This window comes from Lissotriton vulgaris, chromosome 11 (genome assembly GCF_964263255.1).
Source record: "Lissotriton vulgaris chromosome 11, aLisVul1.2, whole genome shotgun sequence".
Taxonomy (NCBI): domain Eukaryota; kingdom Metazoa; phylum Chordata; class Amphibia; order Caudata; family Salamandridae; genus Lissotriton; species Lissotriton vulgaris.
Window position 1 is genome coordinate 290,958,622 of NC_141699.1, and position 72,089 is coordinate 291,030,710.

Sequence of the window (72,089 nt, forward strand, 5' to 3'; positions counted from 1 at the left end):
ACCACCACCACCACCACCACCACCACCACCACCACCACCACCACAAGGACCACCACAACATCACATTGGTGGTCAAGAAGAAGAGGAGGAGGAGAAGGAGGAGGAGGAGGAGGAGGAGGAGGAGAGATGGCAGACAAGGCATTTCCTGCCTGAAGACAAAGCCCCATATAAACTTTATGAGCACTTTATATGGAAGTTTTTTGAAATCCCAAGGGGTGCAAAGAAGGTAAACGCTGCAAAGGTGACTTGTCTCATCTGTGGCGCTGTACTATCCAGGGGGAACCCTGCAAAAAAATATTCATTTGGGAATCATACAATGATTCGGCACATGCAATGATTGCACCCCAATAACTATTCTGCAGCAGAGGTGAGCGAACTGTGCAGAAACCTTCCATAATCGTCTGCCAGCACCTCAACAACCAAAGAACTCACTCCATCGGGTCCAGAAGCAAGTCAGATGGTTCCAAATATACAAACTAAGTTTGGTGGTTTCAAAATCGTTTGCATATATTGTGGCAAAACCATTACTTATGGTGAGAAGAGTATTACCCTCATCAACATTGCTGGTGATAACCACTAGTGCCCGAAGAAACCCTAATTTTTTTCCTGATTTTTTTTGCTCCAGTTGAGCCGTTTATAATTCCCTGTTTTTTGTTTCTCCCCATAAAAAATACAAAAAAATATAAAACTGTTCAGAAAAGCCCAAAAAAGTAAAAAATGTTCAAAAAAACATAAAGAAAATATAAAACAACAAAAAGAATAAAAAAAACAGTTCTTTTTAGAACTACCTCCAATTTATAAAAAAACCTACATTTTTAAAAAACTCTGTCATTCTTTTTTCTCTAGGGTACGCTCCCCGGTACGCTCCGCGGTGCGCGTACCGTGCGCTCCCCCCGCGCAAATCGAAACCTAGGAGGTGAGGGGGGGTCTCGATCCTACCGAGACACAAGATGGCGGCCGCTCCGGACTGTTTGGAATGTTGACAGATACCCAAGAGCCAATCAGCTTTCCGCGCGCGAACTCGCGTAGCGCGCTGGTTCACGCCCCAGTGCACGTACCGGGGCGCGCTTACAGATATATATATATTTTTTTGAACCTAAATTACTCAAAATCCACTGGAGCACATATCTTGAGACATAGCAAAAGCACATCGGGCTACCAGGCCCTACAATTTTGCCAAGTTTGGTGGAAATCCATTCAGCCGTTCGGGCTAAAAGTGAGGTCAACCGCCCTATGGAAATTAACATGGGGAAAACACGTTTTGGGACCCCCTTTTTTCTCGGCCCCCGCTTGACCAATCCCCCCCAAACTTTCAGGAAAGGACCGGAGCGCTGCGAGGCAAATTTGAGGAAATTTTCAGGCAGATTTCTCAATCGGCGCCAAAGTTATTCCCAATAGAATGTTGCGATTTTCCTATTGAAAATAATCCTAACTATAACATATATATATATATATGAAACTCCGCATTACCACCTCCAATCCCCCAGGACCGGCGAAGCAGGAGACAGACCACGAACATTTCAGGTAACTGATTTTAATTGCAGGTCTTAGTGGTACAACCAACCATGACGCATTTCGGGCTATGCAGCCCTTGTTCACATGCAAGGAGTAGCTGGATTCAGTGGTTTTTACAGTGCATTTTGCCCCGCCTGCTACCCGCCTCCTAAAAAGGTCATGTGACCTACAAACACAAACAACAGACTGGATTTGCCCGAGTCCGATGTCAGAAAGCCTAATCGTTTTCATATATACATATTGCACAAATTTAAAGCAATTATGAATAAAACAACAATTCAAAATTATTGCACGACAAGTACTATGCATAAATGCATTTATGAACTGTAAACACCATTTTGTTATTTTCTAGTCATTTGGTCAAAAGAGCTCATGATTAAGCTTGGCAAAATAACTGGCTAAATCCGCTATGTCACAAGAAAGACCAACTGTACTTATTTACAAAAGGTGACTGTGCTAATAATTTCAACTTAACCTTTGCCCCGTGGGACAGAAGAGCGGAGAGCTGGGTGTGCAATTGAGCAAAAAAGTGCTACAGTGTCAACAACCAAAAGCTAGGACAACCCTGCCTAGTGTGCAAAGAGGCTTTGTGTAAAGTGCATATATTCACATCTAAAAAGTGATAAAATACATGATATACATCTTACTGATTAAAGAGAATGCACATAGAAAACGTTACCTGTATTAAAATAAGGACTGAGCCATATTATTTGATCAAAGGTGAGTAAAAAATGCTATTCTAAAAACAGTAATTTCATCATGATTTTAAAAGTGAAAAATAAGTGCAGTGACCAAATATATGGTAATAAAACTTAATAATGAGTAGGGAGAAAAAGTGCCACAGGTGTAAAGTGGCCGGAGGACTGAGTAAAAGGGGAGAAAGGAATAGTAAAACCCAATAGATAACAGGGAACCTGACTATCTATTAAACATCACCAATAGTCCTTGTTAATCACTTCCTTCATAACCAGGAAAACAGATGGGCAACAGGGAACCTGACTACCCATCTGGACCAAGCTCCATCTTAGTGCGACTGGCTAAACTAACAATACTAGCTGAGTCCCTTGCTTATATCTTAATGGGCGCCAATGTAGATGTAGGGCAAAACCTCTTCAAAATGCTAGGGTGAGGAAACTCGCTTCAGAGTTGTGTCGTGGCTATAGAAAGTTGTGAATCTCTTCAGTGTTGTTGAGGCCATAAGACCACTTGCTATCAAACTCCAAGATGAAGCGTGTATCTAGCTGCCTCAGTAACAGCTCCCTGTTTCCTCCTCTACGCGAGGGCGGAACTGATCCCACCACAAAATACGTGAGGCACTAACAAAATGTCGTGCTGCTGGATAGGCGGGATCATTATGTAGTATCGCCCTGAGGTGTTGCAGAATTCTGACGTGCACCTGGGCTTTAGTGCTACCTATGTAGTGTAGTCCACAGGTGCACGTCAGAACATAAACTGCGAAGTCGGTTTTGCAATCATGGCTGCCCTTGATCGGAATGTCTGTAGTGCCAAAAGGTAATGTGTTCTATTCACACCGAATTTGCACGCCCTACAATGTGTGCATTTGCGAAATCCAGACTTGGATTTTAACCACGTACCCTTTTGTTTCAGCTCTGGGCTGCTAACATCCAGAGATGCCCCCATATTTCTGGCCCTACGAAAAGTAACTATGGGCTTTCGGGGCAAGGTAGAATTGAGGATGTTGTCAGTGAGAACTATCAGCCAGTTTTTTTGAATAATCTTTTTGATGGCGTTCTCTTCACTGCTGTAAGCAGTGATAAATCTAGGGCAAGTGTTAGTTTCTGTGTCTGGACCAGCAAGGGACTCAATAATATCAGTATCTGAGCTCTGTCTCGGCAATAGACTGTCTCTGCTTCTTAACCTTGCTTTAGCCAAAGCCTGGTTAAAAATTAGGTCTGAGTAGCCACGTTCTTTAAGACGGGCCCTGAGGTCAGTGACACAACCCTCAAAATCTGCAGGAGAACTGCAAATTCGTTTACTCCTTAAGATTTCTCCATAGGGGATGCTGCATATTGTATGCCTTGGATGAAGACTTGCGGCATGTAGTGTAGTGTTGCCTGATGTGGGTTTGCGGTGTAAAGTTGATTCTAGTCTATTGGCACTCACGTAGATTCTGACGTCGAACAATTTTATCTGTTTAGGACTGATGTAAGATGTAAAATGGAGATTGAGGAAGTTTGCATTGATTTCATCTATAAATAATTGTGTCTCATCTTCACTACCCTGCCATAGAATGAATATGTCGCCAATATATCTTAGATACTTGACAATCTTCTCTCTGACCCACACCTCATGTGTGACGCTAAGAACCTGCTCCTCCCACCAGCCTACGTGCAAGCGCACGTAGCTGGGGGAGAAGCAGGATCCCATTGCCACGCCTTGGAGCTGTCTCCACAGCTCCTTACCAAAAGCAAAATAATTATTATTTAGGCACCCATCCATCAATTCAAGAATAACTTTGTAATGCTCATATAAGTCAGCAGATCTTTTGCCCAAAAAGTACTTGGTAGCCCTTAGTCCCTCTTTGTGTCCAATGCTCGTATAAAGGGACTCTACGTCCAGCGTGATGAGCAACATATCTTCTTTTTCCATTCTAAATCCATAATTTTAAGAAGAAAGTCACTAGTCTCACGCACATAGCTGGGCAACTTGGTAACCAGATCTTGCAGAAAGTAGCCGATATAACGGCCTATATTTTCTCCAGCGCTGTTTATAACCGAAATGATCGGTCTTCCAGGAGTGGGCAAAGTTCCTTTATGTATTTTGGGTATCAGGTAGAAAACCGGGAGGACCGGAAATTCTTTGTTCATAAATTTATATTCCTCTCCGGAAATCAGTCCTTCTCGCTGGTACTTACCCAAAAGTGTTTCAATAGTGACTTTAGCATTAGTATATTCTTTATTGTTAGATTTGGTGTAACATGAGCCATCATGCAACTGTCTCAAAGCTTCTGTCACGTTGGCCCAGATTACTAGATTGCCGCCCTTATCTGACGTCTTCACAACAATATCAGGGTTAGTACTGAGCTTCTTCATTAAAGCAATGTAATCAGCCTGTTTATGATCATAACTTTTTCTATTGCGTTTGCGTGACTTAGTATGCAGCTGCTTGATCTCATTGACTATGCAAACTTGAAAAGTGTCTATGGTATCTTTCACCATCAGAGGGATAAATTTAGACTTATTTTTGAATGGTGTGATGCCTGCTCCCTTTTGGATAATATTAATTTTGGATAGTTTAGTTTGGGTATTGCCATCACTGTCCTGACCCATCGGTTGAGAATCAGTGGCTTGACATAAGTCATTTAGAGTTAAAAAGGTGGGTACATCAGCAGCTCTTACCTCTGGCACTCCGTCCGGAGTGCTAGATTAATCGGGTGAGGACTTGTCTGCATCGGATTTTAACTTTTGTGTGACTAAGAATTTTTGTAGCTTCATTTTTCTAATGAAACGATAGACATCAATGTGGTTTGCCGCATAATCAAATGATTGCGCCGGACAGAAATTGAGCCCCAAAGTGAGCAATTGTTCTTCCGCTTTGCTCAGAATAACGCTGGATAGAATAATGACAGATTTGTTGTTGCTTATTTCCTTCGTTGCCATGGCGCCTTTGTTTTCTTTGTTTGCTCGTTTTTGTTTGGCTTGTTTCCTTCATTCTCGTCTTTTTTTTGGCTTTTGCCTTTGCTGTTTGATTTTGGTTCTTTAGGCGTGGGCGCAATGTCATTAGTCTTTCCGCCACTAAAAAATCAAGTTCCTCTTCCAAGTTGAGGATAGGTGCTGCTTGCAGGTCCCTGTCAGGGTCGTCACTTGAACCACTTGACACAGATATGGTGTCCCAGCTTGCTGCTTCCTCAACCGTAACAACATTTTCCTCATGTGCATTCTGTGTTATTACAGATCCAACCTGCTTCTTGGTTTTCCCACTATATTGCTGACGCTTGGCCACGCTATACTTACGGGCAAAGGTGAAGATTTGCCCATGGGCATAGTCAGTATAATATATATACAGGGCCAAAAGGCTTGAACGAATGAAAGCCTGATTTATGGAACAGCAGTTTTGTCAAATATAACCGTGTTATTATGACAAAGAGAGGTCTACCCCACCTGGGTGCTCAAAAAGGCACTATTTAGAGAAGGGTCGGTAGAGAGGGCGCTCACCATCACTGACAAACCTGTGACCAAGGAGACTGATGATAATGTGCCCAGAATGATCATGACTTTCAGTTCTGATACCAGTGAGATCAAACAGATTGTCACAAGAAATTGGGATATCCTGAAAAGTGACAACGTCATTGCAGGGAGTATCCCTGACAGACCCAGTATAACATACCGGAGGGGCAGGAACATCAGAGACATGCTCATCCATAGTGACAAAACCAGATATCCCAAAAGCAATTTGCAGGGCCTCAAGGGTTTTTACCCCATGCGGCCATTGCAAAGCGTCCAACAACAGCAGATTGCACAAACAGGAGAGCTACAATGGAGTGAACAAAGAGCTCACTCAATTTCTCACTTGCAGCTCCGCATTTGTGGTATATGCCATAGAATGCACTTGCAAACTGTGGTATATAGGCAGCAAACCTGCATGGTAAATAAGTGCATTTTGGAACATAGCAGAGTCATCACCAATTTTGACCCCAAATACCCTGTAGCACACCACTTCAGGGAGGAACATTTCTCCAACACTAGGGAGATGAGTTTCATTATTTTATACCAGATAGACAAAAATCCCTGGGGTGGCAATAGGGTCTTGAAGCTCAGACAGAAGGAATCTAGGCACATAAATGATTTTCAGACTAAGACCCCGGGGGTATTGAAACAAGAAAAGGAACTTTCCATACATTTGAAAGAATAGCAGCCTAAAAACGACTCATGTCCGGCCGCACAGGACTGTTACTTCATGCAGAACCTACCTCCCTCATAGTCATGTATGTTTACATTCCCATTCTAGTAAATGTAAATGTATAGGCATTTATATAGCGCACTACTTACCCGGAGGGTCCCAAGGCGCTTCGACCACTGCGAAACCCTTCCTGGCTTCCCTGAGAGATGGTCCCTTAATGGGTATCTCCAGGGTGAGACCAGGCATCCCCGGCGGTCTGGTGGGGCCGTTAGTGAAGATGAGGCAAGCTAATGCCCAGAGTTGCCGAGTGTGATCGCTGATCATTGTGGGCACCGAGGCGAGAGAATTATCGAGTCCGCTGACCCTGGTTCAGAAACCTGCCGTGCCGGGAATCGAACCCTGGTCCCGGGCCGTCCTCTGCTCTCGGGTCTGCCGCCTCTAACCAGTGAGCCACACTACTTCACTATGTGTTTACTTGGGTTTCCTTTCTCTTTATCTATTCCCTACATCCTTGGCATCATCCGATATCATCCTGTAGTCTAGTGCCCACTAGGTGACACCTTGATGTCAGACATGTTAGAATATGTCAGTATGTGTTATGTTACAGAGGCATGGGATCCTGTTTTTAATTACTGTTTTTTTCTCTTTTTGTCTTTATTCACAGGAGGAAAGGAAGGGGGCCATCCACCAGCATTAACCAGCTCGGGCTTCCTACCCTTTCTCTCTCCACGAACATGGGAGCATTTTGGGGTCACTTCGGCAACCTTCAGTGGGATGATGGTATTGTACATCGCCGTTTGAACATTATCTGTAGCCTCCTTGCTGCGTTTTCCACCTACCCCACAGAGTAATACCGTGATCCAGGAGGGGGAATTCGTACACCTGGGCTCATACCTTGAACTGCCCCACAAGGGAATAGGCACTTGCCAACACAGGCCACTGACCGTTCTCTGCATAGGACCACTAAACCAAGGGGGGACTTCAGATTTTCAGTGTTATCCTCCGTGATTGTTTAACTGCTTCTCTGGGGCATCGAGTTGCCGGTAAAGGGCATTCTCTGGGATATTCATTGGACATGGGTATTACCATGGGGTCACCTGGGGACATAACTAGGCACTCGCGAGTAATGTTACCCTCGGCGGCACGGATTATAGAGGTTGACTCATTTAGATGTACTTCCTAACTGCAGCACAATATACCACATTTTGCACGCTCGATCACTGTTTTGCGGTAGGGGGGATTCACACGTGGCACACACTATCGATTTGCTGATATAAGGCAAACACAAGACGTGTGACATAGGAAGCTATAGGAATTTATGCTATATAATTATGCTTATTGTTGACTTAGAACACAATCGAATAGCACTGGGTATTTTACTGTGTATTATTATCGGCATAGGATGTACTAGTCATTTATACAGTATTTAATATGCTCACATCGCCACAAGATTTATCAGTCATTTATGCTGTGAAATCATGTTTATTTCTGACTCAGAACATCGATAGGCACTTGGTATTTTACAGTGTTTTGGTATTGTTCCAACATATCTGCCATTATGATGAGTGTGACTCCCCTTTCGTTGTTTATTACCCCACCCACTACATAGGTTGCCGACATTGGTTGTACTTTTCACGTGATCAAGCCTTCTGTCAAGCCGAAACGCGTTGTGATAAACAGCAGCAACTTCGATTTGCACAGTGTCTTCCTTACTGAGAGCGTGCTCGAGTGAAATTGACTGAAGGATTTATACAGCCGGTCTGCTCTGCCGGTGTGCGTGCAACTCTCCGTGGGTCCACTGAAGTCCAGGAGTGCAGTGGTTTGTATATATATATATATACACGGGGCTTAACGTCAGTCCTCTTTCTATGCACATGCCAAAAATGTGAAAAAAATATGACGAAGAGCTTTTAAACTTGCTTCCTTCCGTGTCAATGGTAGACACTGACGAAGGAAAACCGAAACGCGTTTGTCTGCTGAGTGTTTTTGATTAAAATCAACTTGAACACTTCCCCTGCGAGTGCCGGATTTTCTTTCTGCTAATAACGAGAGAAACTCGGAGCTGTAATTTGTTAACGTGGAGCGCCACCACGAGAGGCACCCGTCTGCGAGTGACCCGGATATCTGGTGCAACGGAGCTGTAATATATATATATATATATATATATATATATATATATATATATATATATATATATATATATATATATATATATATATATATATATATATATATATATGTTTTTTGCACAACGTGCCGGTAATCCTGGGCTCAAGCTGCACAGCGGTCCCTTCCTCAAAACCGGCGTTTTTGAAGAAATAAATCCAAGTTTCCTGTCCACCCTCCAGGGTACAGAAAAAGGTCGGGACACTCCGAGATGTTCAAAGGTGTTTATTTACCACAAAGGTTAACAAAGCCGACGCGTTTCGCCGTTAGGCTTGCTCACGGTAATGTCAGCACATTTTCCACCTGTATACATACACCCAGTGATAGTAATGGAAGTAGGACTATGCACATTTCATAACATCAATGTGACCGCCATCTTATAATGGTTATGTGTTTAAGAGTCTCGCCCCAGTGGGCTAGTTAAGCAGTATGTATATATTGTAGATACCTGATATTTCAACAAACGTTATTAGTACACTCTGAGTTATATTGTCACTACATGTATACAAGTCCATAACGTATCAAAAAGTCCCGCCCCAGTGGGCTAACATTGCGAGAGTCTTGCCAGATGGTCAGATTCACCTTCCCAAAATATTTCCTCTTCATCATACTGCATAGTCCTAAAAATACAAACAAATGTGGTGCTCACATAACATTGCAAAAGACAAAAAACAATACTGGATTAAAAACAACAATCATTCATCATTAAAAAACCTGATAGGTATGCAGCAATATATATATACAAGAAGTTCCAGACTGTGTATTCTATTCATGTCATCACAAATGGACTGCCAGTTCTTCACTGGAATTAAGCCCTATGGGCATCAAAGATTCGAAGTCTATAATGTATTTAGACTCCAAAACTCTGAGTTGGTGCTCTCTGTCCCCCCCACGGGTTTGAGGTCTAATGGCGTCTAATACAACAAAGGCCAAGAGTTTGTCATTTTGATTGTGATAGCTCTTGAAATGACGAGCAACAGGATATAGTTCATTATTGTTCCTGATAGCTCTTTTGTGCTCCAATACTCTAAGTTTGGCCTTTTTCTTGGTGCTACCAATGTACCATTTGTTACACGGGCATATTAGACAATACACACACATCTCAGTGTTGCAATCAAATTCACCTCTTATCTCAAAGGTTCTGTCACTGTTGGGGATCTTGAGTGCGGTGTAGTTTTTACTGTATGCGCACGCCTTGCACCGCATACAGCAAGAAAAGCCTGTCATGGCTCTATTCTGTCCTCTAGTGTTTTTGGTTGAACTGCTCAGTTCATCCCTCAGCGACTTTCCTCTCCTGAATGTAATCTGGGGGGTATCATGTAAACATTTATCCAGTGTGGCATCAGTTTTTAATATGTGCCAGTTACTGTTAAGAATCTTGCGCACCTGAAAGGCCTGACTGGAGTATGTAGTGATGAATCTGATTTTATTTTCATTATCCTCATTTCTTACTCTAGGATTAAGTAGTGTAGTTCTCTCTAGTTCATTGACTTTACTTACTGCCCTTTTGATCACTTTATTGGAATAGCCCCTTTCTTTAAATCTCTTGCACATGATGTTCCTTTCTCTCTCAAATTCGTCATTGGTGCTGCAATTCCTTTTGGCACGAATTAGTTCACCATAGGGAATACTTTGTATGAGACTAAATGGGTGCGAACTTGAGGCACTCAGTAGGCTATTCCCGGCAGTGGGTTTTCTATGCAGTGTGGTTTTGAGATGATCTCCCTGCACTTGTACTTCTACATCCAGAAATACTAGCGAGCTCCCACTTATCTGTGATGTCAGTTGGATGTTTAAGTCGTTATCATTCAGCTCTTTGATGAATTCTACAGCACTTTTTTGATCACCGCGCCAGATCACAAAAATATCATCAATGAACCGGGTCCACATGACAACCTGGTCATTGAACTGTTCAAGGCGATTGGACACTTGCTCCTCCCACCAATTTCTTGAAAGCAAGATCCATCTCATTATTGATGCATACTGAAATGTTGATTGACATGATTTCATTTTGTTTGTCTAATAACTATTTTTTCTTTGATGATCAACTGTATGTACAGTTACAAGGGACAGCGATGGGCACTTGCTTTGCCCCAAGCTACGCCAACCTATTCATGGGTTGGTGGGAGGAGCAAGTGTCCAATCGCCTTGAACAGTTCAATGACCAGGTTGTCAAGTTCGCACCCATTTAGTCTCATACAAAGTATTCCCTATGGTGAACTAATTCGTGCCAAAAGGAATTGCAGCACCAATGACGAATTTGAGAGAGAAAGGAACATCATGTGCGAGAGATTTAAAGAAAGGGGCTATTCCAATAAAGTGATCAAAAGGGCAGTAAGTAAAGTCAATGAACTAGAGAGAACTACACTACTTAATCCTAGAGTAAGAAATGAGGATAATGAAAATAAAATCAGATTCATCACTACATACTCCAGTCAGGCCTTTCAGGTGCGCAAGATTCTTAACAGTAACTGGCACATATTAAAAACTGATGCCACACTGGATAAATGTTTACATGATACCCCCCAGATTACATTCAGGAGAGGAAAGTCGCTGAGGGATGAACTGAGCAGTTCAACCAAAAACACTAGAGGACACAATAGAGCCATGACAGGCTTTTCTTGCTGTATGCGGTGCAAGGCGTGCGCATACAGTAAAAACTACACCGCACTCAAGATCCCCAACAGTGACAGAACCTTTGAGATAAGAGGTGAATTTGATTGCAACACTGAGATGTGTGTGTATTGTCTAATATGCCCGTGTAACAAATGGTACATTGGTAGCACCAAGAAAAAGGCCAAACTTAGAGTATTGGAGCACAAAAGAGCTATCAGGAACAATAATGAACTATATCCTGTTGCTCGTCATTTCAAGAGCTATCACAATCAAAATGACAAACTCTTGGCCTTTGTTGTATTAGACGCCATTAGACCTCAAACCCGTGGGGGGGACAGAGAGCACCAACTCAGAGTTTTGGAGTCTAAATACATTATAGACTTCGAATCTTTGATGCCCATAGGGCTTAATTCCAGTGAAGAACTGGCAGTCCATTTGTGATGACATGAATAGAATACACAGTCTGGAACTTCTTGTATATATATATTGCTGCATACCTATCAGGTTTTTTAATGATGAATGATTGTTGTTTTTAATCCAGTATTGTTTTTTGTCTTTTGCAATGTTATGTGAGCACCACATTTGTTTGTATTTTTAGGACTATGCAGTATGATGAAGAGGAAATATTTTGGGGAAGTGAATCTGACCATCTGGCAAGACTCTCGCAATGTTAGCCCACTGGGGCGGGACTTTTTGATACGTTATGGACTTGTATACATGTAGTGACAATATAACTCAGAGTGTACTAATAACGTTTGTTGAAATATCAGGTATCTACAATATATACATACTGCTTAACTAGCCCACTGGGGCGAGACTCTTAAACACATAACCATTATAAGATGGCGGTCACATTGATGTTATGAAATGTGCATAGTCCTACTTCCATTACTATCACTGGGTGTATGTATACAGGTGGAAAATGTGCTGACATTACCGTGAGCAAGCCTAACAGCGAAACGCGTCAGCTTTGTTAACCTTTGTGGTAAATAAACACCTTTGAACATCTCGGAGTGTCCCGACCTTTTTCTGTACCCTGGAGGGTGGACAGGAAACTTGGATTTATATATATATATATGTATATATATGTATATATATATATATATATATATATATATATATATATATATATATATATATATATATATATATATATATATATATGTATATATGTGTGTGTGTGTGTTTCAAAGTGGTTCCAAACAGTGCGCACAATAGTGGGTCGCGACGTGAGGCCAAATCAATGGACCAATTAAAAATTTGTAGGATCAAGTATAAGGCCGCACTCAGTAATCCACTTTTCTTGTTTATTCACGCTCAGAGCTTAACTTCACCTACACGTTTCGGCCTCACAGGGACTTTACCATGGGGATGAGTACTGTTACTACACGTTTAAGTACCACTCCCACTCCTGCCAGTTATGAGGCATTGTGGGATTTGAAGTTTATCACATGATTGTTGCTAGCAATTTATGACAATTTCCATTTTTAGAGTTCAGTCTGTTGTAGATAAAGTCTTTTGCAATAATTTGCAATTTCTCACATACACTCTCACTCTTCATAGCACAGAGTCAAGTTCATTTTGTTTGTTCCACATGTGTGCTTAGACGCTCTGTTTGTCAGAGATTTTTAGTGATGGTATAGTACCTTTCACTCTGTCATTTTGCTTGTTCCACATGTGTGCTTAGGCGTTCCGTTTGTCATAGATTTGTCGTGATGGTATAGTACCTTTCCACTCTGTCATATTATGGATGTCATATTTTAATCTCTTTTTTGCTGTTCCATCATTTCGGTACTGATGAGCTCCTATTTATTATGTATTCCATTGTTATGATTCATATGTGCACATAGAGTACTTCGTCATTATTAAGGCCCATTGCGGTCTTGGTTCTGGGCATATAATGTAACAAAATTCTAGTTGTCACAGCTTTCTTGTCCTGTCTCCCCTCGTTCATTTTGGAGGATTGTCTCCACAACAAAAAATCGCATTTGTCACCAATCATTTTTGTTGCATAGATCCATATGTTTTGCAGTGGCGTAGTTTGTGTTTTTGTTTTTGACGGCTCTTATGTGTTCTAAGATCCTTTACTTATGCATGAAGATAGTGCTTCCAATATATTGTAATCCACATGCACATTGGATTATATAAACAACATATTTAGTATTGCATGTGATTTTGTGTTTGATTTTGATTTTCTGACCATCTTTATCAGTTATTGGTTTGGTATTGATTCCGATTTTGCAGTTTTTACAGTGCCTTGTTGTTGCTCCTCCAACCAGTTCTTTCTTGGTTTCTCTTGCAAGTGCCTTCGTACCAATTGGACCTTCAAGGATTTGGTTTTTCTATAGGTCTCCAATGGTCATGTTCCTAGATTGGTGCCTATATCCGTATCCTCTGATATCAAATGCCAATATTGTTGGATTATGTTGGCGATTCTTATGCTTTCCTTGCTGTATGTTAGTATTAGCCTTGGTGACCTTTGTTTTTTAGATGATGTTATTTGGTCGTCCTTTTCTTTACGTTTAACCAATGTTTCTGTTTGTGTTTTCTTTTCTACTTTCTGTATGTTTTTCTTTAGATCTGTCTGCTGGTTTCCTCTTTGGATTAGTCCCAATGTGGTGTCCATAATTCTTTCTTTTGCATCTGTATCTTTCAAACAATTGCGACACATCCTTATAAATTCCCCATGAGGGACGCTTCTCAATAGTGATTTTGGATGAGAACTGGTTCCGTGCAGAATACTGTTGGTTGCGGTTTCTTTTCAATACAGGGTTGCGTGTATCTCTCCTTCTTCAATGTAAATGCACATATCTAGGAAATTCATCCTTGTCTTACTCATGGAGCAAATAAAGTGTAATCTTATTCGTTCTGATTCAGTTTATTAAAGTACTTCATAAAGTCATCTTTATTGCCACTCCAGATTAAAAACAGATCATCCATGAATCTGACCCATTGAATTATGTTTTCTAGTTCTTACTGATTCTCGCTACCCCATGCGATTTCCTTTTCCCACTATCCCATCGTCAGGTTTACGTGATTGGGTGAAAAGGTAATCCCCGCGGCGGTGCCACACAGTTGCTGGTATAAGTCATGGTTGAAAAGAAAAACATTATTATTTAAGCAAGTTTCAATCATTGTCAGGAGCATCCCTGAATGCTGCAATTCTGTTATCTGTCTCTGCTACAGAAACTGGGCACATGCTTGTAGGCACGTTTGGTGTTTTATCGATGTATACAAAGACACCACATCTATTGTTGCCATCAAATAGTTTGTGTTCCATGTTGTTTCTGCCAATATTCGTATAAAGTCTCCTGTGTCTCTCAAATACAAGCTCAAGCTGTGAACAATAGGTGCCAGATATTGATCAACATAAGTCGAGAGATTTTCATATAAAGAGTCACATGACAAAACATTAGACCTTGCTGGAGGGTCACAGAGGGTCTTATGAATTTTTGGTAGGAAATATATTGTAGGTATGGTTGGTTATGTTTTGGTCAAGAATCTGAATTCATCATCATTGATCAAATTTGATTCATACCAAGTTTCTAAATTTCTGTCCAAGTCCTCTGTCATCCTATTTATAGGTTTGCTTGGGAGTTTTGTATTTGGTTACATCATTAAGTTGTCTAAATGCTTCTTTTATGTAAACACTTTTGTTTAGGAGGACAATATTACCTCTTTTGTCCACTGGCTTGATTATGAGATCTTCGTTTCCCATTAGTTTTTTGAGGGCAGTATGTTGTCTAACAGAGAGATTTTCCTTTTTATTCTTATTTCTGGTTTTTGGCATGTTGTCCAATTCCCTTGTGACCGTATCTAGGAAGAGGTCAAATTTGTTGCCTGGTGATAGCATGGGGCAGTTTTTTGATTTGTTTTTGAGCCCGCAAAAAGAGTGTTTGTCCGTATCCAGTGCTAGCTCTTGCAACATTTGCTGTCTGTTACCTCATCCTCCACTACATTATACATGAGGGCGAACATATTTTATAAGTCTGGGATTTGTTTTATTTTCAGATCCATTTTTTGTTTTTGTGGAGCTTGTGTAGTATCCAAGGTATCTTGTTTATTGGGTTTATTTGCGTGTACCTTTGCTAATTTCAATTTACGCACATATTTATATAGATCTATCCTCATTTCTGTGTATTCATAGTGTCTTTCAGGACAGGAAGAGAGTCCTTGGTTTAATAGCGATGTTTCATCCTGTGTTGGTGCATGTTTGGAGAGGTTGATAATTCGATTTTCATTATCATTCTTCATTTTCTCCAGTTTAAATTCCACAAAGGATATTGTCATTTTTTGCCTTGATTGTCTTGTTTTTCTGGCGCTTTTGAAGTTTTTAAATCTCCTCTGCCACGCCCTCTGCCTCATTCTCTACCTATGCCCCAGCCTCTCATTAGAGTCTACTCTAAGTACATCCGTCTCATCTGTTGTACAAAAGTAGGCTTTGTTGATGTAGTCGCACTGTTTGTTCCTTCATTCTCACTCTAATCAGATTCACTGGTTATCTCTCCCATTGCTGCTGACTTAGGTTTGGGATAGTTTTATTTTAGAACATCAAACCTTCTGGCAAAAGTTAGAATTCTTCTTTGCTTGTAATTGATTCAGTCTCCTATAAATTGTCTATGTTTGCGTTCTTGTATTTCTTCCTCAAATTTTCTAGATGAATTTCCATGTCTTTCCATAGTTTCACTGATTGCTCCTTATTAGTTTGTTGCGTAATTTTTCGTTCCATTTATTTATTTATCACATGTACTTCATCCAAATAATATTGGCATGCTTTATCAATATTCTCATCATATCTAGCGAACATTCCATGTTATTAGCCCCCCTACCTCTAATAGCTCAGTCCTTGTCTCTGGGTGTGTTGGCATCACGAAGATTCTAAGGCCCCTTGTAAGCATGAGCGAATTTTGCGGATCTCGCGTTCGCGAATTTTGCGGATTTGCGGATTCGCAATCCGCAAAATCCGCGAATTCCCGCGAATTTGCGGATTTTTTTTTTTTTGTGTTCGCCCGTGTTTCTGCAAGTTTGCGAGGGTTTTGTACACTTTCGCAAATTGCGAACTTACCTGTCGGGTCGCAAGTTTCGCGAACTTGTTGTTTCTACGTGTCCAGCCTGTTTGGGACACTCTTCTTCATCACTGCCACTCTCTGTCACCACTGCCACTCTCTGACTACTCATGCCACCCTCTGGCCCACCCATGCCACCCTCTGTTTCATCACCACACCCTCTGGTTGTCCAGTGTACATTATTTTTGGCAAAGCAAATCACACCTTCCCTGCCTCAAGTGACCTGAATTAATTTGGGGCTGATTAATGTGTCACAGAATATTTTTTTAGCTGGCACCTGCTTCCTTAGTGCGCCCTGATTAGTGATCTTTTGCACTTGCTAAGTGCTTTCATTGTTGCAAAATTAGTTACAACACCTGCCCTGCCCCAACTGACAATAATGAATTAGGGGCTGATTAATGGATTTTAACTTCCAGCCTGGCTCCTGCTTGTCTCCCTTAGCTGTAATTCAGGACCTTTGTGGCATATGTGTAACTATTCTGAGGTTCAGAGCAGGGTCACATAATAGTTTCAACTGGCAACTGAACTCTGGAGGGGCCCCTCAGGAAGCACTACAGGAAATGGCTACTAATGATGAGCCTGAACTTTTGAACCTGGTAAGTAGTTACTTTCACTTTTGCTAAGATCGTATTTCTGCAATTTTGCACTTATTCGCGGGGCGCGAACTCACGCGAACTCACGCGAACAGTGCGAGCAGTGCGAGCAAAATCCGCTGCTCGCGGATTTGCGGATTTTGCGGGAGATTCGCAAATCTCGCGGATTGCGGATTTCCCGAAAATCCGCAAAATCCGCGAGCGGAACGGATTTTCCGCCCATGCCTAGCCCCTTGGGGCCCGATTCACTTCTATATATTTTTGTAATGCAATCATCTCCCAGCTTTTATTTCTTTCTTTCTTATGTAGATGTTCCACTTGTAAAAATAAGTGTTTGAGGTGTCTTGACCTCGTTGTGTGCCTCGATCTGTTACCAGTTTCAACAACTCATCTGTGTCCGGCCGGAACATTGTTGCAAATGTTGCCGCTCTCTTGGCTTTACGAGCCTCCATAGTGCTCCTCTCCACGTTCGTTTGACCCTTGGACTCTTTTTTAGGTAACTGTTCCTTTAATGAGAAAATTGTATCTTTACCCCACTAAAGTGGTTGCCGCTCTGAGGTGTTCATATTTTTATGCTGGTATTACTGCTTTTGTTTGTTATGGGCACACTGCGTATGATTTGCAGCTTTGTTTTGTTCCCCAAACATTCAATCCACTTTGACAGACAACACTGACGTTGATTGCATTCACTCACCTCCTTGGGAGACTACCGTACAGTGGCGCCTTCCGGCTCAGTCCTCCGAAGCTCGACCCAATGAGTTTTTCCTTTGTCTCCGCGTTGTGTCGGGCACCACTGGTTTTGCAATTCCTGTGTTTCAAAGTGGTTCCAAACAGTGCGCGCAATAGCAGGTGCCGACATGGGGCCGAACCAATGGGCCAATTCAAAATTTGTAGAAACAAGGATGACGCTGCACTCAGTAATCCACTTTTCTTGTTTATTCACACTCAAAGCTTAACTTCACCTACGCATTTCGGCCTCACAGGGCCTTTGTCAAGGAGGTGAGTATTGTACTACTCGTTTAAATATGACTCCCACTCATGTCCATTAGGAGGCATTGTGGGATTTGAAGTTTATCACATAATCGTTGCTAGCAATTTATGACAATTTCCATTTTTAGATTTCATACATCAGAGTCTGTTGTAGATAGAGTCTTTTGCAATAATTTGCAATTTCTCACATACATTCTCACATTTCATAGCACGGAGTCATGTTCGTTTTGTTTGTTCAACATGTGTGCTTAGGTGTTCTGTTTGTCAGAGGTTTTTCATGATAGTATAGTACCTTTCACTCTGTTATTTTGTTTGTTCCACATGTGTGTTTAGGTGGTCCGTTTGTCAGAGATTTTTTGTGTTGCCAGTAGGTAGTTATAGTTAGGACCTAGTTTCCATAGGAAAAGCATTTTTTGACTTGGCTATAACTTTGGCGTTGTTTGACCAATTTGCATGAAATTTGCCAAAAATGTGTCGTGGTGTGTACTATTGATTAGGAAAGTTTGGGGGTGATCTGTGTAGTGGGGACCAAGAATTTGGGGCACAAAATAAGGATGTGTTTGTAATGTTAATTTCCTTAGAAACCTTTAGCCACCTTTACAGCCCAAACCGCTGAACAGACTTACAACAATTTTGGCAGTGAGGTAGATGTCAGTCCAAGAAAGTGCCTTTTGCCTGTTTGGTGTAAATCCATTCAGTAGTTTTTGAGAACTTTAAGCTGAAAATGATAGTGATATCTCTGGCCGTGGATATTTTGCTGAGGTTTCGGGATGAATCGCAAATGCACACGCCAAGAGGAATGCTCTGATTGACTGGTTGCAACCTTCAGTTCCCGGTGCTGAAAATGTGTGCGAAAGCCTACATAAGGAGTCAGGGTTGAGATACTCTGACCACATGGATGAGAAATGGAGGTGTTAGTGACACAAGTTATGTGTCCAAAATGTATTTTTTTAATCACACCCAATATTCGCGACAATGTCGCGACTGCTAGTGGACCCCCATGTACCCTTGCAGGGACATCGCGTCTAACGAAGTCCAGAATGTTGGTGAATCATTAATGTGCATTCATATAGAGATGTTGAGATTCTGATAAATGTTTTTATAGAGTTATTTATATAGTGAGTTATCTACTGTAATGGTTAAATTAATTACATAGTTTTAATTTTTGAATGTGGTTGTGGTTATTGAAATCCCACTTTTGCTTTCCGCTTTCGTTACTTAACTGCGGGGATTGTAATGAACGACGTCATTGCGATCTCTGGAGGTACTTTGAAAACAGAAAATAGGTTTTAGATGTGATTGTTCTAGAAATACATTTGAAAAACATGACTTTGAAGTGTACAGTAGAAAACCTGTAGTGTGTAAAATACTGTAAAGTGTGTGCATGTATGTGTTTTCACTTTATGGAAAAGGTGCAATCGTCGCGCTTAACGATGTCATCACAACGTCCTGAATAAAAGCGAAAATGGAAAATAGGTTTTAAAGTGGTTTTGAAAGAAACCTAGTACAAAAATATGGGTTTAAACATGCTGCGAAAGAAGTATGTATATAGTAATGTGTGTAGTGCAATGCTCAGAATGGATATTTGTACATATTATTTTTGGATGTGCTGGTGGCCATTGAATGTCTGCTTTTGTTTTCCATTTTCACAGCATATTCACTGGGATTGTAACGTCATTGCGAAGATACCAAAAACTAAAGGAAAAAAAACTCTTTAGAAAAAACTTCACAATATTTCTGGTACTAGGGTGGCTCTGACAAGAGCCGTTGCGTTGGTTGTGTGTGTATGGCTGCTACACAGAAGAGCAGATGCAGAGTTTCAGGTTAGTTAGAAACACCCTGTTGCCTTCGTCTGTAAAGTGCATTTCTAGAAGTGCATCATTTCTATAAATTCCATGCATGTCAAAACGCAGATTGTTGTTATAGATACTGCCCATGTAACGGTCTCTGAGGAATGCAGAAACTGGTTTAATAACTAGGCGTGGGTGGAATTTGCATAGTCGTGCTACACAAAGCTCCTCTAAACTGTAAAAAATCTTCGCGAGCTTGCAGAGTTCTGCGAACACGCGGAGTTGCTTGTTCCGCCCGTTCGCAATGCTTTTTTCCTGTTCGCAAATGCTGTTTGTGTGCTCGGGGGGAAATATCTTGCGAACACGTATTTTGAAAGAGCGAACAAGCAAAAAATTCCGCGAAGCCGCAGATCGCAGAATTTTGGGCAATTCCGTGGTCTCCGTGGAACGCAAAAGTATCCAAATTCCACAATTTACGTGAGTGGAACTGAATTTACTGCCCAGGCCTATTAATAACATGTTTCCTGGCTTAGTCAATCTGTGGACAGAATTGATTTTACCACTTCTCTTTCTGTCTTTGGCATATATTAGAGTACACCAAGACAGTGTGAGGGAAAATAAAAATCAATTCTGCAAAGGTTTCTTTTATTAGGATTTCCATCCCTACCCCAGTCAATGTGCCTAGGTCATTGCCACCACAGTGCACAATCATGAGGTGAGTAGCTTGGGAATCCACAATGGATTTAACCCCTTGGATGCGTGCGAAATGTTCCCGCAGTGCGGGAAAATTTCACGCGTGCACAATTTGAAAGGCTCCCGGCTGTCCGACGCACACACCACCTGTAGCGTTGGACGGCTGGGAGGCGTCCGACGCATCCAAAGGCTTAACCAAAGCCAGGGTGATGAAACTTTAACCCTCCCTGGCCAAACTAAGTAATCTGCACATTTGCCAAACACAAGCCTCTGTGAATACCTCTCTTTTTTGCATCCTCTTCAGCCCAATAGATATAGATATGGCCCACAATCCATACCCTAAGCATTTTGAAGTGAAGGAGCAATAGCAGTCAAGAGAAGGCTGGAGCTGAAAAAGGTATTTTTCCAAATAAAAAGCCATTAAAATTGAGTTTAAAAAAAAAGATATATTTCATTGGATCCTGTCAGCATGAAAGTGAATACAATTAGGTGTGTTGATGCCTTAGGAAGAAGTCTTATTATGGGCGGTTGTTTAAGGAAAGAATTGGTATGTTTTTGAATCTGTGGAGTAAACCATACCTGCTGTATCTTATCTGTCCATCAACTGTCTTTTTGTATCTTATTTGGAAGCATTATTTTCCTTCTAGAATGTGTTATGAACTTGTGACATACTGGTTGCACTAGGTTGTTAGGTACACTGAGGTAAGACTGTATTGGGGGAAGGGTGTTAAAGAGACCGATTTCTTTTTAAAGGAGGAGTGATGACACAATTTAAGTATTGGCATGATTTAATTTACAACTCAAGACTATGTAATAAACTGTTGTGTAGTATTTAAGTGAAAAAAATGAAGCTAGATATAGGTTTGAACTTCTGTTTTCTGGGGGGATTTCTCAGCGATAATCGCGAAAACATCGCAAACACACATATATAGGAATCTCTTTTTGAAAGAGAGGGAAAGGATTAACATATACTAACCCTTCAGAAGAGGAGATAGTGTAGTCTAAAATAAAAGACATGATTTCCTTTGCTGTCTTTTTCATGCTTACAGAGTGCAAAGTTCAAGAGTTTGCCATTTTGTGGTTGCTTTGTATGACAGTGAAATACCATTCTTGTGGTAATGTTTTCAGATAACCCAACAGTGTTAAGACTATCCACAAAGAGCTAAAACAACAATATAGTCTACAAACTGAATTCACAGGTATGTATGTAATTTCTAATTCTTTATAAAAATGACATAAGATAAGAAGATGCATAGGGGAGTTTGATAAAAAAAAGAGTATCACAGTGGTATTCATAGATATATCACAGGAGTACTGTAGTCCCAATTAAAAGATGATGACATGTTGTATACCTGTATATTAATTAGAAAGATGTAATACTTCTTAGGTATGTATTGGGAAGTGTTTGTCATTGTGTTTTTTAACTTATATGACTGCTTTGCATATTCTTAGATGGTGAGATATAGTTCTTGTGGTTGCACATAACTATGTATGTATTTGCACATTTGAGTTTATTTAAAGATGCAGTCATTACCCTTGTACTCATTCATTCACTGAGGCATTACCCATGCACTCATCCACTTACCCAGTCATTACTCATGGCTCATTCAAACACCCACATTGTAGTCATATACTCATGTAAACATCTAGGTAGTAACTATGCAGATATGGAACGACCCATGGAGTTCTGATATACTCAGGGAATCAACTAGGCAGTACCTGTATCCTCAAAGAATCACCTAGGTACTATATATGCACCAATTCAATCATCCAGGGAGTATTCATGTATTCAACCACAAATACATGTTTTTACAAGTTTTACTGAACAATATGTAGTCTTTTAGAACCATCTGGTGAATTATATATGAAGCTGTGAAATACTCTTGGATGTAGTTGCAAGAATTAGTGAGGTATATGCTTTGATAGACATTACCGTGTAGATTGCTACATGCACAGTTTCCCTAAATTTCAATCTGATACATTTAAGTAGAACCGTATTGAGATAGTAAATAGAGCACTAACACAGTGGTAGAGAGGCATCCAATAGCTATTATGTTGTGTTTGAATTTATAGCATGAGGCACTGCATGTACTTGTACACTTGAGGCTCAATTTAGAAGAGAGTAAGGCAGTGTGCAGCTGCAAGTCATTTGGCTGCCTCATGCTGCATTACTTTCAAAGCAAAGGAATGTGTCATATTTACAACAATATGATGGATTCCTATGCTCTTCCCTGTGCTGGTGCAGAACTGGCTGTCAGGCACCAACGGAAACACCCTTGCACCATGGTGCAAGGGTGCCTGTGTAGTGTTAATTGTTTTTTGGGCAGAAAGGGACACCTGTCTGTACAGAAACAATCACAAGAGGTATTTTCCTCTTTGTATGCATGCTGTAGAATGCAGCACACATAGAAACAGGAAAAAACAAGGTGAAAGAAATGTATTTGTTCTCGTTGCATCTCCCTTCACCTCCCCCGGGGTGCACCATCCACAGCAAAGCTTCTTTCACGCAAAGAGCTGCCTGAAAAGCACTTGTATTTGTAAGGTAATGAAAAGCTACTTAGAGTGGCTTTGTAAATATGTAGTACCACATTACAGTGCTGGTGTGTCAAAAAAAAGGGATTCTCTGGAAAGTGCATGGTGGCTTATAAATATACCTTCTTGCCTTGATTCTCATTTTAAAATTTACTACAGAAGGTATAAACTATTCTTTCACCATGTATAAGTGGGAAGTGGGATATGCTGTAGCTGTGTTGTACAAGAGGGCGCTAAAATGTTTGTTTTTAATAAAAACAAAATGTCCTCATTTGCCTCAGGTTTTCAATGACTTTCACCCTTGCCTATTCTCTGCGGAGGAGATAAACCATGGACCCCCACCAGGGGTAGAGAAAAAGGTCATTGGGTTAAGATACCATCCTCCTTCTGGTATATCTCTCTCAAACAACGTCCAATTTTACGGTGGCTCCATAAAGTGTATTGGGAGGCCCTTGCAGCTTAAAGCAGAGAGTTATGGTGGTGTAATCTTTGGACAGGGGTTTCTTCTTATTATCTTGTTATTATCTTTTTACTCATTCATTGAATTTGGTTAGCCCCTGCCCAATTCTGTTGTATATCCCAGAATCTTTTCTTCTTTCTGGGCCCATTTCCCAACAAGTCCATTCCTGACATATAAAATATTGACTCTAACTACTTTGAATGCTGAGGCGGTATTTCACTTATCCAGTAACGACACATCTCCCTTCTAGCAAGCAATAATGCATGAAAGAAAAAAATCCTGGCACCCCCTGATACACCCTCCGTCACCCCAAAAATAATTTCTGAGAGTTTACCTGTATGTGTATCCCCAAAATATCTGAAAGTATTGATTCAACTTCATGCCAGAAATTCTGTTTTTGTGTACCTTGGAAGAACATATGTACATCTGTCGCTTTTTCAAAGCCACACTTAGCGTAAGCAGCCGGCTTTCCATTCCCCATTTTGGACAGCTTCTCAGGTGTTACGTAAGCCCTATGAAGTGGGAAGAGGTGGTTTCTTTTTTAAAAAGCAGGCTTAACAAATGTGTAAAGTGTACACATCGATAATTGCCAAATATGTTGTATGTTGCAGCTCGGCAAGCACCTTCCCGAAAGATCCTCTACCAGGGTGAATTCTCCGTTGGTGGTTTCTTGCAAACCCCAATACCAGAAGGAGACTTATTTCACGTCGAGGGGTTTACCGGCAAGTTGTTCCACCAAGTCTTTGGCTACACCCAGTGGTGTTTTCCATGCCCACGAACAGCTCTTCAATTGCATATACTTAAAATGGGAAATGTTGTCCCCCAAATGATCTTTTATCTAATTTCATGTGATTAGCTGTCCGTCCGCGGTAATCTCACCCCAGACAAGTATACATATCTCCCTCATTGATAAAGCCAATTTATCCTTGAGACATTACGGTGTCCCGGCCGGGAGACTCCCAAGTTAGGGCTGAGAAGGAATAATAGTCTATTTTAAGCCACCTTCTTATCGTGCACCACATTCTAGTGAGTGCTGGTAGTGAGTGCTAGTGGTACTTTTAACTTAATCTTCTTGAAAAAGTTTGGGTCCCCAAACTTAAAAAGAAAACCACCAGTGCCCATTTTGTTCGCTTTTAATATTGCAGAAAACATAACTCTGTGTCATCTGGGGTTCTAAAAAGCATGCGACAGTTAGCGATTTGAACAGCCCAGGCATAATACTGAATGTCCGTTAACGAAAGTCCCCCTTTCTTTCTCCATCTCTGCATCTATTTCCAAGAGATTTGGGCACCTTTATATGCCCAGATAAAAGAGTTTATTGCCTGCTGGTTTTCTATAGATTGCTGGTTTCTCAAAATGAAGAGGGATGACGTTAAATAGAGAAGTGATTTTTGGCAGAATCACTATCTTGACCAAATTAACCTGCCCAAAAATCATAAGAGAAAGATGTACCCAGCTCTTAAATAACTGCACTGTTGCCCTAAGAATTCTCAGCAGGTTAATTTCTGGGATTTTATTGATATCTTCCACAGTTTTAATCCCCAAATGTTTCAGCTCCTTTTAATCAGCAGGTTATCATTCCTCTGGTTCCAGACCATGATTTCTATTTTAGCCCCATTTACCAGGTAGCCTAATATTGTATTAAACCCCATGGCTATCTGTATGTTAGGCGATAGCACAGGCTCTAGATCTAGGAGAAGTTTACGTGGTCATCTGCATAAAATGCAACTTTCCTCTCCCAGGTGCCCCAAGAGGAGGCAGGAATGTAAGTTGCTGTCCTCAGTTTCTGGGCAAAGGGCTCTATGTACAGGTTAAATAAGAGGGGAGACAGTGGGCATCTCTGTCATGTGCCCCTTGAGATTTTAAAAGGTGCTGTTAAGTTTCTGTTTACGAAAACTCTTGCAGAGGGATTTTAATATATTATTCGAACTGCCCAACAAAATGTGTCCCCTAGCTCGAGTCTCTTCACAACCACTAGCATATAAGAGCACCGGACCCTATAGAAGGCCATGGAAACATCTAACATAATAACACCAAGGGGGGCAGTATAAACTGTTGCTACAACAATTGCATCAATGAGCCCATATGTTAATTCATGAATGTTCCTCCCCTTGATGAAACCCTTCTGATCGTTGTGGAATACCCCTCCACAACCTTGCGCAGTCTCCCCACCAGGATAGTGATTAGGATTTTATAATCTGTGTTCAATAGGGATATATATATATATATATATATATATATATATATATATATATATATATATATATATATATATATATATATATATATATATATATATATATATGTGTGTATATCTATATATATATATCTATATCTCTCTCTCTCTATATATATATATATATATATATATATATGTATATATATGTGTGTATATATATATATATATATATGTATATATATATATATATATATATATATATATATATATATGTGTATATCTATATATATATATCTATATCTATATATATATATGTATATATATATATATATATATATATATATATAGATATATAGATAGATATATAGATATATATTTTCCAACCACACCCGATTTCCTGGCTCAAATACAGGACAATGACACAGGAGCAGAATTAGCCATCCAGTACAGGGTTTATTGTTAAAACAGCATGACGCGTTTCGGCACACCTTCCTTGTTCACATGGCCAGACATTAAAATTACACAATTTTTATACCAGAGCAAAGGTCACATGTTCATTACTTTCCATAGACATGGACAACAAACTATTTACATACTACGACATAATCAGAAAAATATATAGAATTTTATAAAAATCAGTCTATTACATTGCGGGCACATTGGGCACATTTACACAAAGAATGCACTGTATTTAGATACTACATCTGTTTTTTACAAAAAATGTTGATTGATAAAATCACTCTATTCAATTTCCAGGTTCATTTTTTAAAACTGTCTCGTGCATTTCTTTATGCAAGACTAACCAGTCCTAATAAAATCTTCTCAATTCATTTTACAATATTATTTCAAGCATTGCTTCATGCAAGACTGACAAATTGTCCAAGTGCATATTTTTCTTGCCCTTCAATCTCGTTATTCATAGAACCTGAATGTCGTTTTGCCATTTGTTTAGTCATTTTATTAGGTCTATTTCCAGACTTTCACCGACCGGTGGGTATAGGGCAAGTGCCCTTAAGCGTTTTCCCTCAGTAGAAATTATTACCTCATATTCTACTTGCAAGTCTGCCAAGAAATGTATGTAGAGAAATCAATTATTAGTTAGTGCAAAAGAGCTTATACACAATTTACCGCATAAAGTTATACGCTAAAATATTTAAAGTTTTAGTTAAAATCTAATTAATTTTACAGTGCAAAATACGCAATTAACCTGAAAAGTGCTAATGTGCTAATGTGCTACAGTACTTATGATATTTTGTTATATGTGCAAAAGTCGCATTGTTTATATAAAGTGCAAGTGCTTTACTATTCTCAACCAATACGAGCTATCACTCTCAAACAATTTAACACCTTTTAAACGCTTTTGTGTATTATAAGCTGAAACTTTCAATTGTAGGTGTACAATTTATCCTACCATACACTAATCTCCAAAGACATTTGATCACCCTCAACATTTCTTGGCATTTTGAAGTTGCTCTGGTATATTCAAATTGAAAATCACTTAAAACACACATTGAAATGGATTATAAGTTAAACTAAATGCACATGCGGATCTTCTTCCACATTCAAACCATGGGGATTTCTTGTGTTGAACAGGAGTATGTACTTCGATTCCAACTTTCTCAATTTTTGTTCACGGTCACCTCCCCTCTGATCTTTCGGGACTTGGTCTATTGCAAAATACACCAGGTCATTACAGTTACCCTTGTTTACTTCATTAATATGTCTTGCCACTACGTAATTCTTGTCATTGTTCTTCACTGCTCGTAAGTGCTGCAAGACACGAAAGTGCACCATGTGAATTGTGCTCTCTATATACATTTTAGGGCATGAATACCTGAGAACATAAACCACATATTCACTTTTACAATTCTTAGGGAGTTTTATTTTCCATGGGCTGTTTAGCAAGGGGGAAGTTACCAACTGCTTATTTTTCCCATGCTGACAAGCCTTACATTTGCAACATATATGGGATATTGAAACTTAATGTTCTTTTACTGAAAGCACAGGCTTTACACTTTCCACAGGGGAAAAAGCCCCTCATGTCTTTGAGTGTTCCTATTTTCTTGGGAAGAGATGGTAAGTGGCTCTGTACTAATGTATCTTTTAATGATTTTGATTTACAGAAAGTCATTAACAGTGATCCTGGTAGATCTTTTTCTATCACCGAGCCTATCCTACAAACTGACTCGGTGATAGAAAAAGATCTACCAGGATCACCGTTAATGACTCTCCATAAAGAACATTAAGTTTCATTATCCCAAGTTTAAATAAGCCCAAAATGATCAACAAATGTATTTCATGCCTCACCCCATTTGTGGTCTACTGTTTGATGTGTCCCTGTGGACTCAGGTACATAGGGAGCACCATTCATAGTGTAAAGATGACAATCCTTGAACACCAACGAGCCATAGCTAATCAGGATGTGAACTACCTGGTGGCCAGACACTTTGCATTAAAACATCAGAGTAACAGGGATTTACTCCTATACTACGCAACCGATCATGTACCGATGTTATGTTATGTTATGTTATGTTAATTTCGATTTATATAGCGCCAAATCACCAACAGGTCTCTTATCACTTGCTTTGGGAACCCGTCCTGGCTTTCCCTGGGAGATAACCCCTACTGGGCATCCCCAAGGTGAAGACCAGGCATCCCATCGCGGTGGAGCCATAGTGGAGATTAAGCAAGCTATTGCCCAGAGTTGCAGAGTGTGAACCCATGATTCGAGTAGGCACAGAGGCAAGAATTATCGAGTCCGTGGACATTTTGAGCTCAAGACCCTGCCGCGTCGGGAATTGAACCCTGGTCCTGGGTCTGACGTCTGCATCAGGGTCTGCCTCCTCTAACCAGTGAGCCACACTTCTCCGATAAGCCCTAGAGGCGGAAATAGGGTGCTAAGATTGCGTAGATTGGAGTCACGATACATCATCGACTTACAGACAAAGACACCGGGGGGGCTTAACAGTAGTGAAGAGCTAACAGTACATCTGGGCCAACCATAAGAGTATCATGAGTTGTTGTTATGAGTATCAGTAAGAATGTATATAGTAGGATGCAATGAAGGTACATAAATACAATCTGTGTTTTTAACCCCCAATTTACAACTCTACAAGTTCTACTTTGTAGGATGGTCCAACTAATGAGTTGATGTGAGTATTTCGGCCATATGTTAATGCTAATTTGGAGGCATTGTACATTTTGTAGGGGCAATATTTGTGATTGATGCCGATACATGGCTTGATATAACATGTCCACACATAGGATGGGCTGTACGCCCACGATGACTCGAAAATATAATTTTTGAACGTATATATGTACATAGTGAAATGATTTTCCATGATTCTTTATCTAAAGATATCAGTTGTTTTATCGAGTCGATTACCGATGATGTGGACAAAAGCCGGTTCACGGCGAGATTAATTGAAATAATGCAGTATTGTCCCTAATATGATCAATGGTATTTATCGTTGTGTTTGTTGCCTGATGAAATGCATTTTTCTTATATACTTTGAGAACTGCATGAAGTTAGACTGTCAAGTTGACTAGGCTAAGATGGCGCACTAATTTCATGTCTCACTGTATTGGTGGTAACACCATCGTCACTGTTGTGAGCAAAATAAAATGGCGCCTCACAGTATTTTGAAATAACAGTGATGAAGATGAAGGATTGATTCCGAAACGCGTTTGTTGCCTGTCATGCATGTTGCCAAATAAACAGCTTCAACTGTATCTTTCTGAGTGCCCGATCTCTGTTTGAAAAGGCAGAACTGGGAGCGTGGATATATATATATTTATTGAAGGATGCTGCGAGGGTTTCAGTGGTAATAAATATTATGTCCAAAGCCTGACGGGTTTCGTGTTGTAACACTTCCTCAAAGGTGTGGACTTGCAAACGCAAAAGCACGGCGATTTGGGCACCATTTGAATCTTATTCACCCACCCTTGATGGGCGTAGCCACCCCCGTGGCTCTCTTGACTTGGCAGTGCCATTTTGCTCCAGTGAGCTGATGTGCCATTGTGCAATGTAAAAAATTAAAGCCCCAGAGGGTTGTGGCGTCAGCCTCAAGTCCCAGCTGCACTCTTACCCTTCAACAAAGGGCACCTGCTCCTTAGGCAGCACTGTAGGTTGATGTCGCTGCAGGAATGCAAATAGCATCGGAGCCTTCTCCGCGGCTCAGACGGTGCCGCATACATCCAAAACAATGTTTTGCCTGTTGAGTAGAAAGCCACACTACAGGTAAGTTCTTTGTAAGGGTGGGTGCAAAATCCGTTCCGCTCTCGGATTTTGCGGATTTTCGGCAATTTCGCGATCTGCGAATTGTGCAAAATTGCCGCAAAATCGCTCGCGGGCGGATTTGCATTCTGGCAGGATGTGTGCAACTATTCTCTGACTCTGTCCTGACCCTAAACAGCCGGGTGCCTGAGGCAGGGTCAGAGAATAGTTACAAATGGTGGCGCCGGCAAGCTGCCAGAGTTGGAGCTGCTTACTTGCAACTATTCTCTGACCCTGTCCTGACCCTAAACAGCCGGGTGCCCGAGGCAGAGTCAGAGAATAGTTACAACTAAGCTCAAATTCTATCATGCATTATAATCAGCCCAAACAACTAGTGAGCACGGTCGAGGCTAGGCAGGTGTACTTCCTCCCCATATCTCTACCGCCTACAATTAGATGAAATCCTTGATGGAGGCCTTTGCATCCATGAGTTTCTCTAGCGCAATCCCGTGTACTTCCTGTGACCAGGAGGCTGCTTCCTTCTCATCTCTGCTCTGATCGGTCTCTGACCCTTAAAGAGGCATGTGAACTCGCATGGAAGCCCCGCCCGTTTGGCCCCGCCACACACATACTAGGGTATGCAACGTCTTCGGGCCCTTTCCTCACAATGATGGACAGGTCACTCCAGGGACCTGGGCGCCCAAACAACTAGTGAGCACGGTCAAAGCTAGGCAGGTGTGCTTCCTCCCCATATCTACCGCCTACAATTAGATGTAATCCTTGATGGAGGTCTTTGCATCCACGAGTTTCTCTAGCGCAATCCCCGTGTACTTCCTGTGACCAGGAAGCTGCTTCCTTCTCATCTCTGCTCTGATCGGTCTCTGACCCTTAAAGAGGCATGTGAACTTGCATGGAAGCCCCGCCCGTTTGGCCCCGTCACACACACACTAGGGTATGCAACGTCTTTGCGCACTTTCCTCACAATGATGGACAGCTCACTCGAGGGACCTCGGCACCTTTCGGCGCGGTAGCAAAGTTACAGACACACGTGTGACAAATGGCAAAAAAATCTGCGAGTTCGCAGGAATATCCGCGAACTCGTGGATTTTTTTTGCTATTTCGCGCGAATTCGCGGACCGCGAATCCGTAAAATTCGCCCATACTTAGTTCTTTGCCACATCTGTCATTTATTGAAGGATGCTGAGAGGGTTTCAGCTGTAACACCACAGAAATAAATGTCCAAAGCCTGACGCGGTTCATGTTGTATCACTTCCTCAAAGGCATGGACTTGCAAACTCAAAAGCACTGCGATGTCTGCACCATTTAAATCTTATTCACCCGCCCTTGATGGGCGTAGCCACCCCGTGGCTCTCTGGTCTTGGTAGTGCCATTTTCTTCTCCAGTGAGCTGACGTGCTGTTGTGCAATGTAAAAAATTAAAGCCCCAGTGGGTTGCGGCATCAGCCTCAAGTCCCCACTGTACTCTTACCTTTCAACAAAGGGCACCTGCTCCTTAGGCAGCGGAGTAGGTTGACGTCGCTGCAGGAATGCAAACAGCATCTGAGCCATCTCAGCTACTCAGGTGGGGCCACATACATCCAAAACAACGTTTTGCCTGTTGATGAGAAAGTCACACTACAGGTAAGTTCTTTGCCACACTGTTTCAGCTGTAACACCACAGAAATAAATGTCCAAAGCCTGACATGTTTCCTATTGTAACACTTAAGATAAGCAAATGTGTCACTTCATTCCATGATCTTGGAAGTTGGAACCCATTTTCTAAAATCTATTTAATTACCTCTGTCAAACAGGAGGTTAGAACTCCCCCTGGGACCTTATATAGCTCCGCTGATATCCTATCCGGCCCGGCGGCTTTCCCACCCTAATTTGCATGTATGGCCTGCTTCACTTCTTCTGTTACATCTTGGTTGAGACTCTCTTTCTGCTCTTGATCTAAAGGTTTAACTGACTCTGCTAATCAGGCTATTGCCTCCTCCTCTGAGATCTCATCCTCTTTGGAATACAGATCTCGAAAAATTATGAAAACGCCTCTTCCAAATCCAAATCATTAGTTAACATTACATCAGACTGCCGCACCTTAAATCTGTGGATATGATTCCTATTTTGTTCTGTCTTGATCTTCCAGACTAAAAGCCTCCCCATATTCAAAATGTTCCAGCTTAATTGCGTCCCATCTGTTCTTAAGCCTGTTTTGTAGGGTTTCTTCCAATTGATTTTTGAGTAGTAACAATCTCTCTTCCCTCTGAATATTGCTGCCTGCAGTCATAGTTCTGTCTGATTCTAGCTTTCCCATGTCTAACTCTAGTTTACCCAACTCTAGTCTGTATTGTTTATTCCTATAGCTAAGTATACTTGTGATCTTGCCCCTTATAAATACCTTCAAAGTATTTCATACTATCCCGATTTGACCACAATTAATTTGTAGGAACTAAGTCACTTCTATCTTCAGGGCATCCATTATTTCTATCTCTACTAAAAAGGTGCGACCCAAAATCCACCTTTTATCCTTATGTCGACTGTCATTCCCAAGTGTTATTATGGCTGTTGAGTGGTCTGACAGATGTGCGACAATATATTCAATGCCTAAAACATCTTGTTTAGGACTCACATCTACCAAAAAATAATTGATCCTCGGATTTTGCCCATATTTCTAGTTGTGAAATGAAGTGCCCTGCAGAGTTCCTACCCTCTCTCTCCAAAAATCACTGAGAGCATTTTGCCTCATCATCGATTTCAAAAAGGGCCAGGATTTTGGAGTGGGTCTAGCCCTACTATTACCAAATTAATCCAGCCTTAAATCCATAATAAAAATAAAATCTCCTGCCATTATAACCGGGCCATGGAAGTCCAGTAAGTTGGTGAACACTGACTTTAAGGGTTCACAGTCAACCTGGTTTGGGCCGTAATAGCCTACTAAAATTAATGGGCCGTCCCCTATTTTTAGGTTCGCTATGATCCATCTGCTGAATTTGTTCACCTGTGTACTTAATAACCTAACGCACTCCCCTTGTTTTTTCACCACTATTGCTACCCCTCTTATATTAGCTGTCTCCTCCGTACACCCTACCTGCTGTGCCCATCTTTGCTTCTTCAACAGCTTCAAACATTCCTACTGTACCAGGTGTGTTTCCTGTAAAATCAGGATTCGTGCTGGGGAGTCTTTTGAGATATTGTAGTATCCTCTCTCTTCTATCCCTTGTGCGTATCCTGTTGACATTCCATGTATGCCTTGGGTGTCATAACATGTCATATCTACCTTCTGTCTATTTGAGATGTTTTGAGGAATTGTTTTGTAGTTTTTCCCCACATGCTCCCTACCCAGTGCAACCTACCCCCCCCTTGGAAAATCCACTCCTGCTTCCTACTGGACCTGGAATAGGTCTCATTATCTTCCCAGCCCCTTGTTGCACACTGCCACCTATATTTTATCCCCGGGCAGAGACCTCACTCCGCCTGCAGAGTGTGTGGAGATTTGCCTTCTCTGCCTTCCAAGGAGAACGCAGAGAAGGCAAATCTCTGCACACTCCACGGGCGGAGCGGGGTTGGCCAGCCCCAGCCCCCGCCTCCACCCCTCTATTACAAGTAACTAAACATTAGGTAAAAATACATTTAAAGGGGGCGTGGCTAGCAGCCAACCACAATGGCCGCAGCCTAATGAGGCTCCTACCTTCCAGACGATGATTCTCCACTATCTGCTGCCATCCCGACGTAAATTTAGCCTAGAATCGTAGTGGTGCATCCCGAGACCCCCTCCGGGTTCCTTTGCAGTGGAAGAGATGGTGCTTAAGCAGAGACGGAGCAGTTATTGTTCTCCCGATCGCAGCAATAATGGCGGCTCCCCGAAGACGACGGGGATGGTCACGGATCCTGTGAGGTACCGAAAGCCGAGATTGTGGAGCTGAGGTGCGCGACTTATGTGGCTATGTGTTGTTGGCAGCCGCGGAGCGAGTGGCGGCCAGAAACGACTGCGGGCACGATCGACTGCGGCATCAGATGCCAGGGCGATGATGTTGTGCCCCGGCTTTGGAGGCCTCAACGAAGACGGAGACTGCCACGAGTGCTGAGGTGATTGGAGAAGGTCCGGGGGATGGTCTACGCCTGCGGAGGTACTTGCAGGCAGTAAGAGGCACCCGCTATCATATGTTGCTACCGCAGCTGGGCGGGGAGTACCTGGGACCGGGCCAAGTGACGAGCACTGCAGAGGCGGCCCAGAGGGGTTATCATCCTGCGGGCTGGTCGCAAGCCGATGCTGTGTTGACAGGCGCCCGATTGAGAGCTGTTCTGACCCCCCGCTGATGAGCGCTGATGCCGGCAGATGCGAGGCAGGAACCGCCGGGATTGCGGGCGCACCCTGTTGATCGGGTGCGTGAGTGACTGCGCGAGGCCCCGGCTGTGGGGCCTTGGCAGGGACGAGTGCATTGATCCTGATTTAAAGAGACACATAGCACCAAGTGAGACTGCATACTGCCGCCTGTGTGTGCTGTGGCTGGGTCGTACATACAGATGGACATATAATGAGTGGCCTGCCTCTAGAGACCTGGACAGTGGCATGGTGAGAGTGGTCCGGCTGGGAGCCTGGGGAAATCAGTGACCCTGCTTCTGGATTGGCATTAGGAGGACAACTGAATGTGACGGAGACTCAAAACTAGTGTGTTCTGGTGATGACCCTCCCCCCTCCTGGGCCCTGGCACATAGTACGGCTGGCCCAGATGAATCTTGAAGTGCCTGCGGTGACCAGTGCTGGACTACACTGTCTACCTCCTGGAGTGACAGCCCCAAGTGTGAACATCGACCCTCTAGCTTGACTTTCGAGGTGGTTAGTAGGGACGAAAGGTGACCAGGTGGGAGTGGACAAGGAGAACTCTGGTTGGTATCTCTAGGTGTTAGCGGGAGTTGGATCTGAGCCTGCGGCTCTAACTTGGGACGGCAGCTGTGAGTCGGGGTGGGTCCCAGTACGGGGGCCACTGGCGGTGGCCAGAAACACTGAACTGACACCTAATTAAAAAATGTAAAAAAGATTTTGGGGAGGGAGTCGTACCCTTCCTGCAACAAAGCGGCAGAGCAGAGACCGCGAGGTGGTGGCCACATCTGGTCCTGATCGCTCCACGTGCCCTGACGGCTGGATTGCTGAAGACAGGCCACCATGGCGACGGGGGGAAGGGGCCTAAGGGGGATCCCCCAGAAACAATTAGCAACATTTGCATGGTCAAAGTCTGGAGAGAAAGGGGATTCCCCAAGTTCCGAAAAAGACAATGGCGCGGCGGCTTCTGAACAGACCCCGGAGCCTCCCCTCCATGATGTCATGGCAGCTATCAGTGGAGTACGAACGTTAGTGGATTTGGTTACGGTGGAGGTCTCAAGATGGAGGAAAATGTTCAAGAACTGAAAATTGTCACCAATGCCCTGCAGGCGGACACCTCAGAATTACAAACTCAGATGCTGGACCTACAGAGAAAACAGGAGAGGATGTTGCAGCAACTTGATGACTACGAAGGTTGCGCTCGTCATAATAATAGTCGAATTTTAGGAGTTCCGGAAAGGGCAGAGGGGCTGGCAGCGGACCTATATGTGGAGGACCTTATCATGAAGCACCTCAAGCCCAAGACGCTATCCAGCTTTTTTTCAATCGAGAGGGCTCATGGGGTGCCTGGAGGTAGACCAAGACCTGGAGCACCCCGAGACCCATTATTACGCGGGTGTTTAACTACCGCGATAGAGACATTATCCTGCAGACGGTGCGCTCGAGCCCCCCATTGAAAATAGAGAACTACGAGGTAGCCCTCTATCCTAATGTCACAGCCAAGGTTCAAGCTCAAAGATGCAGTTACCAAGCGGTGAAGAAGGAACTAACGGACAGGGAGGTCAAATACCTGATGTTGTTTCCTGTACGTCTGAGGGTCGAATCTGACAGTAAGTCTTGGTTTTTTGATTCCCCGGAGGCAGTCTGGGAATGGATGGAAGGCTGGACCACGGAGGGAAATCGGAGAAGAGATTGTCGAGGCGGGCCAGAACAACGCAGTGAAGGCCTCGTAGAGACTGTCCACAGTGTCCCAACAGAAAACTCTAGCCACCTTGAAGAACAGGACAAATGGACAGGGACAGCCGGAACGGGACAACCCACGCGGAGATACCTGACTGAACACACATAGTGGTACCGGAGGGGTGATGCTATTTACTGTGTGATTTGTTGACAAGGGGTTCCCAAAGCAGGTTAATCGCTTTGATGTGCTTCAGGAGGAACGCCATAAAAAGTGGATGGCTATAATTCCAGTTTTTAGGATTTGACTCGCCAGGAGGGCGAGATGCTCTACCCTGGTTATCTTTAGCCTTTTGGGGAAGGCGAGAAGTACTCTGCCGAGTTTGGGGGTGGGTAGTTTTGAATCCACGGGCAGGGAGGCAGGGAGGGGGAGGAGGTTGGGGAGGGGGGAGAGGGACATTGTTTCTTGGTTATTTGGCTTATGGATGATTTGGTTGCTAAGCAGGGACGACTGAGTGACTTAACGGAGGAAGAATCGTTTATTCAATTATTGGTTTTCATACATCCAAAATGTAAAATGGCTATACTTATTGTGGAACGACAATTGCTACATATACGGAATTACACACTCTCTTATTCAGACAGAATCCGAAGGAGGAAACGAGGGGTAACACACAGACATGGGGCAGGATAATACACGACTTTTGACCGTGCTGTCCTGGAATGTGAATGGATGAGAGACAAGATGAAGAGGGGCATAGTGCAACAATTCCTGCAGAGACATTCACCTGATGTGGTCTTATTGCAAGAAACCCATTTTATGGGCCGTAAATCTAAGGCCCTCTCTAGGTGGGGATACACACTTTTGGCACATGCGGATTATACTACGGGTTCCAGGGGTGCAGCTATATTAGTAAAAAAGACCACACCACTTATTATACACAAGACATGGGCAGACACGGCAGGCCGCTTTGCTGGGGTGGAAGCCCAGTGGGATGGGAAAGATCTGATCTCTGTCTACCTGCCACCCGTTCTGGGCAAAACAGCACTGGAGGACTTAGGCAACAAATTGACGGGACTACGGGAGGGTGTGCTGATCATGGGAGGAGACTACAATATGACATTAGATGACACTATTTACCGTGGCCCACCTAGGCCCCAAGAAAAGGCTAATAACCTGTTTCCTGATTTTGTGCAGGCACTGGGTCTCGCAGACATAGGTCAAGCACTTCATTCCACTGACACAATGTTTACCTTTTTCTCAAATGCCCACCGTAGTCTATCACATATTGACTGCTTCCTTACACATCTGTCCTCAGTGGGTAATTTTGTCTAATATAAAGTCCTGTCTAGAGGGATCTCGGATCACTCCCCGGTTTGGACGGCATACACGCAATGGGAACGTCATCCGCCTGCCACAATAGTAATCAACCCCTGGCTCCTATGCATCCCCTATGTTAGAGACGAACTCCGTACGCAGACCGAGAATTATTTTACGGAAAACGTGGGTTCAGTTGACTCCACACAAACCATCTGGGAGGCCTTCAAAGTGGTAATCAAGGGCTTAGCTAGGTCATTAAAGATGAGCTACATTATCAAACAGCAAAAACTCCTGACTCTGGTGGAAACTGACCTTATTGACCTGGAGCGAGAGCAATCACATGATCCCTCGCCTGACACCAGTCATAGGCTCCTCCTGAAACAAGAGGAGTTTCAGTTAAAATCTAGAGAGCAGTCAGTGGCGAGGCATCGAGCTACACAGCATAGACTATATGAGCTAGGAGACAGGACAGGCAGGACGCTGGCGTGGCTGGAGAGGTGGGAGCAAGGCTCCAGATGGGTTCATAGGCTGACGACGCCGGATGGAGATACAGACCATCGCCTCGCCACCATTGTAGTTATTTATAAACAAGGAAAACCAAGTGACGATTGCAGCTCCTATAGGCCGATCTCATTGATAAATGTGGAGATATTAGCGAAAGTCTTGGCGAATAGATTGGCGACAGTTATTACCTCATTAGTCCACCCAGACCAGTCTGGCTTTATGTCAGGGCATAACACGGCTCTCAACTTGCGATGGGTACACAACCTCATGGCTAGATATTGTCCCTTGACCCCTCTATGGCGTTCGACTCCATAGAATAGCCATATTTATTTGAGGTGTTGCAAAGGGCAGGGCTAGGCCCCAAATTTGTGGCTTGGGTGCGCCTCTTATATACAGGGGTATTAAGACAGGTAAGAGTGAACAGTTTTACCTCCCGGAAGTTCAAGCTCCGTAGGGGTATGAGGCAGTGTTGCCCGTTATCCCCGCTGATTTTTTCCCTCGTACTGGAGTCACTCACGGCCTGGATACGAAGAGACGTGATGGTACGTGGTATGTGCTGGGCAAACGATGTGGAAGACCCCATATCGCTCTATGCGAATGATATCCTTCTTTACTTGGCATCCCCAAATAGATCGATTAGTGTTGTCTTAGACATTTTCACGGACTTTGGTAAATACTCAGGGCTTGCAATAAACTGGCGCAAACCAGTCCTCTTCATGCTGAAGGGAGAGGTGCCACGTCTCTCAGCACAGTGTGTGATAACGGCAGCTACTGACGGTTTTATATATTTGGGGATCTTTGTTACCTCGGACCCAACCTGTTTTTACGAGTCAAATTTGGCTCCGCCTCTGGCTCGATTGCGTGCAGATGTTAAACATTGGACACCCTGCCTTTGACACTAGTGGGGAGGGTGGCGCTTTTTAAGATCTGGCCCTTCCACGCTTCCTCTATATTCTCCTCAACCGCCCCTACAATGCCCCAGATTCATATTTCAGAGCGGTTGAGGGTGAGATCACCACACTGCTTTGGGATGGGAAAGCCCCTAAGATTTCTAGGCAGACACTGACAAAAAGTTGGTACGATGGGGGCATAGCCCTCCCAGACCTGCAGCGTTATTACTGGGCGGCGCACCTGGTGACTGTCAACCATTGGATATACTACCCTCCAGATGATCCAGCATATGCCCTGGCAGACTGACCACTCGGGCTATTTGGGTGCCCTCTACACCACTGATAAGAAAAATAAAGGGAAGTTTTTTGGACCGACCAAACACACGCTAGATATTTGGCGCATAGTCACGACTCGACTGGGTTGGACAGACACACTATTGTTGGCTACGCCATTCTGGTTCGCTCAGAAATTAGGGAGGCTGGGGTATCAGCCCGGGTTTGATAAATGGGACCTTATTGGGCAGTCCACAAGGGGGAGGTCTGGTAAAAAAAGGGGCGATATTGACCTTTAGTGAACTCCAAGACAAATATCAATTGGCTAAGGGGGAAATTTACCGATACCTACAAATCAGACACGCGTTGCAGGCAGCCTTTCTGTCTTTTAGGGACATACCGGAATCTTCCCCTCTGGAAGATCGCCTGCTTGATGGACCTCCCAGGTCAAAGGCGATATCCTTAACCTATAAAATATTGAGTAACAATCTTCCAGATACCTTCCAGAGGCTCAGGAAGTGCTGGCAATAAGACTTAGGCCCTATGGAAGATGAAGAATGGCAGTCAGCACTGATGTCCCCAAGCGAGGCAGCTATCACTCAGAGATTCCGCCTGATCCAACTTAGAATACTTCACCACTCATACATAACAGGGACAGTTTTGGCAAAAATTGGGGCTAAACCTGACAATAGATGTGGGAGGGGATGTGGCCAGCAAGCCACATTCTATCACACCTTGTGGACTTGCCCCAAGGTACGCCCCCTCTGGGAGGGAGCCACAACACATATGTCCACTGCGGTAGGGAAAGAAATAATTCTAACCCCACAACTCGGACTACTGAACATTTGGAAGGCCCCTGACTTAACGGAAATCGAACAACAGTTCACTACATTGGGTTACACACTTGTGAAGAGAGAGGTGGCTAGGGGTTGGGGGGACAAAAACCAGCCCTGTGTCACTTTGTGGGGCAAAGAAATGGACAGGTGTATGCTGGCAGAGATGGAGGTCTATAAGGCAAGGGGGTGCCCTAAGAAATGGGATAGGAAGTGGTCCCATTGGTACAAACTCAGGGGAGATATATGTGTGTCGCCCACGTCAAAATGGAAATGCACAGACAGGAGAGATTGACGGGAGATGTATCTTGAGGACTCCTGATTGATGTTGATTTGTAATTTTTGATGGTATTATGCAATGTGTCGTTCAATCATGTACTGTGCTACTGTGATTTGATTCAATAAACAAAGTAAAAAAATACATTTAAAACCACTTACCTACATACTGCAGCGTCCCCAGGCTGCAGTCCTCATCTTCCTCGCCGTATTGATAATCCTGGAAAAACTGTGCATGTGCGTGCCTGCATATTTCTTGCGCAGTTTAGACCAGGATTACTGATACTGAAAGGAAGATGAGGATTGCAGTCCGGGGATGCCGCAGTACATAGGTTAGTGGTATTAAATGTATTTTTACTTAATGTTTACTTACTTGTAATAGTGGTGGGTGGAGGCGGGTGGCTTTGCGGAACTCCACGGAGTTCCATGGAGTTTGTTTGGTACTCTGTGGACCTCTACATAGCCCAGCTACTCCCACTACACCCAGTGTTAGTATATTTGCACTAATATAAAAAAGAAAAAAAAACAAATACCCCCCAACTTTATCTCCTACCCCTCCAATTCTTGTATTATATGTCAGTTTCAGGGTACCCCCCTCTTCTTAATTACATCCAGAAGATCATCGGCCTCTCTAACACTTTTCAAAAAGTGCCTTTTATTATTATGCACACCTCTGAGAGCAGCTGGAAATTTAAGCCCTGCTAATGCTCATGTTTTTCGAAACTCCTTGAGGTGCTTTCTGAGTTCCCACTGTCTATCAAGGGTAGCCTTGGCCAGGTCTGACCTAATTTCAAAGGAAAAATCCTTCCCCCTTAGAGTTTTCAATTTCAATGCACCTAGGAGTATTTTCTCTTTTATGGGTGTACATTTGGAAGTTAAGCAGGATTTTCCATGGCTTCACTCTAAAGGGTTCTCTGAATGTCCTTTTCTATTGCTGCCTCACTTTGTTCCACCTGGAGGGCATATTTTATTACTGAAACCACACATTATTTCATATTATCCCCCTCTTGCCCCTCAGGGACATTAATTATACGCAAGTTATTATTTCTAGAATTATTTTCCAGCTGTTCCATCTTTTCCTGCAGTACTTGCTCCACCCTCTGCAGTGCATGGTTCCTTTTTTCTGTTGTTTAGATCTGCCTTTAGCTCACCAACATTAGTTTCCAGTGTCTGAGTTCTCGCTGCCAGAGAGTCTATTTTTTTCTCTAGTACCTCACAAAAATTGTGTATGTTGCTCTGGTTTCACTCTGATAGTGCAAAATCTTTTCTGATATCCCCGGAGAATGAGGCAAACGTGTCTTCCAGAGAGCACCCCAGCACCGTCATCTTCTTTCTGATCACCACAAACTTTTAAGGGCCCTTCCAAAGAGGGGGTTGCCCTGTTATTAATTTACAATTTTTCCATCCTTACCGACCTCTCCTTTCTCACCTGCCACCTCTTTTAGTATTCTTCCTGTTTGTGCTCCATTGTGTTGGTAGCACTTCCTGGTCAAGAATTCCTGGGTTTCTAGGTTGCCTCTCCATGTTCTTTTCCTGAATTTTGAGAATAACCTCTGGTGGGAGAATATCAAAAAAGGTCATAGTCGAAGAGGGGGTAACTTTTATTTTGCCGCTCAGAATCTACTACTTTTCCTGCTCCCCGTACTTTCAGGTTTCCTGGTCCACCTCCCACTTGGTTCGAAACCTCTCTGTGCTAGCTTTAAAAGTAAAAGGGGTATTATAGCCTTTGCTAAGGGAAAGGGTGCCCCCTACTTGCTCCGGGTTTGAAACAAATTCAGTCATAATGGCAACAGGTCCTTCTACTAAAATTTGCACTTGCCCCTGCTGCCTCTCAGCTCGCACGATTCTAGACAAACTCCCCTTCAAATCAGGGTATGGCAGCCTTACTGGCAATCTTCCCTTCACCTTTCTTCCTCCGGCTTCCTTTGCCACGGGGAAGGGGGGGGGGGGGAGACTCTCCTTTTTTGCTTCCTGGAGTTGGATCTGAGAGCGCTCTGCTCTGTGTAGCTATCCGTTTGCCGCTTGGGGAGGGTGTTAAAATGTAACTAATAAAAAAAGTTTTGTGCTTTGCCCTGTGTTTGTTATATTGAAGTAAGTGCATGCAGTAATATTTCTAGGTTCATGTTTTGATTCAAAACTGCAGTATAACATGAAAACTGTTTTTATATTATGTGTAAGTTAGTAGTAAAGTAGTTGGCAGATTGGCCAGGGTAGAATTTAAAATATGCATGTTTTTGTTTTACAGAACAATATCTACATAACTACACACGGTTACAATGCCTACAAAATCTTGGACAAAAAAGCAACAGAAGCAACTACAGTATGTTTGCAGAAATGAGTTACAAATGGGGCAAAATGCAGAAAAAGTGGTGAAAGATTAAAGAGCTACTGGTAAGAGGACAAAGTCATTACTCAAAATTATATGCACTTACTTACAAAAAATACAAACTAAAGAAAATGACATTATGACTATGAGAAACAATAAGAGTGGGTAAACTGATCATTGAATGAAAAGAAAAGATTTTAAAAGACATGGACGCACCTTAACCAGGAGAAAGAAACAGTTTAAGGAAATTAGCGCCAGATTGTTTCATAGTAGAGTGGTTATAAATCTACAGAGATCTATGAAGAGGTATAGAAGAAGGAGAGAGACACTGAAACAGAAACAACAAGTTGAGAGAGTAGTTGATAAGAGCTTTGCTTTGAAGAGGAAGAATAGAATGACACCTCTTGACAAAATAGCATTGTGCATGCAGGGACAAAATCAGAAGTAAAGATTAGTAAATAGAAGTAACTTTTATACAGTTTTTATTGGAGAATGGATGCATACTTCTAGTACAGAGCCGTTCTTTAATAAAGAAAACTATCTCCAGGATAACAGATTAGTTCATGCTATTAATGAAAACGGACAATGTTATGAAATGAAGAATGGCAGCCTTATAGCAAAAGAGGGGATTGTACCTAGAAATGTAGAAGAAGGTATTGCAGAAAAAGTACAAGAGAGATGTAGTCCGGTCCCTGTATACAAATAGAATTGTAGTAGTATTGTAGTAATAGACTGCAACCCATTGATATAGTAAGGAAATTCGTATGTTTATTTCCAATGCGAAGTTTTAAACACAAAATAAGTACTTTTAAAGGTTTGGATCCTTGCAAGCTGAGAAAGCATACGCATTTTAGAGCCACTCACTAGCTTGTTTATCAAAGAAAGTGTGCTAAAGCACATTTCATCATTTTGGAATGTCAGCTGTACATCACTTAACAATGCAAACTTTAGTTAGGAGGCTGTATTATGTGAAAACTCCTGCTTTTTGTTTGGGGTAAAATGGATAGGGCACTTTGGCATGGTACTGTGGCAGAGGTAGAAAAGGTTTATGATGATGTGCAGTTTTGTTTCTTTGGTTCAGAACAGGACTGTAGGAAAATCAAAGATATGATAACAGGAGGAGTTGTAGAACAAGGCACAGGTACTACAGTTGATAGTTTTGAAAAAGAAATTACAACATTTAAGAAAGTATGTGCTGAAAAACCAGAGTGTGTTTGTATATGCTGTCCACACACATCAAGCGTGAACTGTTGACTTATATTTAAAAAGTGAAATAGAGACTAATGATAACTTGGAAAATTTGTGAAATTGTACAAAACGCGTGCGAACTTGCAGAAACCCGTGCGAACACAATGTGCCCAGTATGTGCCTCTTGTGTGAATAAAAGGTCAGAGAAAGATAAGTTCAGCAGATGAAGAGAAAGAAGCTCCTGGTCACAGGAACAGCACGGGTATTGCGCTCGTGAAAGTCAAGGATGCAAAGCCTATCCAGCATCACAGCTGATTTTCCACTGTAGATTTGGGAAGAAGGCACACCTGTCCAGCCTCGACGACGCTCACGATTGTTTTTGGGCTAATGAATGAGTCACTGAATTTGAGCATCAACTAGTTCGAGCGACCATGTGTGTGTTACTATGCAATCGCCCCGAAGGGCGCAGGGGTCCCTTGAGTGAGCTGTCCATCATAGTGGGTGAATGGCGGGAAGACGGTGCAAACCCCGAGTGTGTGGGCGGGGCCAAACGGGCAGGGCTATCATGCAAGTTCACACATGCTTCTAGTGTGTATAAAAGGTCAGAGAAAGATCAGTTCAGCAGATGAAGAGAAATAAGCTCCTGGTCACAGAAACAGCACGGGTATTGCGCTCGTGAAAGTCACGGATGCAAAAGCCTCTATCCAGCATCACAGCTGTAATTTCCACGGTAGATTTGTGAAGAAGGCACACCTGCCTCGACGACGCTCATGATTGTTTTTGGGCTGATGAATGAGTCACAGGAAGGGCATGGTAAATATTTTAGGATGGCGCCGGCAAGCTGCCAGCGCCATCCTAAAATACTTACTAAATTAGCTTCAACAGGAAGCTTTAATAGATAAAATCGAGCACCTGCTTTATTTTATCTATTAGAGCTTTCTGTTGAAGCTAACTTAGTAACTATTTTAGGATGGCGCTGGCAGCTTGCCGGCGCCATCGTAAAATAGTTACAACAGGCCAGGCTTCAACTTTTGCCCCCGGAAAAATCCGCCGCTCGCGGATTTGCGAATTCTCGGTAAATTCGCGGGAGTTCGCGGATCGCGAATTTACCGAAAATTTGCAAAATCCGCGAGTGGAACGGATTTTCCGCTCATACTTATAGCCATGCACTCATCCATTCACTCAGGCACTATCTATGCACTCACATAATCCCCAATTCACTATCCATGCACTCACCTAATCACCCAGACACTAACCTTGCACTCATTCATTCACTGAGGCACTACCCATGCAATCATCCATTCAACTAGGCACTACCCATGCACACATTTATCCAACCAGCCATTATCCATGCACGTATCCATTCACTCAGGCACTACCCTTGCACTCATCCATTAACTGAGCCTCTACCTATGCACTTCTTTATTTACCTGGGTACTACCCTTTCACTCATCCATTCACCCAGGCCCTACCCTGCGACTCATGCAGTCACTGAGGAACTATGTTTGCGCTCATCCCTTCACTCAAGCACTACCCATGCACTCATCCAATCACCCAGGTACTATCCATGTACTCACCCAATCATGCAGGCACTATGTATTCATTCACCCAATCACTCAGGTACTATCCATGCACTTACCCAATCACCCAGCCGCTACTATTGCAATAATACAATTACAGAGGCATTACCTTGCACTAACCCAATCACTCAGATATTACCCTTCCACTCATTCCTTTACTCAAGTACTAATGTTGGACTGATCCATTCACTCGCACACTACCCATGCACTCGTCTTTTTACCCAGATGCACATATTGAATCACCCAGGCCTTACCCTTCTACTCAACCATTCACCCAGGCCTTACCTGTGAACCCATCTATTCTCCCTGCCACTATGCATGCACTCATCCAATCACCCAGGCACTACCCATACACTCATTCATTCACTCAGAGATTCTCCATGCATTCATCCATTTACTCAGGCAGCACTGATGCACTCATCCAATCAACCTGGCACTAGTCATACATTCTTCCAATTACCCAGGCACTACCCTTGCACTCACCCATTCATTTAGTCAGTACGCATGTGGTCATCCATTCACTCAGGCACTAACCATGCACTCATCAAATGATCCAGGCACTACCCATTTACTTATTCATTAACTCTGACATTATCCATGTACTCATCCATTCACCCAGGCACTACATATGAACCTATCCAATCACCCAGGCAGTACCCTTCCACTCATCCTTTCACTCAGGCACTATGCATACGTTCATCCAGTCACTTAGACACTATGAATGAGTTTATCTATTCACTCAGGCACTATCCAAACACTCATCTAATGACGCAGGCACTATACTTCCATTCATCCACTCACTCATGCACTCATGCATTTACCCATGCACTAACCATGGACATATTGAATCACTCAGCCAATACCTATGCACACATGTATTTATTCACAACCTACCCAGGCACTCATCCATTCATGCAGGCAGTACCAATGGACACATCCAATCAGTCAGGAACTACCCTTGCACTCATCTGTTCACTAAGGTACTACGGATGCATTCATCCATTCACTCAGGCACTACCCATGCACTGATCCAATCACCCAGGCACTACCCTTGCACTCATTCAGTCACTCATGCAATTACTCAGACACTACCCATGCACTCATCTATTCGCCGAAGCACTCCCCATCTCTGAAGCCATATATGCTTCAGTACTCTGCACCTCAGAAGGGAGTTTTTGACCAGGAATTGTTGCTGCTGCCACTGAAGTAGATGGCTCTCCAGCTTCCCTCTGCTCAATCACCAGTTGGAGAGGTTTTTTATGATAGGGTTTTAGATGGCATAACATGGACGTTGTCCCACATGAATATTTCTTATTCACCCCTGACTGACTGACTGACTGACTGACTGATTTTACTTGTAAAGAGCGCTATTGCAGAGGCGTCTTGGCTCTGTGTTAGGAACGACACATCAACTGTTCAGAAGTGCGGATGACTTTAGGGGAAGAGCTAGGTTTTAATTTCCTTGCGGAATGTATGTCTACTGGGCATACTTCTTATGTGCAGTGGAAGTTTGTTCCAGAGTTTTGACGCCAGAAATGAGAAGCGCTTTCCTCCACAGCGTGCTTTCTGTATCTTTGGAACTTGTAGCAGGCCCAAGGATGAGGATCTAAGGGTCCGCGCAGGAACGTACTTCGTGAAGAGATTCCGCACTTCTTCCGCGCCCTCTCCAAACAAAGCTTTATGGACTAGACAGAGTGATTTGAATTCTATCCGTCTATACACTGGAAGCCAGTGAAGATTTTTTATAGCTGCCGAGGTGGGATAATGTCTTGGCAGCCCAAGCAATACTCTGGCCGCAGCATTTTAGATGGCCTGGAGTTTGTTTAGTTGGGCTACACCCAGTCCAAGATAGAGAGCATTGCAGTAGTCAATTCTGGAGAGTATGGTTGACACGACAACAGTTTTCCTTAAGGCAAATGGTATATATGGGAGGATCTTTCTCAACCCTTTAAGGGTAAAGAAACAGGCTGATGTTACCTGATTGATCTGTGCTGCCCAGGTAAAAAAAAAATCCACCATTACTCCCAGATTCCTTGCCTTTGCAACTGGTGTCGGAGGTGTTCCGGCCGTGCTCAGCCACCATGACTGATTCCAGATCTGATCTTTTGAGCCAAATTCAATGACCTCTGTCTTGGTTGCGTTTAACTTTAAAAAGTTAGCATTCATCCAATTCATCACGGATGACATGCAGCTACAGAAGTCCAAGGCTCTAAAGTCTGCACCCTTGTCTATCGATACTATAAGCTGTGTATCATCAGCATATGATACCAGCTTAAATCCATAGCTCTTTATCAGGCTAGCTAATGGGGCTACATAAATATTAAACAGCGTTGGTGATAAGGCCGATCCCTGGGGAACTCCTCCCGGCAGGATGAATTCTTCCGATCACAGACCATTCCAATAGAACAGTTGTTTCCTGTCTGCCAGAAAGGATGACAGGAGAGAGAGTGCCGTCCCCTTTACACCTGCCTCTTGCAGCCTTAGTTTCAACACAGTATGATTTACCGTATCGAAAGCTGCTGTTAAGTCAAGTAGGACCATTACAGCACTCCCACCTTCATCTGTAGCCCTAAGGATTTCGTCTATTGCTAAGACTAAGGCAGTTTCCGTGGAATGTTTGGGTCGGAATCCATGTTGAGTGATGTCCAATAAGTTGTTTTTCTCACAAAAGGACATGAGTTCAATGTTTAAAGCCTTTTCGAACACCTTTGCTGTGAAGGGTAAACAGGAGATGGGTCTGTAATTCGACTCAGCCTGTGGGTCCAATTTGGGCTTTTTTAGAAGTGGGCGTATACATGCTTTCTTCCATGTTGCAGGAAACACTCCATCCAACAGAATTTTGTTGATTAGAGGAGATAGCACAGAGTTTATGACTTCTGATGCCAGATGTATTATATGAGGTGGGCATGGATCTAGAGGGGAGCCCGATTTTTTACTTAATATCAGTTCCTCTACCTTCTTTTCTGTTAGTAATGTGAAGGATGACAGAGCTTCATATTCCACTCTGGCTTCGGAGTGAACTGCAGTTTGCTCCTCTATATTGTGTATTGCTTTTTCTAAGTTATCATACACTAATTGAACCTTATTCTGAAAGAAAATGGCAATTTTGTCTACAAATGATTGTTCCGGTATGAACATGCTGTGTCGAGGGCATCTCATCAGGGCATTGACTGTCTGGAATAGTTCCTTAGAGGAATTTGCAGCATATTGGATTTTGTTTGTATAATATTTGCTGATATGATGGCAGCTTTGTATTCCTCCAGGGCTGCACAGTAGTCTTTCTTATGAGTAGGACTATATTGGGATCTCCAAATTCTTTCTTTCTGCCTGCACTTAATCTTAATTAGTTTTAATTCAGGTGAATACCATGGTGAGGAGGCTTTTTTAATTGTGGATTTTTTCGACACTTCTGGTGCTACTTTGTCTGCCGCTGCGATTATCCAGCTATGAAAGCTATCTATGGTTTGATTTAACTCGTGAGATATTACCGGCCTATTTGCAAGGGCTGATACAATCTGTGCTTCATTCACTGACTTCCAGATTCTGTACTTATTGTCTGGAGTCTGCGAGATATATCTTCTCTTGGCTGATAGATAAGATACGTCAAAAGAAATCACTGAGTGATCGGTCCATGGTAGAATGCAGATTTTCCTGATGGATATGCCAGAATTGTTAGTGCATATCCCGTCTAACGTATGCCCTGCTATATGTGTGGGCTCGTCAATAATCTGATGGAAATCCAGACTGGCTAGTTTGTCCAGTAGGCAGCTGGTGTCAGGGTTTTTTATATCTTCTAAATGGAAGTTAAGATCACCCAATGTTGTGAAGTACGGGGTGTCCAGGCATGATTCCATGACGGTATGAATTGCCTTTAGAAATCCCACTTTAGATCCCGGGGGTCTGTAGGTTAAGAGGCCAGGGAATATCTCTTCCTTGTTCAATTTTACAGAGAAGGATATAGCCTCGGCATCAGTTATGGTCTCAACCCTGGTTTTGACCTCAAGAGCATCCCGATATATTATGGCTATTCCTCCACCTTTAGATCCTACTCGATCATGGAAAGTAACAAAATATCCAGTTGGGACTATGATCTGCCAATCAGGGTCACTATTTTCGTTTGCCCATGTTTCTGTAAGAAAGACCAAATCATGTCTTTCTACTTGAATCAGGCATTCCAATTGAAATGTATGTTTCCCGATCGATCTAGTATTTAGCAAAATGCAGCTTAAAAGTGACTTTCCATTCGTCACATCATCTTCACCAGCGCTGCTTTCTTGATCTACCCTCCATTTACAGTGGTCACATTTGATAGTGCCATGTGAGTTTCCTGTAATGTTGTGAGGGGTGCATATATTCAGCTCTAATTGGAGTAATTGTTCCTTGGAATACATGAGCCTGGGAATTTGGGCAGAACCTATGGCCCTCGGCATGGTCTGGGCGCGGACTGGCGCAGACGGGCTCGCCTTTGGCGAGCCTTCGGCGCGCCGCCAGCGCGCCCGCTGTTCCCGCCCGCTGCGCTGTCGGTGCATCTGCCTTAATATATGAAGTGATGTAGGGGGGAGGGACCTCGTTAGCTCCTTTGCTGCAGCCACAACTAGAGCGCTACTCTTCAGGCGGCTCCACTTCCTGGAGGCCGCGTTAGCGCTAAAGTTGTTTAAAGTATGCTGAGCAGCCTACACTTTCAATTCTATTGTTAAAAACGACTTTGCAGTACAAGTTATTAAAAACGCTTTCCAAATATATAAAAACGATTTTTAAATGCAGATCATTAAGACGATTTCCAAATACAAATTAGCAGGACATTTAAAAGCCCACCGTGCCATGCAAGTATTGTCTCTCTAACACCGATCACGGCGCTGACACTGGTCTTAACATAGGAAGTGATGTAGGGGGGAGGGACCTCGTTAGCTCCTTTGCTGCAGCCACAACTAGAGCGCTACTCTTCAGGCGGCTCCACTTCCTGGAGGCCCCGTTAGCGCTAAAGTTGTTTAAAGTATGCTGAGCAGCCTACACTTTCAATTCTATTGTTAAAAACGACTTTGCAGTACAAGTTATTAAAAACGCTTTCCAAATATATAAAAACGATTTTTAAATGCAGATCATTAAAACGATTTCCAAATACAAATTAGCAGGACATTTAAAAGCCCACCGTGCCATGCAAGTATTGTCTCTCCAACACCTAAGAGAGGGTCTTCTTGCAGAGTGTGTATTTCACAAGTTTGGCAACTGTTTTTGATTCCCCTGATGAGATGGTAAAAAAAATCCTATGCCACATTGGCTCTCTTTTGTGTAGGCTCTTCTTCTTCCAAATCTTTGGTCTCCACCTTCTCCACATCCTGGTCCAACTGTTGTTCCTGCTGACCCCCATCTCCTTGCTGTGTTGCCATTTCTGGTAGAAAAAAGGCCAAAATATTTGCAGAGCAAAATTAATCCACCTGCTCAGAATGAAGGTATATGAAAGAAGATTCGAGAAGGAGGAGTGGGTGTGTACTTCCTATTGATTTAGCTGGAAAGTATATTATCCAATGCTATTCCTTGCTTTGCCGGTCATATGATATTCGCTGTGACTGAAATAGTTGCAGTTACTGCGGTGAAGCGGAATTACAAAATACACGGTTAAAGTAGTTTTAAAAAAAAAAATAGAACGAAAAGCAGAACTTTCAATTCTGCAATAGTAAACAGCTACACAAAACTTGATGACAATACCTCTACATATATGTTTTAGAGTTATTGAAAAACATGCGCTATACACAACTACCGATGTCATTACGACTATCGCTGTCTTCGTGGAAACAGGAAATAATTGTTTGAGGGCGATTATTCTGGAAACTCACTAGAAAAATATGAGTCTAAAAAGTACACTAATAAACCTCTACTGTAAAATATACTGTAGAATATGTCTATATATATGTTTTACACTTTGTATAAACCACACGCTGTTTGCGACTACCAACATCAGCGCAGGGACTTCGGTAGATGCAAATAACGTTTTTTTGTGTAACGGTGACTTTCTTCTAAATTGATCATAGAAAGAAAAGTTAAAGGAATATTCTACTACATATTTAGAGTTAAACTTTATTTAAAAAATGTCTTTAAGTGTATTTTTGAGTAGGTGAAATACATTTACTGATGACAGAATCTCCACTGTAAATTCACCAATGTTGTGCCGACTTGCAAAATTGTTAGAACTAAAACCAGTTATTAATGTATTTTCTAATAGAGACATATGAGATCCAAAAATCTGTGGTGTATTATTTAAATACAATACACAATATTCAATTATAGAAAGAAAGTATGAAAATCTTACAGGTTCACTTACCAAAGGATACAGGAACGTTATATTTAACGATTAGCATTTTTAACCAAGAACGTTAGTTCGAAACGCGTAGGAGTTTTGCGCTTGATCTGATAATAAACAACATCTTTACCGCCAAGAAGTGTGCCGCGCCATCATTTGTTTATGAAATAAATGAGGCACATTCCCGGTTTCCAACGCGGGCAACAACAAATTGTATTCTCTCTGCGACGGGGATTTTTGGGATGAATATATATATATATATATATATATATATATATATATATATATATATATATATATATATATATATTCACTGAAAAAACCATAGGTTTCAGCCACGTTATAGTTAGGAATTAGCTTTTAAGAAACCTTGCAAATTCACTGAAAAAACCATAGGTTTCGCACGTTATAGTTAGCTGGAGATTTCACTCATACAAAACCATTGAAATTCCACCGTTATAGTTAGTTCAGCTAACTATAACTCGCGCACCCGCAATGCACTGCTGATGACATCACATACTACATCACTCATGACATGGTCAGTGACATCAGTCATGACATCACTGATGACATCGCAAATGACATCACTGATGACATCATCCTTGTGAAAGAGTGGCAGACCTCCTCTCACCCTAGTATAACCTTTGATACACACATTAAAAAATAGAACGTAAAATTATTTAAAGAATGGAGATACCAGTTAGAACAACCTGTTCAGTAATTCCTAAATCTACATACACATCCACTCAGTTCAGTTCAGTAAATCTTTATTTCGATGATTAGAACCATCATAAAAATACATATACACAATTAAAAATTAATTAAATTGCATGCCTGAACTTTATCTAAAAGATAAAATACACAGTTGTAAAACACAATATACATTCATTCCTTGATATTAACATTGACATTGACATTAACCTCTTGTAATTCTTAATCTTGCTGCCACTTTAAAAAAATTCATAATAGAGCATAATGTTCGCATATTATTTGCTATTTGTAAAAAGAGTAAGGTAGTTTTTGCCTCTTTCAAAATAGCCAACAGAAATTTACGTCGAGGCATCTGATAAAAAGGACACAAAAGTACAAAATGAAGTACAAAATGAAGGGTGTCCTGCCGAGACCTATTGTCGCAGCCGCAGGCACCCTTCTGCTCAATTGTTAAAGTAAAACCAGATGGATAGGACAGTATATTACATACATATTGAGCCTAAAACGACACATTAAAAACCTGTCCTGCGAGTTATACATTAGAAATAGATAGGGTTCCATACCCTCACTATTACTCACAAGACAATGAGCAGTGACTGATCTCTTCGACAATTCAGTACCTGTTCTGCAAAAAGGCAAACTGTTCTAGCAACAATTTTTTGATCTGTAATTTACAAGAGGTAGAAATTATATTCGGGTTGGTGAAAAGGTCCTTCCGGCCTGTATCCTCTAGCCTGACCTTGACATAATTTAGCCACGGGATTAGCGACCCCTTGTCCCTTTGTAAGCAGTCTGCAACAATTATCCTACTTAGTTCTGCCTCAGGATTTTCCCAAATTCTAAGCCAAGCTAGAACGGGGATCAGCTTTACCCGATCTATGATGTACGGGCTTCCCAATTCGCTGTGTGCAATTGCCGCTGGGGTGCTCTGCAGGACTTTAAAAATCCTGCTGAGAAATTTGTCTTCCTCCAGCTGCAATTGTTTTGCATCCCCAAAGCCCCAAACATCTGCTCCATAGAGAGCTTTTGAAGTACTTATGGAGCCGTATAAATTCATCACCTGTTCTGGGCACCAACGGCCCAGCCTTCAGGCAAAACTTAGTATAGCACCATTTGAGAAAACCAATTCTACACAGCGTTCCTCTATCAGAGTCTTGAATTTTTGCACCCCATCAAATAAAAGACCCAGAGTGTGGGTCCCTATTTTGTATGCAACGTTCCTGCAAGGCTTTTTACCTGCCAGCATCACAAAGGACTTGCTTAAGTTCACCGACAGATCTAGGCTGTCCATCAATTTTACAAATCCGTCGTTCAAGCACTGTAGGCTCCGCGGGGTACGGGCAAGCAAGACTGCGTCATCCGCGTACAGAAGTACCGGAATATGGCGCGTTACGGCTTTTGGACAGTCTGTGTTTAGAGCAATAAGAGCTCTCTCAAGATTATTGATATAAAGAGAGAACAAGAAAGGAGCAAGGATACAACCTTGCCTCACTCCACTAGTGCACAGAAAGGGTTCGGTACTGCCCCCCTCCGTACTATAGCGGACCCTGGCACTGGTGTTCCAGTGTAGTCCTCTGAGAATATGAATCAGTCCAGGGTCAATTCCCAAGTTGCTCATCATAGCCCATAGCTTGTTCCTATTTAGATTGTCAAAAGCTGCGGCCAAACCCATAAACCCCAGATAAATAGTTTCGCTACTGGCTTTTGTGTATTTAGCGACCAGCAGGTAAAGGTTAAGGCACTGGTCGCTAGTTGATTTTCCTGCTCTAAAGCCGTACTGGGTGTCTACTATAGGGTGGTGTTCTTCTGTCCGAACCAGAAGTCGGTCTAGTATTACCCGGCCCAGGATTTTGGCAGAGACATCGATCAACGATATCGGTCTGTAGCATTCAGGATTATCCATACTTCCCTTCTTAAATATAGGGACAATTGTGGCTGTAGACTAAAAGCGGGGCAGCCCAATTTTAACAGCTGCATTTAGGACCCTCGCCAAAATTGGGGCCCATAGGGTGACATTGCTCAGATACAAGTCTGGTGGGGTGCCGTCCAGACCTGGGGCTTTATTGTGGGAGAGACCTTGAATTGCCTTAGTTAATTCTGCGAGGGAGAATACTACTACTGAACTCTGTGTGCCATCCCAACCCCCTTCTAGGACCATTTCATGAGTGTGATTGTAAAGTCCCTCAAAATGTGTAACCCATTGTTCAGGGAGCATATTAGTTCCTATCACCGGGGCGCTACTGTCCTGGAAGCATGGCCTATTAATTATCCGTACAAAAAGAATCCTACTCACAGTGGACAGGGAGAGTGTAGACCACAGATGTGGGGGACACTCAGTGTTTTGTAAAATACCCCTCACACACCAACAGGCCCCTTGGTGTCATGCTTCATCATCGGGGTCTTTGCACCCCTCTAACGGGATGCGGCGTGCTGCGACCTGCAACTACGCGGGAGCACTGAAAGGGTAGACTATGTGTGGTGCGTGTGATGAAAGTGATAGGGTATTGTGGATGTGAGTGGTGGGGTATGGTGAAGGTTTAAAAAGTACCTGGCTCGTAGGTGTCAGGAAAAAAACTTTATTCACAACCTCGGGCTGGTACTATTAAAAGAAGTGCAGTGTGAGGTTAGTTGTCGTAATTATGGGCATTACCTCTGGTGTGCGTCGACATGTTTCGGAGCTTGTGCTCCTCCTTCAGCACAGGGGCACAACTTCCCCACCTTACTCACGTTTTTCTATGAAAAAGTGTAAATAACTAAAAGTGAAAGATTATTTACAGTGATAAACTAAGGCTATAATGTCCCTACAGCGGTATTGGTCAATGCAGTTGCATGACCTGAAAGGACAAACCATTACCAGCGGAGCAGCGTAAGGGGTAACACGGAGGTAATCTCGTCCTGATTCTGTGAGTATTGAGTAGACAAACAAAATCACCAATTTCCATCATAACAGTGAGTAAAAGATACTGAAACCATCTCTTTGTCCATATAGATTACGAATCTAGCAACCAACCCCGACGTTCTTGAAATGCTCATGAAGCCAGAAAACATTGCATAATGAGTATGTCCATAGAGCTATCTTGACCTAATGTGTGTCATTTTTGTTGTGTGTAGTGTATGTCTTTTCTTTTCCCTTACAGGATCAATGCATCTTTGGGGCTCCAGGTGACTACACCTGTCTGAGCCAGCCCACTGGGGCAACCAAATTTACTCTTTACTTTTTGTCCTTTCCCTTTTCCCTGTCCACTCTGAGTAGGATTCTTTTTGTTTGTATAACAGTGACCGTGGAGTAAGAATCCTATCTCTATACTCTACCGCCCTCCTGTTGTTATTCTATATCTATTAATTATCCTCCAGAATTCCGTCATGTCCCTTTTCTCCCTAGCCTCCCTCAATTCGCTCACACTTCCGCTTGCAGGGCAACTTTTCTCTGTTTTAACACAGATTTATAGGTCTGTCTCAGAAGGGCCACTTTTAATTTATCCCTGGGAGTGGCTTTCAGACTAGATTTTAAATCTCTTAGTGCACTAGAGCAGTTAGTATCAAACCATCTTGGATGAGTTATAATTTTCCTGGGGCCTTTTACCTTCATTAACTCATCAACCAAGTTGGTTATAGACCCAAACGCCATGACCAGGGGACTGCCCTCTATCAGTGGGTCTAGGCATTCTTCAAAATGTCTTTTGCCCTCTACTATTAATGATTTATAGTGTGCCTGAGCATCGATTTTTGACCACCTAAGCTGCCTCCCCTGATCAGTTGCCCTCAGGACGGTATCTTCCTGTCTGTTCCTCTTTGGACCACCTCTATACCTCAGTTCCAGTATTAAAGGGTTATGGTCACTAAAATGCTCCAATCAATCCTTACCCCAGTGATCCAGTTTTTTGCAAAACTGGATACTACAATGTAATCTATGAAGGAGGAACATCCTCTTCCTTTAAAAGTTGGGGTAAGTGACCCCTCTTTTCCTGGGACAACCAGATCAATGGTGTGTACTAGAGCATAAGTGTCTAATAATTTGCTGAGTGCTAGCCCCTCAGACTTGTGTTCAAAGTGTGGGCCAGACTTGACCGGACAGGAAGACCAGTCAGTGATTACTGGTAACAATTTTGGGCATAGATGACAATTTAAATCGCCCATCACTATTACAATTGGTTCTGCCCCTCCTTTCCTATATTCTAGCTCCTGTTTGAGTCTAAAATCTAATTCCTGGAGTACAATACTAGTTCCTTTTACCGGCCCTGTGTTATAGATGTACAGCCTCAAGCCATTCTCTGAAAATCTTGCAGCCTGGAGAGTATACGATGACCAGGGTGGGAGTGTCCAGACTCCTTCTAAGTTTAAGTCTATATACAGTGATAGGCCTCCCCTTGCCCTTCCAGATCTAGCTTCTTGAGCTGGTACAAAGAAACATTTGTAACCTGGAATTTGTAAGGCGGTACTATCAACCGGCCAGGTCCCCTGGTAGCTTTTTTTTTGGAGCCCACTTAATTGGTTGCGCTAGCCTCTGTTGTCAAATTTCCCCGCTAAGCCGGCTACATTCCAGGACATTATCTTTATCCCTCCCACAGACTGTTGTGCGACCTGTGCTCCCAAGTTATCTAAGGTTGATCCATCCCTCCTTGCTGACACACCCCATTGTTTCCCCTGGCATTGAATTGGTTGGGGTTCTACGATCCCCCGCTGCTGATATTCCCCTAATAATCCCTGAGAGATAGGTTCATCACCCACCCCCACCGCTATGTGATCTTGGGCATCCCCTGACCTATTTAGTCAGTCGTTTACATCTAGAGACAATAGGGGGCTGAATCTGTTTGTACATTCTACCAAACCCCGATCTTTGCAAACCAGACCTTCCAGAGTGTAATTCCTAGCCCTGGTCAAGTCTGGGGCCCTTCCAATTCTGCCAAAAGTGTACCTAGGATCATGTGTGACACCTTGTATTGGGTAAAAATATCCTAATGGCAATGGTCGTATGCTGCTGGTCTGGTTCCTATGACCATTTTCCAATATATATTCCTCTAGGCTAATGTTCCTAAAGTTCACTATAATACAGTTGCCCACCGTGTCTTTACTCCTACTGCCTATCCAGTTTACTCTTCTGACATGGAGAATCTCCCCGCTTTCCGTATCGGGCAAAGGCCTGTTCACATTTACCCAATTAATTATCTTATTTTTAAGTTCTGTGTGCGACTCTTGCTGCTCTGGTTTGAGTTCTGGAACCCCCACTAGAACAACTACGTAGGGGCACGCTTCAGGGGGTAAATGTATGTTTGGTAAGGAGTTGATAGCTCTTCCATTTGTCTCTCGACGTGTGTGCTGTGTCTCTGGCAATCTAAGGGTTGAAGGGTTCCTGTTCTTTGTTTGCAACTTGGTTGTTTGGATTTGACCCGTATCTAAACCCTTGTCCCCTACTTTATGCTTGCTACCCACCTGTATTGGAAGATTTGGATGTCCGTGAATTTGTTCAATCGTGCATTGTACATTGCTAACACAGTTGTTTTTAGTGGGGGACTGCCGGTCTGGGGTGGTGTTTGATGAAACAGGGTTGGCGAGTGCGTTATCATTTATGGAGGAGCCCTTAGTCCTTCCCTGCTTATTTAGTTCATTTGTCATTTGTCTAGCTTACTGATTAATGGTTTAATCTGGCTTACAATAAAAAGTTCCAGATGTCTTTGGAGATCTAATATTTCTTGAGCCATCCATCCTGGAGGAGCTGGCTGGTAAGTTTCTTCTTCATCAGTAACTTCAACCACAATATCTTTTGTTCTGGGCATAGATGTACTTGGTTTTGCTTTCCTAGAGTAACACTTTTTGGGCCCTGCTTTTCTGGTTCTACTATTAGGGATGTTATTGTGAAGCAAGGCTGTTGCCACCTCTTTGTCCACTACTGGCTGAGCGCAGGGGATATCATCAGCCGAAATTTCCAGAGTGGCAAGTGGGTTAACAGCCGACGTTTCCTTGTCTGTGGCCTGAGGGGGGGGTAGATAAAACAGTGATTGGCGTTAGAGATAAGCGTATCTCGGAGCGCTCGATCTCCCCGGAGACTATGCCAATGACTTTCCTCAGCATGAGGCCAATTGCGGTAGGTTGAGCTTTTTGGGGTACTGATACATTAGGCTCAAGCACTATTACAGAGGGTGTGAGGGGGATATGAGCTTTGCCCTTTGTGGAGCTAGTTTTTACTTTACTGGCCCTCTTTACAGAGTACAGACTGGTGGGCCTCCCAGACACGCTCCTACCCTTTGAGCTCACCTGAAAATTTAAAAGTGCGTCCTCCCACAGTAATTGTGAGCTTACGAAGTAGCCCCCCACCCGTATTCGCAAGTAATTTACAAATCAATGACCCACCGCCAAAGTTCAATGTCAATTGTCCGCCGTAAACTCGTATTGTCAGTGTATCGCTGGATCCAAAGGAAGTGCTTGATTGAGAACCCAAGGGGGGTGGCCCAGCCCGGCCTCCTCGGGCCCCGGATGGCCACAGACAGCCCGCCCTTTGCTCGGGCTTAGCCCGGCGTCGCCCGTGCACGTCCCGTGACGCGGGGGCTTTCAGCGAATCTTATGAGCTTCCGGGCGCGGTGCAGGCATGGGTGTCTTCCTGTCCCTGAGGGCTCTGGGACATGTAGTCCCCCCTTCTCTGCGGCCGCGCCTGGATGTTGAAGGCATCGGCAGCGGGGGAGACCAGCACGTGTGGCAACAAGCCTGGAGGGCAACAGGAGCAGGAAATGCGATGAGGAGATTTCCCAACCGTGCAGTAAGTGATCAAAATTGAGGCCCCGCTCCACTGGGGCTCTCAGCGAATCTTAAGCGCCTCTGGGCGCGGTGCAGGCATGGGCGTGGGCGTCTTTCTGTCCCTGAGGGCTCTGGGACATGTAGTCCCCCCCTCTCTGCGGCTGCACCAGGGTGTTGAAGGCGTCGGCGGCAGGGGGAGACCAGCGCGTGTCGGAACAAACCTGGAGGGCAACAGGAGCAGGAAATGCGATGAGGAGCTTCCCCAACTGTGCAGTAAGTGACCAAAATATAGGCCCACTCATTCACCAATAGTTCTATATAGTCACTCATGCATGTACTCACTCATCATATGTACTCATACACATATACATCCTGTTACACACCTACACTTATACATACATTTACTTGCATATACAGCTCTACACACACCACTACACTTATTTCTACAGAAACGTACACAAACTTACTCTCTTAAACAATCAGTTATAGAAATACATACTTATTTATACAAGAACTCTTACAATCTGTCACTGTCATATATCTTTACTTAAATACATCAATACTCACATATACTAGTTTAAAACATATGTACTTACTCATAAAGACCCTATTGAGGCAGTCATTCACTCACTAACACACCCATACACACAATCATCCACCCATACAGTCCTCCACACATGCTGTCTTCAAAACACATACAAATTGTGAGTCAGTCATTCATGCATCTGTGCGGTAAATAATACCCCCCACCAAACCATACAGACACTCACTCTGATACTCAAAAAAACAACTAATAACCTATATAGACACTCATGTAGCAACTCACTAACCCATGCAGCCACTTATACACAAAGTGAGACACTGATTCAGATATTTACATATTTAAACATTACTCGCTAATACATGTATCCACTAAGATATACTTAATAAGTCAGTTATACAATCAATTTTACAAACAAAGACATTTAGACACTTATTTACCCATTTATTCTTCCATCAACCTTTAGATATACATATATAAAAATATTTATTTTTCAGAAAGACACACATTCACTGGATGATGTCATCAGTGACGTCATCAGTGATGTCATTTGAGATGTCATGAGTGATTTCATGAGTGATGTCACTGACCATGTCATGAGTTATATAGTATGTGATGTCATCAGCAGAGTTATAGTTAGCTGAACTAACCATAACGGGGGAATTTCAATGGTTTTGTATGAGTGAAATCTCCAGCTAACTATAACATGTGTGAAACCTATGGTTTTTTCAATGAATTTGCAAGGTTTTTTAAATGCTAATTCCTAACTATAACGTGGCTGAAACCTATGGTTTTTTCAGTGAATTTCAAAGGTTTAGTAAATGATAATTTTTAAATGTATAAATTATTACATTTCTTTCTTTTTATACTAATTTCTTAAATTTTCCTAAAAAATATTTATATTTATTTTATTTTTAAATTATATTTCATATTCTTAATGTAAAATAATAACAAAAGTAAATCCCAATTTTTTTATTACATAAAAAAAATGTCTTCATTTTTTACAATTAAAAGCTATATAATTCCTTTTTCATATTTTTTTGGGTAATCGCACCGTACGCGTACAGTGATAGCACCACACTTTGTACGGCAAATGGTCCTCTGAGCGTAGCCATGCACTCATTACAGATAGGCTTTGACCTTGCGCGTCGCATCAATGCTTCTGCGTGACGTCATGTACGGCGCCCCGTAAGCGTACGGCGCAAAAGTTTCTAATTGTTCAAAAACATATATTTATGTATTTAATGTACATATTAAGGGAAGACAGTATCTAGGACAATCATGAAAAAAGTTTTTTTAAACTTTTAATAAGCGATTATTACTTTTAAAAGCAATTACGCAAATTGCATAGGTACATCGTATGTACTCGCATCTTAAGAGCACCGTAAGAGCACTGTAAGAGTACGTAAAGTAATTTGACCATAAAAGGAGAGTTTTGATTGGTTCATAATAATTCCTATTCCAACTGTTGAAAGACCCCTCTCAGTTTGATCATCCTACTTCCACTTTCCCAGGAAAAACATTTATTCTGTGGAGCTGTGGTCTACAATGGCTGCTCTTTTTGAGACTTCATCAGTACATTCCTCTAAGGAAGATTTTGTTACTAAGCCACCTCAGAAAAAGAGAAAAGAAGCTTTCATTCGGAGGTTTTCTTCATTTCCAGAGGGACAGAAAAAGGTGAATGTACCGAAAGTAACATGCAAGATCTGTGAGGTTACACTTTCCAGGGCTGACCCCACTAAAAAGTACTCTTTCAGGACAGCCTCAATGGTTCCCCATGTCAAAAATGTGCATCCAAATAATTATGGAAGGATGGCAACACAAAGGTTCCAGGAGAACCCTCAACCTGCAGTTCCTTCTACCTCAACTGCACCACCACCTCCTCCGAGCAGTCCCCATCCTATTATTGTGCCTCAGTTTGCAGATCCTACAATTCATTGTAAATTTTGCAGAGAACTCCTTTGTTACGGTTAGCAGTCTATTCACCTCATTGTGAAGAGCAAAGAAGAGCACCGTTGCACAAAACAATAATATATTTTTTTCTTTTCTCTTCCTGTTCCACAGTTTTTTTGTTTCCAGTTTCATTTGTTTGGTTAAAAAAAATAATTAAAAACTTCTGAAAAAATACAAAAAAAATAGAAAACTAAAAAAAAACAAGCACTGGCGTTGCCAATAGGTCTCGCAGTAGGAAAGTTTGAGCTATTACAATTGCAAATAACAATGCCTTTTATTTTTGTTTTCATTTTAAAAACATAAAGGGCTTTGTCATTTACAAAACCAATAGCTCCAACTTTCCTACTGCGAGACCTATTGTGCACTGCACAGTGCGGGTGAAAGTGGCACTGCATGTGTGTGAGTGGCTTTGAGTGAGTTGCGTTGCGTGGGTGAGTAGCGTTGCATGTGTGAGTGTTGTTGCGTGGGTGAGTGGCGTTGCGTGGGTGAGTGGCGTTGCGTGGGTGAGTGGCGTTGCGTGTGTGAGTGGCGTTGGGTGGGTGAGTGGCGTTGCGTGTGTGAGTGGCGTTGCGTGTGTGAGTGGCATTGCGTGTGTGAGTGGCGTTGCGTGTGTGAGTGGTGTTGCGTGTGTGAGTGGCGTTGCGTGTGTGAGTGGCGTTGCGTGTGTGAGTGGCGTTGCGTGTGTGAGTGGCATTGCGTGTTATGTTAAAATGTTATGTTATGTTAAAATGGGACTTTTATAGCGCAACGGCTACTCCAAGGGAGTGTCCCGGCGCTTTAAGCTCCAATCATAGGGAGAGCATGAAACATAACAGTAGCAGAAAGGGCCTAAAAAAGAAAGAGATTATCCAGCAAACAACCAGGTCTTCAGGTCTTTCCTGAAAACAAGCAGGTTAGAGGTGTTTCGTAGGGACAACGGTAGCGAGTTCCATATCTGGGGGGTGAGGAAGCTAAAAGATCGGCCGCCTAGCCGAGCCTTTTTAATACGTGGTACCCGCGCCAAAGCCAGGGCTTCTGACCTGAGGGATCGTGCAGGTCGATAGAAGTCCAGCCTTCTCTGAAGATACTTGGCACCATTGCCATGTAAGGCCTTATGGGCAAGAGTCATGGCCTTAAACAGTATCCTCTTCCGCACCGGAAGCCAGTGGAGGGATGCAAGAAGGTTAGAGGCGCTGGTGCGACGATGAAGGCCAAAGATGGCACGCGCAGCGGCGTTCTGGGTAATCTGTGAGTGACATTGCATGTGTGAGAGTGGCGTTGCGTGTGTGAGAGTGGGCTTGCGTGGGTGTAAGTGGCGTTGTGTGTCTGAAAGTGGCACTGCGTGGGTGTGAGTGGCGTTGCGTGTGTGAGTGGCGTTGCGTGTGTGAGTGGCGTTGCGTGTATGAGTGGCATTGCGTGTGTGAGTGGCGTTGCGTGTGTGAGTGGCGTTGCGTGTGTGAGTGGCATTGCGTGTGTGAGTGGCATTGCGTGTGTGAGTGGCGTTGCGTGTGTAAGTGGCGTTGCGTGTGTGAGTGGCGTTGCCTTTGGGGTCTAGTGGTTCTGCCAATTATTTTAGGCATGCTCCAAGTAAAGTACTAACCCAGATTTGGACTGCAGCAGCATGGACGGGGAACTCAAACAGCTCAATGTCATCAAATCGTCAAATCAAGAGAGAAAAGTTCCCTGCTCTGATCTCATTGCTGCTCACTGATGGGATAGCTTACTGTGCAGACGCTCTGCCAGTCAGGAACTTAGCACACTGCAGCAAACCCTGCATGAGGCACTGTGCTTGCCATGATAACTACTTGATCTTTATTCACACTATCGGCATCAACATATTGTGATTAAGCTGCTCTGTGATGAACAGTTTGAGGGGCTTGGCAAATTCATGGGCAAAGAATGCTTCAGCTGAGCAGCCAATTTAATTTTTTACCTACACAAATATTACGCCTAAAAGCTATTTCCCAAATGAATTTGAAAGGGTGCAAACAAAGACATCTGCAGCCGATGGCACAGACTCACTAGGTGTGACAACGGGTGGAACCATGGGGCGGGGTGTTCCTGCTTGTTCCAGTGGGTGATGAGGCTGCTCCTGTGTCCTCGAGTTTTAAAGGAAGGGTGGTGTCGGAAGGGGGTTTGTGCTGGTGCTGCAGCCCGTCCAGCTTTTGCCCTTTGCCTGAATTCCGTGTGATTTGCGTGCCCTGCTTCTTGAAAGTATGAGTAGACAGCTATCTGTTGCTGCAAGACAGCATTACAGCCTACAACCTATGCTGCCACTGTCAGTAATACTATACCTTCTGGGCGGAGCCTTGTGCTATGAGCGGCCATGACAGAGTTAGGCGAACTAAGCAGACTTCCGAACAGACATCTGTTTTAAAAAATCTGTATTCCCACTGCCACAAACACCAGTCTTACAGCCTGGTTCAGTAGGAACGGAAGTCAGTCACAATTAGTTGTACGGCATTAACATAAACAAGACAGAGGTTTGGGCGGTGCAGAGGCAACACCATTGAATGTGAGAGCAATATGGGGTTGGGTGGGGGAATGGATACGAAAGCAACGTGGAGAGGGCCGGAGGGACGTGAAAGCAACATGAAGGGCGCGGGAGCAGGGTAGGCAGTTGGGGAAGCGCACAATTCAACGCAACAGGAAAGAGGCAGGTAAAAGAGAGCAGCGCAGGTGGCGAGACGTGCATGAGGAACGCAGCGCTCCTTCAGTTCTCAATAGGGAAGAAATGGCGAAGCATCCAAAGCTACCGAAGTGGAACTGGGTTCCAGTTGCTGCATTGGCTCTCCTGTGCCTACCATAAACAAAGCTTGTACACACACTTCACAAAGCGTTTGAAAAAACAATAGATTTACCTTAAGTGTGATAACAAGCATGTGTTGGCAAAGCATCTTAATTTACAAAATCGGGTCAACGATGGTGCTGCACTGCACAGAATGAAAACAAGGCTGTGCTTGCGGGGAGAGAGAGGGGAGGTGCTGGTGTGGGAGGGGGGAGGTGCTGGTGTGGGAGGAGTGCTGCTAGGGCAAGCCTGTGTTTGCGGGGAGAGAGAGGGGAGGTGCTGGTGTGGGAGGGGGGAGGTGCTGGTGTGGGAGGTGGTGGCGAGACGTGCATGAGGAACGCAGCGCAAAAACAAATGAACTCTCCTTCAGTTCTCAATAGGGAAGAAGTGGCGAAACATCCAAAGCTACCGAAGTGGAACTGGGTTCCAGTTGCTGCATTGGCTCTCCCGTGCCTACCATAAACAAAGCTTGTACACACACTTCACAAAGCGTTTGAAAAAATAATAGATTTACCTTAAGTGTGATAACAAGCATGTGTTGGCAAAGCATCTTAATTTACAAAATCGGGTCAACGATGGTGCTGCACTGCACAGAATGAAAACAAGGCTGTGTTTGCGGGGAGAGAGAGGGGAGGTGCTGGTGTGGGAGGGGGGAGGTGCTGGTGTGGGAGGAGTGCTGCTAGGGCAAGGCTGTGTTTGCGGGGAGAGAGAGGTGAGGTGCTGGTGTGGGGGGGGGAGGTGCTGGTGTGGGAGGAGGTGGCGAGACGTGTATGAGGAACACAGCACAAAAACAAATGAACTCTCCTTCAGTTCTCAATAGGGAAGAAGTGGCGAAACATCCAAAGCTACCAAAGTGGAACTGGGTTCCAGTTGCTGCATTGGCTCTCCTGTGCCTACCATAAACAAAGCTTGTACACACACTTCACAAAGCGTTTGAAAAAATAATAGATTTTCCTCAAGTTTGATAACAAGCATGTGTTGGCAAAGCATCTTAATTTACAAAATCGGGTCAACGATGGTGCTGCACTGCACAGAATGAAAACAAGGCTGTGTTTGCGGGGAGAGAGAGGGGAGGTGCTGGTGTGGGGGGGGAGGTGCTGGTGTGGGAGGAGTGCTGCTAAGGCAAGGCTGTGTTTGCGGGGAGAGAGAGGGGAGGTGCTGGTGTGGGAGGGGGGAGGTGCTGTTGTGGGAGGAGTGCTGCTAGGGCAAGGCTGTGTTTGCGGGGAGAGAGAGGGGAGGTGCTGGTGTGGGAGGGGGGAGGTGCTGGTGTGGGAGGAGTGCTGCTACGGCAAGGCTGTGTTTGCGGGGAGAGAGAGGGGAGGTGCTGGTGTGGGAGGGGGGAGTTGCTGGTGTGGGAGGAGTGCTGCTAGAGGAGGAGAAGCCCTGGCCGTGAATGCGCGTGCATGTTTGCTCACGTGATTCACGTGAACTGCAAGAAAACCGCGGGGCTGAAGCCCTTGGTTTCAAGAGGATTTTGCCGACTTGAATTCTCCCCATTTCCCATTCCTGCGGAATGGTAAAGGCGAGACCTAAAAAAAAATACTTCTTTTCAGAACTACCTAAACTGGCTTAAAAAAGAACTGTATTTCTATATTAGTGTGTAAAACTTTGTCAGAATGAATGTGTAGTGCATAAATGAACAAATGAATTAGTAGTATATGGTAAATGTGAAAGTGCAAAACTATAAGAGAGTGCTACAGGATAAATGTATAAGGTGGTTACCTATACTATACTGTAGTACCTCCGAAGCACTTCAATGTAACACATCCATATAAATATGTTAGAAGTCTATAATTCAATTTGCACTGCTAGTGAAACTGCCTGGGTGAATTTGTATGTGTTAGGAGTGAATTTAAAACTCCCTTGTACCCCTTTTACACATCTTTTCCGCCACTTTTGTGATGCAGCGGTGGTGCAAAAGATGTGACATGGTATCTGATATTTACAATGGAATGCATATGGAAGGTGCATCACATTCTAAAGCCCTGTGCCAGAAAGAGACTTTCCTGCACAGAGAGGCGGGGGGAGGGAGTGGAGGTGTTCTAGCATAGGAACACCTCCTAAAAGTGACTGAGTGGAATCTATATTTCATTCAGTCACTTTTAGGCCTATGCTACGTCAAAACCCTGCACCTGCTTGTAACAGGTGTAAGGATTGACACAGCTTTGTGAGCATAGAACCCCAAAAGCATTGCTGGAGCTGAGTTGCACTTGGAACGCAAGTTAAGCAATGCACCACCTTCACAATACAAATACATCACATATCTGTGCCGTTTTTGCTCCATAATACACTACATTGTAAATACGGTGTATCCATTGTGCTGATATCACAGTGCACAATAACTGCCATATCTCTGGGAATGTACCGCTTATTGTAAATCTGCTGATTACTGTTTGGATGTAGTAAATGGATTACTACACACTAATCAATGAGTCACTACAAAACTATAATAGGAATGACAGAGTGTTTGGTGGAAGTGTAAGGATAGAGACTGGGGAACTTAAAATATAAAAGGTAAATTTGCAGGTGCATAAAACAGTACATGCATAGTAAATACGAGTTTGAAGCAGTTCATATACTAAGGCCTACTTTGCTTCATAATTACTTGGGTACTGACTGCATGATTACAGTTCTGCAAAGAGAGTGCATGACTGAATTTATAAAAGCTTCGGTTTTACCACAGTACATATATAAGGAAATACTGCTGAATGCCTCACTACAATATTGAAACAGTAGAGTGAGCGGGATTGTGAAAGTCTAAAGATACATACTGCACATTTAAATGTATAAAAAAACAAATGTGCAGCTACATAGAAGAATGCATGCATACTCTATACAGGTTTAAAGCAGTACATGGCCTAAGGACTACTTTGCACCATGATTACTTGAGTACTGGCTGGATAATTACAGTTCTGCAAGGAGAATGTCTGTCTGAATTTAGAAGAGCTTCATTTTTAGCACAGTGCATACATAAAGGCTTTCTGCTGGATACTTCACTACAATACTGAATCAGCAATCACAAAGAGTTTGCTGGAAGTGTAAGAATATAGATTGGATAATAAAATCTATTAAAGACAAGTTTCCCATGCATAGAAGACTGCATGCATAGTGTATAGTAGTTTGAAGCAGTCCATGCCCTAAGGCCCACTTTGCACCATGACTACTTGGGTACTGGCTGAATTATTACAATTCTGCAAAGAGAGAGTCTGTCAAAATGTACAGCAGCTTCACTTTTAGAATAGTGTATACATAAACACATACTACTGAATGGCTCACTACAATACTAAAATAGCAGTACCAAAATATTTGGAGGAAGTGTAAATATACAGACTAGGCAATTGAAAGTTTAAAAGCCAAGTCTACAGGTGCATAAAAAAGGGCATTTATTATTTAATTACCTTCCCAAAGCCCCAAGCGCCAGCACACCTTTCCGTGGGTTGGATTAGGATTTACAAATGCTAGCATTTTTTTGAATTAAGAACCATAAAAATAACAAATATTAAACCTTTTTTTTTTCTTCTAATGATAACGATATTTTTTTATACGTATTCTATTTAGATGCTTTTAATCATGAAAATGCAAAGAACACATTTTATTGAGTAACACTTTTTAAACTCTCCAACGTATGTAGATAATAATACTTTATATGTGTTACTTTCAAAATTGAAACCTTTACAGCTTCACAGTTTGAAACTTTTCCGAACACGTGCAGACGAAAAATAGTTAAAACGCGAGCACATGTAAACTGCAAAACATGGCATCTACATAGGCGGAGCCACATCTTCCTTCCATAGACTACTAAACAACAAAAAACTACATAAACCACACCTACTGTGCAATTAGTTTTGTTTTCCCGAGTTATTTATGAATCGCCAATCTCTGTTGCAGGTTCCGTTCTCTTGCATCTGATTCTCTTTTTGCATCAACAAACATATTCCGGAGTTGTAAGTTGTTTCAAGATGGCATAGGCATTGTACTTAGTCATAAATTGTGACTATTTGTCAATATTTAAACATTTATATGTAGAAAAAAAATGTATTGCATGTTTTTCGCTTTTTCTCTGTAACTTCAGCAGCTTGTTCTTAGATACAGATATATTATAACAATTATTACTCTTTTTCTGGCTCATTTTACCTTATATATAGTGACTTTTTATATTATAATATTGATACTGTACTTCGCTCGAGAGGTGTTGCTAACCCGTCGACACAAACCCTAAACATTTACAATTAACGTGACAATGATACACTTGTTATTATGTTTTTCCCTAGAGATCACATACTGTTAATATGTATATTATAACATTAACAGTCTTAGTGATCCTAGCGGATTTCACAATCCGTCGTCACAAACAGTAACGATAAGTAAGCAACGTTACAGGCTTGCGGCTTTCAGTCTATTTTCCCCTTGTGATCATACGTGTGAGAATATATACATATTATTATTCGCAATGTTATGATCTCAGACGATTTTAAGACCCGTCGCCACGAAGATCTAATTTTTTCACCTCCCGGAGAAAAGAAGTTCAGTAAATAATTACATCTTGAAACTATTTCATTATGGATGTTATGTTAAATACATAACTTTATTTTCCTTTTCTTTTTACTGTAACAATGGTATCAATTGTTATATTATAATAGATTGTCCTATTGCAACAGAAGAGGAATGGGAGATTTTTCAGCACCATCTGTCATATAATTATCAAATATTTATAAAAACTTATTCAGATATTTTTATATTTATTAAAATATAGCTATCATGCATACTTTGTTACTTTAAATATTTAATAAACCCTACATTTCTGAATGTTATTTTCTAATTTCTACTCTTATTTGCGATTCCTATTCACCTTCTCCCTAAAGAATATATAGGACCTGTAACATTCTATATATTCTTTGCTGAGTATGTGATTTATTAGCGGAACAGTCTGCAACTTGTAAACACTACGACAGCACGTTTCTGAATTGTACAGAATACAAATTTTAAAAACAATAATGCATGCATTTCTATGTAATATGAAACAATTTAGATTTTACTATTTCACTTGTTCTCTTGATCTGAGATAATGTAGTGCGGGAGTGTTTGTTGTAGCACTTCTATTCTACTTTATCTAAAAGTAACTGATGCCCTCTTACATCATCAAGAATGTGGGGCAACACTTTTATATTCTGTAGCACAAAAATGAACTATATAGCCACGTTTAACTGATAGTTTATAAAATTCCATTTTTAATTGTCACACCTTTCATATATACTGCGACAGTTTCTGAAGAAAGTTTATTTGTATTTTCTTAATAAAAACTGTTTCAAACCTAGACTGAATTTTTTGCTGCGCAACCACACCTCCCCATCATGAAAGTAAACACCACATTATAAGTAAATAGTACTACTAAGAAGTATGTCACCTACAAACTTGATAAAAGAAAACAGCGCAAGACACTGTTATTTTTCTGCCATGATTTATACACCACACAGCAATTATATAAATGGCCCTCGAAACATATATAAAAAATTGTTTACCTCATAATTCCTCTCCACCACCTCATGGGCACTGTACACAGTTAATAGTTTTCCTAACCTGCCCTCTACTACTTTCTTTCCCCATACTCCTTTGGGAAATGCATCACAATATCACTGACAACAGTGAACCGTTCCCACCCAATAAGGAGCAAACTTGTGTTCGGAACACTTTAGCCAATAAGATGTCCATCTTGTTCCAAAGACGAGCAAGGAATGACTGCTAAGCCTTCTACTTTTAATACTTTACAGTCAATGAACACTGAACTTTGCAAAGTCCCGCTTGGAGCACGTTACCCTAATACTCCCCGAACAGGAAGGAATCCTTAATAAAACTTTTCCACAAACTTCTTCTACGACTAATGGTTCCTATGAAAAAAATATATATAAATCTCCAGCACAGTAAGTATCTCAATTAGCAACATATTGTGATAAACATCTAATCTCTGTACTCACGCAACTGAACCATGAACTGTTACTATGGTAACAGGCAGAAAAGTAGTGGCTGTTCAAAAAAACGTTATATTTACCTTGGATCCTCTACAAAACAGAAACAAAACCAAAATACCACATTTTCAACCCCTTTGCAAAGTTTTTTTTAATAAACAGAGGCCCCGGGGGTGGAGGAGGATCGAGTGGAGGAGAAAGCGGTCCCCAGAACTCCAGGGGGCCCTTGAGCCCCCCGCATACATATAGTTAAAGATCCGGGGGGTAGCAATCCCCGCGCAGGGGAGACCTTCTAGGCCCCCCATTATGAAAAACAAATTGCCCCAGAGATATCACCTCCCCAGAGGCTAATTAACCATAAAGCGGGCTTCGCGTTTTTTTTCTTTTTCACCCAAAACGCTTACCCTGTGTTTAAAAAAATATATATATATCCCGCGTGACGTCATATACGGCGCCCCGTACGCGTACTCCACGTAAGATTCTAATTGTTCAAAAACATATATTCATGTATTTAATATAGATATTAAGAGAAGACATTATCTGGAATAATCATAAAAATAGTTTTTTAAAACTTTAAAAAAGCGAATATTACTTTTAAAATCAATTACGGAATGCCCCCTCTCGCCGTATCTGTTTGCACTCGCTATGGAGCCGCTGGCCGCGTGGGTCCGAGTGGACGCACAACTACGGGGCTTTGAATGGGATGCTGGTCCATCGGACAGAATCGCATTGTATGCAGATGACGTCCTGTTCTTCCTTACAGATGTGAATAGGTCGGGCCTCGAGTCCTGGAGATCATGAGAGTATTCAGCGAAGTGTCGAGATTGTACCTGAACCCGTGTAAATCCACTCTGTGGGTGCTGGGGGACTCTGTAGGGCTTGGCTCGTGGGCATTGCCACTGCAGGTAGCAACCGGGGGCCTCAAGTATTTGGGTGTGTTTTTAACGGTTTCACCCGCTATTTCTTGGGAGCGCAACATAGTGCTGGTCTGGGACCGGGTTCGGACAGATATGAAATCTTGGTCTCATTATCTATGGCAGGTCGGCTATTTTTAAGATTGTTGCCCTTCCACGCCTGCTGTACCAGTTGCAGAACCACCTGTATTCGATCTCGCCGCAATGGTTTCGGCAAGTGAATTCGGCTCTGGATGAGTTCCTGTTGGCAAGGGGAGCTGTTAGAGTGGCCTTGCGCAGCTGCTTTTTGTCCACATACTGCGGAGGGCTGGCAACATCGGATATTCTGTCTTATTACCAGGCATCCCACCTCCTCATTCTGAATGAATGGTGGTATGGGGATAGGGGGGACCCGGCGTATGCCCTTGAGAGATACCTCATGGAACCTGATACGCTACACACCATCTTATACTCAGCACGACTGAGGAAAGGGCTGCCCAGGGTTACCCAGGTAGTCTTCCAGATTTGGAGGCCGGCGTTGCGTCGCATGGGATGGTGGGGTAGACTGACGGAGGAGACCCCGCTCCGGCAAAATGGTCAACTGCCGGCACTGGCGTCACTGAAGGGCTTTCGGGGTTGGGATTCTATAGGAATCTCCACATTAGGGCACATTCTGAAAGGCACGTCACTTAAATCCTTTCAAGAGCTCAGCGAGGAGTTTCACATGCCCTGAACGCAGTTCTTTAGGTACTTGCAATTCCGTCATGCCATTACACCTACCCTGGAGGGACTGGACTCCTTGCCCGAGTTTAGCCCGATAGAGGCAAAAGTGTTCATGGGAGACCTGGAGGAGAAGAAAATATCCTGCATCTACCAAACACTGGTCACACGTTGCTCCTCCTCACTGCAGAAGCTGCGGGATTCCTGGGAAAGGGATGTGAGGGAGCTAGAGGAAGAAGATTGGCGAGAAGCCCTCGAGCCTGCGCTTTATCCAATTCAAGTACCTACATAGGGCTTACTACACCAGGGAGAGATTGTGGCGGGCTGGATTGATTGAATCGCCTGAATGCTTGCGATGTGGTCATGAGGTGGGCATTTTCCTACATGCGGTGTGGAGCTGTGGTAATTTGGCTAGATTTTGGACCGGGGTGTGGGATTGCTTATCCGAGGTGCTGGGCTGGGACCTTCCACGTACTCCCAAACTAGGGCTTCTTCACGTCTTCGAAAGAGTAGGTGGCAATTTATATAAGAGACATCTGCTCCAGTTGGCTCTTACGGTTGCAAAGTGAGATGTGGCTCAGGCCTGAAAAGACCTCCAGGCTCCTAAGGTTGTGGTGTGGAAAAAGGGCCTTGATTTTTGTATGGGGTTG